The sequence below is a fragment of the Hevea brasiliensis genome, chromosome 3 (genome assembly GCF_030052815.1).
Source record: "Hevea brasiliensis isolate MT/VB/25A 57/8 chromosome 3, ASM3005281v1, whole genome shotgun sequence".
Taxonomy (NCBI): Eukaryota; Viridiplantae; Streptophyta; class Magnoliopsida; order Malpighiales; family Euphorbiaceae; genus Hevea; species Hevea brasiliensis.
In genome coordinates this window covers 101,227,752-101,299,840 of record NC_079495.1, presented here as the reverse complement: position 1 = coordinate 101,299,840, position 72,089 = coordinate 101,227,752, and the positions used below count along the sequence as shown (strand labels likewise).

At 34.2% G+C, this 72,089-nt stretch overlaps 4 protein-coding genes across 4 annotated transcripts; 1 reads left to right on the top strand and 3 right to left on the bottom strand.

Moving 5' to 3' along the window:
• Window positions 1-11,097: 11,097 nt before the first annotated feature.
• On the top strand, window positions 11,098-17,284 carry LOC110651009 (stress response protein NST1). Its single transcript, XM_021806187.2, has 4 exons — window positions 11,098-11,305; window positions 11,518-13,199; window positions 13,646-14,715; window positions 17,027-17,284. Exons 2-4 carry the CDS (start codon window positions 11,694-11,696, stop codon window positions 17,142-17,144), a joined length of 2,694 nt encoding a protein of 897 aa, XP_021661879.2. The 5' UTR covers window positions 11,098-11,305; window positions 11,518-11,693; the 3' UTR covers window positions 17,145-17,284.
• Window positions 17,285-19,263: 1,979 nt separating this feature from the next.
• Window positions 19,264-22,430, bottom strand: LOC110651010 (CBL-interacting protein kinase 2). Its single transcript, XM_058144201.1, has 2 exons — window positions 22,231-22,430; window positions 19,264-21,263 (listed from the first exon to the last, which is right to left on the bottom strand). The coding sequence occupies exon 2, from the start codon at window positions 20,828-20,830 to the stop codon at window positions 19,406-19,408; it is 1,425 nt and encodes a 474-aa protein (XP_058000184.1). The 5' UTR covers window positions 20,831-21,263; window positions 22,231-22,430; the 3' UTR covers window positions 19,264-19,405.
• A 21,410-nt stretch (window positions 22,431-43,840) lies between these two features.
• On the bottom strand, window positions 43,841-52,706 carry LOC110638239 (uncharacterized). Its single transcript, XM_021788732.2, has 6 exons — window positions 52,438-52,706; window positions 51,170-51,295; window positions 50,158-50,354; window positions 45,353-45,550; window positions 44,502-44,561; window positions 43,841-44,149 (listed from the first exon to the last, which is right to left on the bottom strand). Exons 2-6 carry the CDS (start codon window positions 51,288-51,290, stop codon window positions 43,997-43,999), a joined length of 729 nt encoding a protein of 242 aa, XP_021644424.2. The 5' UTR covers window positions 51,291-51,295; window positions 52,438-52,706; the 3' UTR covers window positions 43,841-43,996.
• A 2,058-nt stretch (window positions 52,707-54,764) lies between these two features.
• Window positions 54,765-57,684, bottom strand: LOC110638236 (WEB family protein At2g38370). The gene is made up of 2 exons (XM_021788723.2): window positions 57,229-57,684; window positions 54,765-56,595 (listed from the first exon to the last, which is right to left on the bottom strand). Exons 1-2 carry the CDS (start codon window positions 57,427-57,429, stop codon window positions 55,075-55,077), a joined length of 1,722 nt encoding a protein of 573 aa, XP_021644415.2. The 5' UTR covers window positions 57,430-57,684; the 3' UTR covers window positions 54,765-55,074.
• Between the last annotated feature and the right edge of the window lie 14,405 nt (window positions 57,685-72,089).

The window sequence follows — 72,089 nt, the reverse complement described above, 5'->3', positions numbered from 1 at the left end:
AAGGTGGGAAAATTCTTTATCCTAGTTGATTTTGTTGTGCTGGAAATGGAGGAGGATGTCCAAATCCCTATAATCCTGGGAAGACCTTTTTTAGCAACTACTGGAGCTATCATAGACGTTAAGAATAGACTGCTAACTCTCAATGTAGGAGATGAAAAAGTGGAGTTTAACCTGTTCAGTGCAATGAAACACAAACTTGAACCTGATGAATGCTTCAAGGTTGATATAATTGACAAGAAAGTTGAAGAGGAATTCATTAAAGCACACCCTGAAGATCCTTAGGAGCATCCATCATGCACAGCCACACAGCAAAGAAGGAGAACATGGAAATTGCAGCTTGTGTGCAATCCTTGGCAGCTAATCCACCCCTACTATTGGCTTAAGTTTTCGCTATAGAAGAGTTAAAGGAGGAACAACCCAAATGCAAGCTTCAGGAAAACACCAAATAGGTAGAATTGAAACCTCTTCCCTTTACGCTAAGGTACGCATTCCTGGACTCAAATTCTGAATATCCTGTTATTATCAATGCCAGTCTATCTAAAATAGAAAAGGAAAAATTGCTAAGGGTACTTAGGACCCATAGCAAGAGCATAGGGTATAAAATAGAAGATTGAAAGGAATTAATCCTTCCATTTGCATGCATAGGATACCTATGGAAGTAAACAGTAAACCCACTATTGAATATCAAAGGAGACTTAATCCAAACATGAAAGAAGTAGTAAAAAGGAAAATTCTGAAACTATTAGATGCAGATATCATATACCCGATCTCTAATAGCAAATGGGTTAGTCCAGTGCATGTAGTGCCTAAGAAAGATGGGACAACTGTCATTCAAAATGCAAACGATGAACTAATCCCTACTAGGATAGTTACTGTTTAGCGCATGTGCATAGATTATAGAAAATTAAATAGTGCCACCAGAAATGACCATTTTCCTTTTCCTTTCATAGACCAAATGTTGGAAAGATTAGTAAAACATTCCTACTTTTGCTATCTAGATGGGTATTTATGATTCTTCCAAATTCCTATTCACCCAAAAGACCAAGAAAAAACCACATTCACATGCCCTTATGGAACATTTGCATATAGAAGAATGCCCTTTGGTCTTTGTAATGCCCCCGCTACTTTCTAAAGATGCATGATGGTCATTTTTTCTGATCATATTGAAAATATTATGGAGATTTTTATGGATAATTTTTCTGTCTATAGAACTACTTTTGATGATTGCCTAGCTAACTTATTCAAAGTATTGCAAAGATGTGAAGAATCAAATCTGGTCCTAAATTGAGAAAAATTCCACTTCATGATAAGGAAAGGTATAGTTCTGGGACATTTGATATCAGAAAGAGGAATTGAAGTTGATAAGGCAAAAATTGAAATTATTGAAAAGATGTCACCACCAACATCAGTTAAAGGAGTATGAAGCTTTTTGGGACATGCAGGCTTCTACAGAAGATTCATTAAAGATTTTTTCAAAATAGCTATGCCACTTACCAACTTGTTAAGTCAAGATGTTCCCTTTGATTTTGATGAAAATTGCCTTGTCTCCTTCAATAGGATCAAAGAAACCCTTATTTCAACACCAATAATGCAACCACTGGATTGGGAGCTACCATTCGAAGTGATGTGCGATGCAAGTGATTATGCAGTTGGAGCAGTGCTCGGGCAAAGAAAAGATAAAAATCTCCACACCATTTATTACGCCAGTAAGACACTTAACGACGCACAAATCAATTATGCTATCACAGAAAAGGAATTTCTAGCAGTAGTGTTTACAATTGACAAATTCAGATCCTACTTAATTGGGTCAAAAGTCATTGTATTCACAGATCGTGTTTCCATCCGGTACCTTTTGAACAAGAAGGAGGTAAAATCAAGGTTGATTCGATGGATTTTACTCCTGTAAGAATTTGACCTTGAAATTAAGGATAAAAAGGGATCTGAAAATGTAGTAGCTGACCATCTCTCCAGGCTAAAACTAGAATACATAGGGGACATCGAGGATTTGCCAATTGATGATTCATTTCTTGATGAGCAATTACTAGTATTCTCCCAAGCTCCATGGTATGCTGACTTTATTAATTTCCTTGTATGCAGGGTATTGCCTCTAAACATGACTTATTAGCAAAAGAAGAAATTTCTACATGATGTGCGGTTCTACACATGAGAGGAACTTCTGCTGTACAAGAGATGTAATGATGGGCTAATAAGAAAATGCATATCGAAAGAGGAAATAGATAACATTCTGTAACACTGCTATTCATCATTATATGGAGGACACTTTGACACCACAAAAACAGCAGCCAAGTTTTGCAAGCAGGTTTTTACTGGCCATATCTATTTAAGGACGTAACGTCCTTTGTGTTAACTTGTGATTAATGCCAAAGAACGGGAAACATTTCAAGAAGGAATGAGATGCCTCTGTACAGTATACTTGAGATCGAACTGTTTGATGTGTGGGAAATAGACTTCATGGGCCCATTCCCAACTTCCTTTGGAAATAAGTATATCCTAGTTGGTGTCGACTATGTGTCAAAATGGGTAGAAGCAGTAGCCACACCAACAAATGAGGCAAGAGTGATAACGAAATTCCTTAGAAAGAACATCTTCACAAGATTTGGCTCACCAAGAGCGATAATCAGCGATGGAGAAAGTCACTTCTGTAATTAATAATTTGAAAATTTATTGAAGAAATATGGAGTAACTCACAAAGTGGCAACTCCTTACCATCCTCAAACCAGCGGCCAAGTAAAAATTTCAAATCGGGAGCTAAAACATATCCTTGAGAAAACAGTCAATCGCTCAAGGAAAGACTGGTCCTTAAAACTAGATGATGCATTATGGGCATACCACATTGCATATAAAACTCCCATTGGAACAACACCCTACTGCTTGGTCTATGGGAAGGCCTGCCACCTAACTGTCGAACTTGAACACAAAGCCTATTGGGCCATCCAAATATTAAACTATGACCTAAAAGCTGCTAGCGAAAAAAGACTTCTACAACTTAATGAGCTGGAAGAGATCAGACAATACGCCTATATAAAAGCCAGGATCTTCAAGGATAAAACTAAAAGATGGCACAACAGGCACATCTCAAGGAAGGAAATCAAAGAAAGGGATCTTGTCCTGTTGTTTAACTCCCGATTGAAACTCTTTCCAAGGAAGCTAAAATCAAGATGGTCCAAACCTTTTAAGGTAACCCAAGTCTTCTCGCATGGAGTAGTAGAAGTGTGGAGCGAAACCTCAGGTGCATTTAAAGTCAATGGGCAGAGGCTGAAGCCTTACTTTCAGGAAGAACCCATAGAGAAGGGAGTCAATTGCACCTTTGACAACCCTCCGAACAGACTATGAATAATAAAAGCAAAGTCTAGCCAAAGACTATAAACAAGCACTTTTTAGGAGGCAACCTAAAATTTTCTGAATTTTCCTCCTTTCCCTTTCTTATTTTGATTTTTGTTCTATATTCATTCGTGTTTTATTTTGTAGGACCCCCATGATATCAATTCTGGAATAGCAAGGAATTGAAAGCAAAAGAGGAGATGAATCATCAAGTCAAAACCACACAAGAGGAAATTAAACGAAATCGGGGAAGTAATTATACTATTAATTCTTGCATTCATCTCATTTATGTAAATAGAAATGGTCTGAGCACTTGATCTTAAAAAAAAAAAAAAGTTACACGGGCTGTGTAATAATTTACACGCACCATGTAACATTTTGGAGCCCGGGAATAAGGCTACAGGGAGTTACACAAGTCTTCAAGCTAATTTACACGGTCTGTGTATCTTAGTAAAAGTAAAAATTTTCGGACAAAAAATTACACGGGCCTACATATCAAGACTCATGTAGTGATACACAACCCATATATCACATTGCAGATTCGACTCCTCAGGCGTGAAATGCGCGAAGCGAAGGGTCACAACGACCCTTTAAATTCACCTCTCATCCTTAAAACGTTCCCCATGCCAAAACCCTTCCTCTCCACTTCTCCTAGCCTATAAAAACCTCTCAAATCTTCTCTCCCCACACCAAACCCTAGCTTTCCCTCTCCCAAAGTCACAAATGGCACCTACAAAGAGACCAGCAAGAAGAGTGGGCTCTCCCTCTAGACAAGGAAGCAGCTCCTCACCACAATGCCCAAGAACAAGGGTAGCACCACCTCCACCTCCTCCACCACCTCCACTGCAACCCCAACACACACAGAGATTTATGCACTCGGCTTCACACCCAGAAAATAATCTCCATAAAATACATAGATTTTGGGCTACTGGAACAAATAGAGCTACAAAACAAAATCAACGGACTCCTTTACAGCATTGGGTGGATCAAATTCGCCCAACTCTAATTTCCTATCTACCGGTACACCACATTAGAGTTTCTGGAGAGCTTCAAGGCCATTTTATGGCTCACTGATAGGGAGAACAGGGGCAGAATTGAATTTCGGCTCCTTGGTGTCGACCGGGTAATGAATATGGATGAGTTCAATGCCATCTTTGAATTCGATAGTACCAGACACTGAGAGATCCCACAGAACTAAATGGTCTACAACAGTATTGACTTCTGGAGTTCTATAACCCTAAACACAGAGCCTTACAACTCTAGCAAGTCAAAATCTACAAGTATCACCAGCCCTGTTTTGCGTTACATGCACCAATTAGCTGCACACACTATCATGGGCTGCGGTGACAGCTTGGGTGTAGTGAATGCCAACAAACTCTTATTCTTTTGGTGTATGGTCACCGTGCAACGCTACAGCATTGAATTCTTCTTCTGCAACCACCTTCGTCGCTTATCTCACCAGCTTACAGGGCAAATCATGCTTGGTGGCCTTATCACAGCCATCGCTCTCCACTTCGAATTCGTTCCAGGTCGTCACAGGCTGCGCTCTATTACTAGGACCTCAAAGATTGATCAGACCATCTGCGTATCTATGGGGATAGGTCGACAACACCTGCTACCTGATTGACGCTGAAGGGAATGTTATCCCTAGGAGAGAAGAAGCACGATAAGGCCCTGGTGAACCCTCACATGCCCAGGAGGAAGCCTAAGACCCACTCTATCATGAGTCTCCCACTTGAGTGCCTCCATATACACCACCACCTGCAGACCCGGTCCTTACATACCTTCAGCATATGGAGACCATGCTCAATAACAGAATGCAGGCATTCAAGGACAGCCTCCAAGAAGCCCATAACAAGCTGGACATGATACTGGAGAGGCTCGATGAAGACGGACCATCATCACCATCAGAGACCTTTTAGAGTTAGGACTATGGAATAGCTTCTTTATTGTATAATTTCATATACCTTAGTCCTAAACTGCACTCTTAAGTCTGCTTTACTTGGTTTTTGTTCAAACTTTCAAATTCTTAACACATAATATGCTTTCTCATAATTTATGTGCTTATCATTTAATTTTGCATATTGTGTTGACATTGAAGACAATGTCTGCTTTGAGTTTGAGGGTACAAGGTCATTCCATGCATTGCATATCATTACATTGCTTAAAATTATCTATATTATACTTGTGTATCAAAATTCCAAAAAAATTTTGAAAATTTTGAACCTTGAGTTTTTGAAACTTAGAACTATAACTAAAAATTCTAGTGAGCTAATAATTGGACTCCACGGGATAGAAGAATGAACATATCTAGATAGGCAAAAAGGACTTTAATTTGTTATTTGTAAAGAACTTAATCAACTTAATGGAGCTAAACTAGTTAAACCCCTTCATAGCTATTAATTTGTCACATTAAACTTGCAAAATTGAGAGAAAATTTTTGAAATACAAGCAAACCTAAAAATGCCTCACCAGCTCTAGAACATGTCTCTTAGACCTATCAAGGTGAAATCCTAGTATACGTTTGATGAAGAGACGATTAAGGCATTATTTGATATAACTTCACTAAGCCTTAGCCACCCTTAATTAAAATATATATCCCTCGTAGCCAATTTGAAATCTATATTTATCCTTTAGAATTTATTATTTATTCATATTATTTACCTAGCCCCTAGCCTAAACACCTATCCTACCCTTTTGAGGAAACTAAATGCATAAGTAAAAAGTATATTAAGTGCAATAAAAAAATAATATATAAATATGGAGAGAGGATGTAGAACTCAAGAAAGAGTGCAAGTGTGCAATTGAAGTCAAAGAAAAATTTTCCTTTTCAACGTAGCAAAAGCAATGAGTTTGGGGGAGAGGACAAAAAGGAGATAAAAAAAAAAAGAGAGAGAGAGAAGAAGAAGAAGTCCCAAGATAAGTATCATGGAAGCATGCTTGGCACTATAAGAAACCAAAAGCCCTTCCTCTCTATACAAAATCAGTAGAATAAACTTAGTATACTTGATATTTTATGCATACATACTATCCTCATATTTGCATTCTCTAAAAACCTTTCATTAGCAACCAAGTCATTATCCCTTTAGCCCTATTACAACCCTTTTAAAGACCTTTTGATCTTTTAAAATGTGTATACTACATTAGTGGAGATAGAAAATTAAGATATGCCTATGGAGTTAAAATTGAGTCACTTCATCACAATTATCCATAATAGAGGCAAATTTGGGAGAGTAAGTGTTTCTCAAGTTGATCATAACAAAACAGATTATTTATGACTTATTAATAGCCTTGCATAGAGGAATAACTAGTTGAAACACCATGAAGGAAGAGCAAGTTCTAAGCAGGCAGCTATTAAAACCCTTATGCCTTGAAAGAGGGTAATTGGTATGAAGGATTGAAGGAGTTCAATTATGTGCTTATCGAATTATTGGTTATATTCCTAAGTTATCCCCTAAAACATATTTTAAAACAGTTTTTTATTTTGCTTGAGGACAAGCAAAAGTTTGAGTTTGAGAGTATTTGATACACTTGTATTATATAGATTTTTTAAGCACATTTGTATACTATTTCATAGCATATAGGCAAGCAATCTCATGCATAGTCATTCATTTTATTAACTTTTGTGATTTCCATTGACAAACCCTCAATTCATATTTTCTGCATTATTTCAGGTGTTTGGATGAAGTTCCAAGGTAAAGGAGTACAAAAAAAAGCTTGGAAAAACACAAAGGGAAGATGAGTGTTGCTGATACACTTTACACGGGCCGCGTAAGCAAAGACACAGACTCGTGTAACCTGCTGCCAAGGGAAAGCTGAAAGAGACAAGAAAGAAATGCAGTACACGAGCCGTGTACTCAGACCCATGTAAATCATAGAAATCCGTGTAAGTCTCTGCCTGGCTAGGTTTGAAGAATTCTTTGAAGAATAAAAGTACACGGGCCGTGTACTTGGACCCGTGTAACTAGCTGCGCCCCCGTGTCACCTTATGTGACATCATGAGATGCAAATCTTCAGAACTCCAATTAGTTACATGGCCCTGGGCCATGTAGTGATACATGGGCCATATATCGTGCGGCAGCTAGTTTCCTGATTTAATTATAGCTCCAGTCTTTTGCACTCAAAACATACTTTTAATGCCTTAGGGACTTTGAAAACCTAACCCTAGGCCATTTAATATAAATAGAGGCTGTAGATAACAGAAAAAAGGAAGAGAGAAGGAAAATCCCAGAGCCGTATAATCACTTTCTCATAGCCATCTAGAAAAGCAGGACATCAGTATCAAGGAGGAGCCTTCAGCCAAAGTTTCACAATATCAAAGCTGCAAACCCTCTTCGGTTCTTTCATTCTATTTCTTTTAGACGATTTTTATTGTCTTTTACTTCATTTTTATCATGTTTGCTGAACTTACTATGAGTCAGTAATTTTTATATTCTGAATTTAGGAGAGTAATGCTTGTAATCATTATTATGGACAAACATTAAGTTTTGTTTATTGGATTTGAGATTTGTTCCTTAATTTAATTTCTTGTGATCTTAATGAATGCTATGTGTTAGTACCCACTTAGTATTGATTACAGATATTAATTGAAAGACTGAAAGGTGAAGATTAATATTAAAAAATTAAGATTTTGAACCTAGAAAATCTGACTTAGAGATAGACTGATGACCTTTGTGGAGTTCCGAAATTAGTCAAAGATCTTAAAGGATTTTAATTAATTTAATCACCACAAAAGTAGGGTTTAGGTTAATTAAAATACAACTTAGGTGCCTTGAGAGAGGACTTAGGATATCTTAGGATTAATTTTCATCAAGGCAAACGATTCTCAGTCTAGTAAATAGACAGGATTACATTCATAGCAAGATTAAAGTGTGAAATCTTAATTCCAGAATTATTTCAAAATAGACTATCCATTTTAGGTTTATCATATTTTTTTATTCTAGCATTTAAAATAGACAAGTTTCATTCTCTCATTTTATTCGACATCCTAGACAACTAAAATTAGTGTGTAGTTTAGTATTTACTAATTAAATTCCTCACGGGACGATACTCTATACACTACTTTATTACTTATTCGCGATCCGTGCACTTGCGGGGTTGTAAAACTAGCAAACAGGGCACTGGTCAAATTATCGCGAATGAAGATACCTATGTGAAGCCGATACTACCAGGAGTTAGAATAAAATTTTTATGAAATTAAATAAGCTCATTTAACGCTTGAAAAAATCATTGTGAAGTCCGTGGGACTCAACAGATTTTCGGTGTCAAAAAATTTTGAAATTTATATTGTCATAAAACTCTTGCTGAGTAGAGCGTGCCGGTGGTCTTGAATTTTTGATCCAAAGGTCGAATCGCCGAAAATCTAGCCGAAAAGCTTGGAAAACCTGAAATTTCTCTCCTCCATATCTCACTCATTCGACCACCAAATATTACAAAATAAATATGAAAAGAAAGCTCTTAGAATAAGCTTTCCAACGCCACCTGAATCGCCTTGATCGAACGTTGAATGAAACTGAAATCGCGCCTAAAATTTGGGCCACCGACGTGTGCATTTTAGGGGGAAATTCCTCCATTACAAACTGTCTATATGAAAATTTTAATCAATTATCTAAATCTCCAAGTAATCAAGAAGAATTGTTTCTCAATAGATAAAACACAAAAATGATATCCAAGTAATTGAATGAAAATACTTAAACATTCTAAAAATAAATATAAATTCAAATTTAGTCTTCACATGGTAAACTTTTCATTTTTATCCAATAATATGTTTTTCAATATATTATGTTTTTCATAATACACAAATTAATTAATTAGTTTCATTAAAATAAAATGACTAAATAATAGTATTTATCAAAATGTAAGGATCAACTAATTATTTTCTTTAAAATATAAATATTAGATAATAGTTTGATTAGCATTGACCAATAAAAAATTTAATAAAATGACTAAATAGTTTAATGAAATTAAAATGTAAGAAATAAACAGTATATTTTCCTTTTTATCATATATTTAGTAAATTTTTATAATATTGACAGTCTTAATTTTTTTTAAATTAATCATATTTCATTGTGAAAATTTTTAAATATATAACACTGATTTTTTTAAAATATATAAAAAATGAGTATAATTAATTAATTAATTAATTTTATATACAACATTAATCTAGTGTTGAAGTTAAAAATTTTATTTAATAGATCATTTATTTAATTAGTATATATAGATATGTAATTAATCAATTACAATTAAAATTTGAAATGGTTTTATAAAAAATAAATTTCAAAAATTCAATTTTAATAATCTTGACATTTTTTATTATCTTAAAACAATAATTACAAATTAATAACATTTATCTTCTTATGCATGCTAGCTAATAATAACACAAAATATTTTTATGCATAGCTCATATTTTTTTATTATTTAAAATATGAAAATCAAAATTTTACAAATAAAAATCATTTAGTTATTTTTTTAAATAAATTATATAATTACTTCAACAATTATATATATATTAATTTAAAATATAAAATTGACTTTGATTTTATATTTTTATTAATTTTAATAAAAAAAATTATTTAAAATTAATAAAATAATTTTTATGTAAATATTTCAAAATATTTTTTATAAAGTTGATTACATTAATTAACAACAGTCAATAGTACATAACTATACTGATCCTTTCAAAAAACACTTTTGACGCTATCCTGATTTTATATAACAAATAATCTCAAAAAAAAAAAATAAAAAAAAATAAAAGGTGAAATTTTTGAAAATTTGTTTTGAATGCAACCATCGTGGTATAATTATTATTATTATTATTATTTTGAATTGATATTTTGACTGCTTCCATCTCATTAATTGTTGCAATTAGTGAAAACTAAGTCATAATCATGAAGTCATCCTATAAGACTAAAATAATCCCCATTTATCCATAATTTATTATGTTATAGTATACAGCTTTATGATATTCTAATTTAATGAAAATAAAATATTCTCTTAAGTGATAATCATATAATTATATTTTTAAGTTTATAAATATATATGCAATATTAATTTAAATTTCAATTTTTAAACAATAACTTCATGAATTCATATTATTTTTAAAGACATCATTATTAAATGAATACTATAGATTAATATTTGGATTATTTATTTATAGTATATAACTTTTTATAGAAATATATTAATCCTTGAAATAATATTTTTTTTTGGTAGGAGGATTGAGTATAAAAAAGATTAAAATATAAATGAATCAAATTTATTTTTTAAAAATAAAAATAAATTGCAAACATAAATAAAATTAAGAGCCGACTTATATGCAATATTAATTTAAAATATAATTTTTTTAAACAATAATTTCATCCATTCATATTTTTTAAAGATATTATTATTAAAGGAATATTATAGATTAATGATTTGATTAATTATAATATATAACTTTTATAGAAATATATTAATTCATGAAATAATAAATATTTATAATTTTTTTTATAGGAGGATTGGTTGGGTGGATTTGAATCTGTGTCATGTGAATTATATATATATATTTAATTTATAAATTAATTAATGTATTTAATATTTAATTATAAATATTATATATATCATAATTAATTATAAGTTATAAAATATTTAATAATGTAGGCAAATGTATTAAAGGCTAGTAAGAAAAAGTGGCGTGGAATTAGTAATAACGCAGGCCGGTCCAAGAGCTTCCGGTTTAACGATTGCTTATAAAATTAATTTTATTTACATTCCCTCATTTTCTTCTCCATCTCTCTTATCTTTTTTCACAATCCCTCTCTCACATATTCTCACAGTTTCTTCGCTGGTAAGAACGGACGAACGAGCCACGCCCACAGCCTTCAACCAGAATCCGTCGCAGGACCCGACTCGCAGCCCTAATTACTTTTCGCTCTCATTTTTTTCGATATTTCAATAAATACCAATCGCCATGGACTCGCAATCTGTAAGTCTTCAAATCTCCCTCGCATTTGTCCCGGCTACGGACGGCACCGTTTTGTTCAAACCCTAAATCTTATCCGTTTCTTGAGTTTGGTCGTTTCTGATTAATCTCTATCAATTATTGAAGCGATAATGTTGGTTTAGTTATTTGTCTCTTTCTAATTTTCTTGACGGATTCAATGAATTTATTTTTTACCCTTTTTCAAATGCTGTTAGGGTTCATGAAGCTTTGTGGAATAGCTCTGGATTCATATTCGATCCGACGGCAAGTTAGTAATTAGGGTTTTCAATTGAAGCATTGTTTTGAGGGGTGGAATTTTGAATTCCGATTTCTAGGGTTTTTTTTTTGTTCGGTTTCAACACGGGGAAGATAGGTGTGGGTTAAGAGGATAATGTGTATACTCTGTGTGATCCAGAAGTGGTCTCGCCGGGTTGCTACCATGCTACCTTGGTTAGTTATTCCTCTTATAGGATTGTGGGCTCTCTCACAGCTTCTGCCACCTGCTTTTCGATTTGAGATCACCTCACCCAGGCTCGCTTGTGTTTTTGTGCTTTTGGTCACTCTTTTTTGGTATGAAATTTTGATGCCTCAGCTCTCTGCTTGGCGTGTGCGTAGAAATGCACGATTGAGGGAGAGAAAAAGGTCTGAAGCTATTGAATTGCAGAAGCTTCGAAAGACTGCTACAAGGAGGTGCAGAAACTGCTTGACACCGTATAGGGATCAGAATCCTGGGGGTGGTAGATTTATGTGTTCTTATTGTGGCCATATTTCCAAGAGGCCAGTTTTAGACTTGCCTGTACCTCCTGGATTGGGAATGTCTAATTCTGGGATTATCAAGGATCTGGTTGGCAAGGGTGGAAAGATACTGAATGGCAAGGCATGGTCTGACAATGGATGGATATGCAGTCAGGATTGGTTAGAAAATGGCAATTGGGTTGCTGGGTCTATTGCCGGGAAATCTAATTATTGGCGGAAGAATGGGAGTGGGTATTTCGGAGGTGATGAGAATTGTTTGGCTGAGAAATCTTATTCAGGTGTTGTAGTGTTTGCATGCCAGCTCTTGACTTCTTTTTTCTTGAGCATTAGGTGGATTTGGAGAAAGATTTTTAGAATTAGTTCATCGAAGGAGGATTCTTCTTCTGATGCAGATCATAGGGGCATGTTGACTAAAAGGGGTGAAAATGGGTCAAACTATCATGAGAGTAAAGGAGAAAAAGCACGCAGAAAAGCTGAAGAAAGAAGACAGGCTAGGTTAGAGAAGGAGCTTTTGGAGGAGGAAGAAAGAAAGCAAAGGGAGGAGGTTGCAAGATTGGTAGAGGAACGGAGGAGGCTTAGGGATGAGAAAATGGAGGCTGAAAAAGATCGAACCAAATCTTCACAGCCTACCAGGGATAAAGATAGTAAGAAGGAAGCAGAGAAGAGGCGTCAGGAAAGAAGGAGAGAAAAAGACAAGGGATCGAGTAAGAGTAATTCTGATACTGAAGAGTTGGAAAAGAAAGCAGGTAAGGAAAGTGAACGGAAGCGGGACTACGAGAAGAAGAATGAAATTGACCGTCATGAACACCAAAAATCCGGGACAGACAATGTGAAAGGCCAGAGTACTGAATCAGGACATGGGTTAAAGCATTCATTTGCAAGCAATTATAGCCGAGGAAATGCCGGAACTAGGTATCTGGATCGAATGAGGGGTACATTTTTGTCTTCTTCTAGAGCTTTTACAGGAAGTGGTTTCTTTGGAAAGACTGCTAATACTCCTGCGAATGTTACAAAAGAAAATAAGTTAAACAGTTCTGTAGATCATAGCCATACTTCTGCCCATAGGAGGGATATCCGTCCACCTGAGCGTGTAGCTGGGAATTTAAGTATGAATGGAGATGATAAGAATGTAAACCGTCCTGTAAGTTGTCTTGCTGTTTATCTCATTTTAATTTTTTAGGATGTTTACTGGTGGCCTGAGTAAGGTATGCTGAAATCACCTTATCATTCTCTGTTCAGTTTGTCCTCATGATGTGCTTGTGTCTTGATATGGCCAATTTCTAAAGGAATTTTGAAAGAATGTACTGTTTAGCAATTATGATAAATTGACATTTGAGTTGATTTTGCATAGTTTTGATATATAGCAGATTGTTATTGAAAAATTTCTTCCATTATGGTTAGTTGCCCATGCTTTTTGGGAACTGACTGTGAGTGCGTATATACTTTGATTAGTAAGTCCATAGTCTCATATGGCGTTGTGCTTGAGTTTCATGAGTTTTATTTTTTTTTTTTTTTTACAATACCGGTGTACCTTTGCACTGCATTTGGAAGAAAATCTATATTAAATTGTTGACCGTTTCATGGCAGGTGCTCTCGGATACACCGGCAAGGACAACACCTAAAAAATCATGGCAACAATTATTTACACGCACATCATCGATGACTTCATCCTCTAACTCAAATGTCATTAGTAGGCCTAATTTGAAGCCCCAAGCAGAAATTCAAAGCCCACAGTTACATGGGCAATCATCATCATTACAACCTTTTGATAATCCAATCAATTTTGGGCTGCCATCGCCATTTACTCTCTCAACATATCCAAATGTATCCAGTAGCACTAGTTTAGGCTTCTCATCTCCCATTGAACCCATTTTTCCTCGTGTTGTTGAAGGGCCCCATGACTTTATGCCTAAGGAACCTGAGCTTTTTGAAGATCCATGTTATGTTTCTGATCCAATATCATTACTTGGGCCTGTGTCAGAATCACTTGATAATTTTCAGTTGGATGTGGGGACTGGTTTTGCATCAGACATAGGATTGGAAAGGCCTCATGCATTGAAGAACACATCTGCATCTCCTGAAGCGAACAAGCCATCTCCAATTGAGTCTCCATTGTCACGACTGCGAATTGCTGATGAAAAGCATAATGGTTCTAACTGGTTTTCAAATACTCCTAAGGCTCAAGATTCACACACTCTGCCTGTGGATGATGTGCATGTGAATGAGAAGGGAACATGGCAAATGTGGAACAGTTCTCCTCTTGTTCAGGATGGTTTAGGTTTGGTAGGTGGTCCAGGAAGCTGGCTGTTACCTCCAGATCGATGCAGATCAAACCAGGAAGATGTCTTGCCGTCTTCATCTCAGAAAACTATGGCTTCTCTTTTTTCAAAAGATGACCAAGTCCTTTCTGGTACTCATTCTCCACAGAAGGTTTTTCTTCGCAATGGCCAGAATGGTGGGGCATTTAGTCCAGTCACTTGTTCAAGCGATAATGATCCATGGTTACAGAATGCTTTTTTCCCTCCATTAGAGGGTGATAGTCATTTCTCTCTGAAACCTCTGGAGGAGAATGCTCGGAATGAAATAATTTACTGGAGTCCTACAGACACTGCAACCAACCATTCTTTTAAGCTTTCTCCAGCTAATTGTTGGTCCAAGTGAGTGCATCACCCTATGAATACCTCTTGTCACATTTCTTACCTGTAGTATTGTTTTTGCACATGGGAAAATGAGAAAACTTGCATCTGTTTGCCATTGATGAAAGATTTAGAGATCAATCAAAGATCCATTCAGATAACTTTAATGAGATGGGTCTGATTTTTGTGCTTACTTAATGCATTATGGTAATTCCAAATTCTACAGATGAAAGATAAGAGAAATATTTTAATTATCATTTGCTGGCAATTCTTTAGGCATCCTATTATTTGACTCAAATATATCAATCTTTGTACTTCCCCTCATTTCTTCCCAAGCACTTCATCCAATTCTCTTGCCAACTTTTAGTTAACCATCCTGTCCTATCCATCATGTCAATGAATGCTTATGTGCTCACACTTCAACGGTTCTTTTTATGCCAAAAATCTTTTTATGCTTAGTAATGTTCTAGAATTTTGTAATGCACATATTTTTTTGTCGCCTTTGTTGTTCTGGATTGTAGTAGGAGTGGAACCCTGAACCAGTGTTTCATGTTGAATTTTTCACCCTGTGCATGTGGGTTTGACTTTACTGGGTTGGACAGCTCGTCACTTGACATGCACACGCCCTTTTGTATGTATGTTATCATTAGCTGTTGTGACTAACATTACCTTGTGTGTGTGTGTTTTGTGTTTTGTGTTTTTTGGGGGGTGGGTGTTGTTCATCAAGGGTGCTGCCTTTCACTTAAATAGTTCGTGCTGAAGGTTCCATTTTGGATGCTTGTTTGCAGTTTCCATAGACATGTAGATGCTCTTTCTTTTTCCTTTCATACCTTCATTTTATCTCCTTTTGCAGTGATTCTCAACATTAATACAATCAAAACAATTTTTATGTGCTTGATAAGGATTTGGATTCATTTACTAAGTGATCTAAATCTATTAGGATCTTGTAGTCATATTTATTTAGCGTATGCTAGGAGAGTGTTTATGAACTGTCTACACTTGTGAAGCTATGAATTGCACTTATAATCATGAACCATTTCAATTTTGGCCCTTGGATATTGTGTTGCCCAAGAATTCGAAATGTAGTATGTGAGTATGATGTGAAAACATGATGAGCCTAATGCCAGTAGTCGACTACTGGCTGAAAACATAAGTATTGGCTTGAATTAGTAAAATCCCTTGTATTGGAAAGGATACTGATTTGGTGGTGTGCATGCTCTTACCGTGCACATGATTTTCCACCTCTGGACTAGTATCTTTCAATTGATCCAATGGCTAAAAACTCATCCACACAGTAAGCACGTGTACTGAATTGTTTTTCTAGTCAAGTACACCATTCTTGCATATTAAAAAGCCCAGAAAGGGACAAAGTTCTATTCAGTTGATTGTCAGACCCAGTTCCTTTTAAATTGGAACATTCTGTAATATGAGTACTCCGTCTCCAACAGTTCAGGCTGTCATTATTTGCCAGATAGAAAAAAAAAAAAAAGAAACTGTTTCTTGATAGAATATCAATTGAATCTGTTGAATAATCTTCTAGTGCTTTCTTTATGAAACTGTTTTAGAAATTTTGGGTCCATTTCCTCCCTTGGACATATGTTAATTATTTTTGAAGTTATAGTTGTATATTTAACATTCAAATTCTTGATTTTGACAAGTTTTCATCCTTTGTTATCAAGTTGGATGTTCAAATACAAGTTGTTATTGAGAATGAGTGCATGTTTGGGGTTATGTGAATTTATGCATATGATCTTGTTTTGAAATTATTACCAATATGCTTCTTTGATCACTGTTCTATTTAATCTGGCACCGAGTATGGTAAACACAGATGTAGTGACCATATGTATACCTTTCAACCCACCATTGAAAACATGTGCTCACACCCTCACGGCCACATATAGGGGGTGAAGGAGGTGTTGATGCATTTGACACTGAAGTTAAATGCAACAGAAATAAAAAAGAAAAAAAAAAAGAAAAGCATTTTTTTTTTTTTAACATTCTGAACTTGCTGCCATCAAGATTTTTAGGTTGATGCTTTAGCTGATCTCGGTTGCAGAATGCCAGTGATCTTCTGTTTAATGATTGTATTGACCTTGTCAAATCTGGTAGGGGGTCAAGTTATGCTGATCTTTTCCAACCTCCCTTGTCCTCCCCCCTTTGCCCCCCCCTTCTTTTTTTTTTCGTTGCTTCATTTCTGGCGCTGTATGATTTGTGTCCTTATCTGCTGATGCATCTCTCTTAGGCGATATTGCTGACTTGTATTAATTGATTTCTTGTTTAGGAGTTGGTTATGGTAATATGATTTCTGATTTCCTTCTCTTTTCTTTGGCAGGAAGGATTGGACTGTGCAAAGTTCAGGAGAAGGTGTTGGGAAGCAACCTGTCACTAGGCCCAATATTGGGGGTTTATTCCCAAGCCCAGATGTACAGTCGCTTTGGTCATTTGATTAAAAAAAAAAATGATAACATTATGAGGGACTTAAGTACACCTCCTGTCCAGAAGAGGCAAACTTCCTCTTTTGTAGGAGAGCTTAGAAAACTGGACGGGATTGTATCCTCCTCTTCTTTATAAGGGAGATTGATTTTACTAACGTTAGCATGGATAGGACTACATGTGTCATGCATTCACTTGTGCATCAGGTAACATCTAGGTTTCATAAAATTCCAAACCGTTTAACTTATTGTGCCGCTTGGGGGAGGGGGTGTCCCCGTTTTGAGGAAAAATTGTTCTTCAGAGAATGAGCTATTCCTCCTCTTGAGTAGCTCATTCAGATGTTTAGTGAAATTACTAACAGATGTTAATGATGGTCGGGTAGGTTTTCGCATTTCCATGACTGGGGGACTCCCCCTCCTGCCCAATTAAAATACTATTGAAAGAGTTCTGGATGTTATGGGTACTTTCGCTTGTGCAAAGCTGGAAGTAATTTTCTAAAAAGTTTTGGGTCGATATTTCTCATGAAAAGGATTGAAAATTTAATTTTTCAAAATTTGATTGAGATTTAAAAAATGATTTTAAGTTGTTTTTTCTAATAAAAGTTTTGTTGTTAAGTACTTTTTGAAACAAGAATAATAATTTTCTAATACTAAGATTATATAATAGTTTTTTATAATTAAAATTAACTAATTATTTTAAAAAATATGATTTATAATAATAATAATAAATTATAAGTAAAAAAAAGTGTTTGTTATTATTGTTTTGTGAATGTGTTTTTTATATTTTCTTTCATTATTTAAAAATTATTGCATTTCAAAATAGAAAAAAAATAATAATAAAAAAACAGAATTATTTTTTCACAAGTGAATAATATTTTCGTCCTTGATAGACTAGCGCAGCGGGAAGTTGCGATTTTTAAGGTTTCGTGATAGCCATTTCTTGCTTGCGCTGATTTCGGAGGATGTTAATCAGTTTTTCCATGGGGAAAAATTCTTTCGGGAACCGTGGGGCATTGACTGAACCAAATACAGGATTTGGTTGTACATACAAGTTACTGGCTACTTGCCCGATAGAAGTATTGATGAGCATGGTGAAGTTAGATGATGAGTTGCCTGTGGGCTCAGAAGTTTAATTGCTCCATAATTATCCATTGAAGAGTAAAGACCAATATCGGAGCTTATTAGAAGATATTTTAGCCATAATTTAAAAAAAAAATAATAATAATCATGGCAATGAAAAAGGAAAAGGAAAAGGGGACAAAAAATCATTTGAAATTCACAATGCTATTGCTGCGCTTTTGTTTTGGTAGAAAACCAGTCGTTGGGATTCCCTGTGCTGATTCAGAAAGGGCACGAAAATTGGCTGCTTTTGTTTGCATTAGAAACAACAAGAGTGTTTGTAAATGAAACTTTCTTTAATAGTCTTCACCAAACCCTTGTCACAAATTTTCCTCTGAAAAATTTCGGTTAAGGAATAGAGTACGTGTCCACTTTGATTGATATTGATATTTATAGCAGTGATGGTTGTTGGTTTTCCAAGCTCAAGCATGAAATTAATTACAACAATTTTCGTCAGTATCCATCCTGCTCCCATTTCCACTCGATCTTTTGATGTTTGAAAGATTTTTCTCAGACATGGCAATTGGCAAGTGGTTGGTTACTTGTGGAGGACTTTAACTGCTCCATCTCCTTCTTCCGATTGATGTTTCCTTTTCATTACTTTGTCTCTTTCGAATGATTTAATTGGCTTTCCACGCGATGATGCTTTAATTTCTCTTATTTATTGCTAACTTTCATTGATTAATTACATTCAATATTTGGTCAAGGGATGAATCGGAATTGAATCAGTTGGACATGCTCTAGTCAATTTCAGTTTCTAGCTGAATCCAAAATTGGATATACCTTTGGTTAACAATCTTTTAGCCACCCAAAACCAACGAGAAAAATGCCTTCCAAAGATAACAACAAACAACCAAACTCTCGACAAACCTTTTGATACCGTAAGGAATAGAACAATCCCTGCAGCTAACGTTTGCCAACCTTGCTGCTAATTTGATTATCGCAAATTACAAATGAAAAAGATGAAGCTAAACGGAAAATTTGCACATTTTGGTGATTAGCTGATCAAGCAGTGATATGATTAAATACAGCCAATATATATATACACATCATGAAGCATCCACCCATTTATACTGATAAGTTGTATACTGTCACAAGGATTAAATTCTCCTTGACAAAGAGGCCAAGGATACACAAATTAATTGCGAGAGAATATTTATTTAGGTTGTATTATGAGATGAAGCAGCCTCCAATGCATATGCTTGAGAAGGCTGTAGCTCCTGTTGCTCTCCTTGTTTTAATATTTGCTGTTGCTGATGCTGCTGCTGTTCTCCTTGCCATGTCCAAACAATGTCCTTGAGTGCAGGTCTAATCTCTTGTTTTAGTACTGTCTGATACTCCAGTGTATCTCCACTGGACTTCTTCATTTCCACCAAATGAAAACAAGGAGTGATCTCAAAGATTTCTGCATCAATGCCCAGTGCTCCTTTCCTGCCTTCCTTTGAACCTTCAAATTTCAACAAGCCTGCATCCTTCTTCTTTATTTTCAGCTTCAGACGGTTAGCAATGTCTTCAAGCTTTGAGATGATGATTACGGAAGGCTTGTTGGAAGTAAACCGCACCTCTTTCTTTTTCTCCTTTTCCTCAAACAAGCCAGACAAGTCGAAGCCTGCAGAATAGGAGATGATATCAAATGCATTCAAGTTACAAGGTTTTGCCAATTCTTGCTTGGATTCTGTAACAGCACAGCTACTCTCGTCCACATTAAACACAGCATCGCAATCCAGATAAGCTGGTTCTTTTGTGTCTGTCTCAATGATTAGGGATTGAGGTTCTAACCCCTTACGAAACCAGGAGTTTTCCATTATTTTGGCCATGGATATCCTTGAGCTAGGGTTTGGATCCAGGATCTTTGATAGAAGCTTGCGTACTTCAGGTGCAAACCAATTAGGGAATTTAAATTCTGCCTTTCCAATCTTCCTATACATCTCCATCAGATTTGTATCATGGAATGGCAGATAGCCAGCCAATAGAACATATAAGATCACCCCACATGACCAAATATCAGCTTTGGATCCATCATAACCCTTTCTGTTTATCACTTCTGGAGCAACATAAGCAGGGGTCCCACAGGTAGTATGAAGTAATCCATCCTGTCGCTTACATTCTGCAAGGGCACTTAAACCAAAATCCGAAACCTTTAGATTCCCATTCTCATCCAAGAGTAGGTTTTCTGGTTTCAAATCACGATGAGATACTCCTCTACTGTGGCAATAATCAACTGCACTGATCAACTGTTGAAAATATTTTCTTGCAACATCCTCCTTGAGCTTCCCCTTAGCTACTTTGTTGAAAAGCTCACCGCCTTTAATATATTCCATGACAAAGTAAATCTTGGTTTTGGTAGCCATAACCTCATAAAGTTCTACAATATTTGGATGTCTAACCAGTCTCATAACCGAAATTTCTCGCTTAATCTGCTCCATCATTCCAACCTTCAGTATCTTCTCTTTGTCAATTATCTTGATGGCTACACTATTTCCAGTTCGAAGATTCCTTGCATGGTGCACTCTGGCAAAGGTTCCCTGGCCTAGCAATCTGCCTATCTCATACTTCTGCATCAACACATGCCCTTTGTTTTCCATTTCGAGCTACAATATTTGAACAAAATAAAGCTACTATACTTGCTAAGGCAATATGACTGATATAGTTATTTATGGAATTGCTCTCAATAGCCTAAAAGCTCAACCATCTTCACAAACATCGTACTTTGACAAGATATGAGCTCCTGTATCTCTTGTCACACCAAGCATTTGAGCACAATGAAACGGGCAGTGAGTTAAATGGTCAGCCTCATAAAGGATATACAAAGGTAGCCCACCACATGGAGCTATGATCTTGTCAACTTCAGAGGAAGAAATTCCGCATTTTAACATCTTTCAGCATTCCCTATTTTTTGTGATTGACTAGATAATTCTGATGAAGATGGAAAAGAATGAATTGCGAACCTTTAGGCAGATAGCTAATGAAACAGATCAGATGCAGGCCAAAGTTTCAACGAATGTAAGAGATGTTCACCTGAATGGAAGAGGGATTAAAAAAAAACATTTATTATTAATAGAAGTCCAAGTACATACACTTTCAACAAGAGACAAAAAATGCATAAATCTACAACTCACTTCCATTGTTCACTGAAATTAAAGCAAAGGCTGGAGATAAAATGAAAATCTCGCAGCAGCTAAGACACAAACAGAACTCTTCCACACAGGTAACTAAGAGAAGTTTTGGGCATATAAACCTGGGACAAAGAGCAGAATTTTGAACAGCATAGGAGAAAAAACTCTTATTATAACATTAAAAATTAAAATGACATACACGGGAGCAGTTTAACTTATTATCACTACGAGTTCAGAATTCCATGTAAATTTACAGAATTCTGGACTACCATCAGCAAAAGAAAAGATGAAATCGATATGAAGGTCCTAACAAGGATATTCCGTAAAATTACACAATCTACAAGAATATGGCAATTTCACAAAAATTGGAAATTGATAGTAAATTAAGATACCAAAAAATAATCAGCGAAACTTTTATTTGCTACTAAGAAGGAAAGTTTACAACCTATAATTGCACTATAATTAAAGGGGAAATAATTGCTTAGATTTTCCATTTCTTGAATTCCTGTAATCAATTTCTCAAAATCAAGACATGTATCACAATTACATTTCACAAAAAACATATCTGCATCCAAAAATAATCAAAGATGAACATGAAATTTTTTTTTTTGAAAAAAAAAAAAAGAAAAAACAACGTCCAGAAAGAAAAATCTGAAATGGGATTTACAGAAATTTGTTATATTCAGTTCAAGAAGAAATTACAGAATTATAAACCAATTATAACCTCTAAAGTAAGAGGTTAAAAATTGAAGACAAAGGGTTGCTACAGAAAAAGAAACCATGCAATATAAACAAATAAATTAAAAAAGAAATTCCAATGGAAATCAGCAACACACAAACTGGAAAAAAAGGGGAAATTTTTTATTTACCCATGAACGGTGGTGCAGGAAGTTTCCGAAGAAAGAGAGAACGAGAGGAGGATGTGATATAAAGGCGAAGGTTTCAACTTTCAACCCTGAAGAAGGCTAAAAACCCGGGGGCCTCACATCGCATCGTCCTTCTTATACCTGGAGAGAGAGAGAGAGAGAGAGAGAGAGAGAGGGCCTCCACCCTGGGCTGCAACTCGTCTCCACGAACAACTATGATTAATTTAATTAATATGAAATTTTTATTTGTGAATTTACTAAAATGCCACAACTCGTTTTGCCATGGAGCTCTCAATTGCCGCCCTGTCATTCATTTTTCCACCTAACGATGCGTAGCATTTGCATTAGCTTTGTTGAATATTCCTTTTGGTCAATTTTGAGTATATTTTTTAAATTATTTATGATAATTAATATATGTATAATTTGATTTAAAATATTAGCTAATTACAAATTAAAAAAATAGAGAAAACGAAAACAAAAGCAACGGTTTCTTCGTTGGAAAGTTAACAAAAGCAGTCATATTTTTTCGATAAAAGTTAAAAAATATATATATATTTTTCAAATTTTTATAATTCTCTTTCATATTATAAAAATTATTAATTAAATTTTAAATTTTTTAATTCTTACTAATTTTACTTCACTATTAATATATTAATAAATTGTTATCTGCCACATTAAATACTACATAAAACTACGATAAGATACAATAATAAAAATGGTTTAGATGATAGCATTAACCCATCAAATCCTAATATATATATATATATATATATATATATATATATGGAGAAAATAAAGATAAATTAGGCCTCACTTTCAAATACTGCATTCTTCAATTTTGATTTATTCACATTAGAGGAAGCCCAAATTATTTTCCACAATCATTTAAATAAATAAATAAATTTCCACGACCAATAAGGTCAATTAGGCCTTTCTTTCCAAGGTTGAGAGTAAAAATTTGTGCAGAATTAGTATGACGCTTGTAGATTAATTAAATGATATATTTTTATATTATTTATTAAAAATGCATTTAACATAAATTAAATTTTATATAAAAATAAATTAAAAAATATATAATAAATATATGAATTTAAATATAAATATTTTATCTAATTTAATATTTATTTTCATATAAATTTAAATTTATAATGATCATATTTTGTTTATAATTTAAAAATAATTATAAATAATTAATAAATTTATTAATTATTAAAATAATATTATTAATATGATTTTCATGATAAAAATTTACTTAATTTTTTTTTAGCTATAGCTAGTGTTTTCCTTTTCATAATCATTATCACCGTATTAATGAATAAAAGAATTCAAATTTGAGACCTACTTTTCTTCATTACATATTAATTTTTTAATTAATCAATAATAATATTTAACCTTTCAATCTACGTCGTAGATTGACCAAGGCTTAATCTAATAATCAAGACATCGCTCACTCTGAATAATACTTTAATTCGACTCTCTAATAAAATATACATCTAATAAAAAAATTAAAAAATCTACGTCATAGATTAGATGGCAAAATGTTCTTTTCCTCTTCAATATACCTGGTGCTTAATTTTATTTTATACTCTTTTTAATCTAGGAGGGTTGGCGAGAGGTGGAAGATGAATTTGATTCTATATATATATATATTTAAAAAATAATATTTATTGGAATGTGACTATAAAATGTTTAAATTAATATAAAAATAAATTTAATAATTATTGCTCGTCATTCTTCAAATCAACTAAGCTTATGTTATTTTTTTTAATTATTTTTTTTCTTAATTAACTCTATTTTCATTCAACATGAATACTGAATAATAGACTTGGCTAAGCCGATTCCTAAATCGAAATTGAATCATAACTGATCATGATTGACTTAAATTATGATTCAATTGAATTAAAAGGAATATCAAATTTAATTATTTTAATTTTAAATTAAATTTAAAAATTTTATTTAAATAAATAATTTTTTTAAATTGTTAGCATAATTACAGCAATTAGCATGATTATAGGAGATTTGTGTAGCATAATTACAGCAATTAGCATGATTATAGGAGATTTGTGTAGCATAATTATAGCAATTATTATTCTTGTCCAAATTAGTTCATATTTTCATGTATAAATAGATGTAATATCTCTGTAAATGAGACACAGACAAATACACAATCCTTTTCTTTATTACTTGTATTCTTTCTTCTAACATGGTATCAGAGCCATAAAGCTTTTATTTCTAGTTTTTGGGGTCTCTCTGCTCTCTCTACAACCTGTTTTGGTTCATTCTTTCATACCTATTATTATACCATTTTTTTTTCTCCCCATCTTGTTATCAATGGAGAAATCTGATATTTCAAGACCTATTGCAACAGTTCTGACTGGTTCCAACTATAATCTTTGGGTTCAAGGAATGAAAAGTTTTTTGATAGGTCGTAAGCTTTGGCGTATTGTTACTGGATATATCACTGCGCCGACAAGAGAGAACGATGAAACTGATGCAAAATTTGCTGACCGTCTTGAGGATTGGGATAGTAAAAATCATCAGATCATCACCTGGTTTCGCAATACCTCTGTCTCGTCCATCCACATCCAGTTTGCTAATTATGACTCTGCAAAAGAAATCTGGGATTTTTTGGCTAATCGATATCAGACCACTGGACTTGCCCACTATTATCAGTTGTGGACTACTCTTCATAATCTGAAACAAGAAGCAGGTCAATCTGTGAATGATTTTCTTGCCCAGGTCCAACCTATTTGGAATCAAATATCTCAGGCCAAAATCAGTGAAGATCATCTTCATCTCATTCAAGTTCTAATGGCTCTTCGATCAGAATATGAGGTCGTTCGAGCGTCCCTGCTACATCGAAATCCACTCCCATCATTGGAAACTGCTATTCAAGAGATTATTTTTGAAGAGACTCGTCTCAGTTTGGATAAAACTCCTCAATTTGAAGCTGCTTTTGCAACTACTCGATCCTCACATCAGAAATCTGGCAATCAACTCTGTAAGAATTGTAATCAAATTGGTCATGCTTTTGCATATTGTCCTACTATAAAATGCAAATATTGTCATGGTTACGGTCATATTCTTGAACATTGTCCCACACGTCCTCCAAGACCAAAAGGAGGGCATTCTAAATTCAAGAATGTCTCAAAGCCTGGATCTTCCTCTGTCACTGCTGTTGCTGCTACTGAGGGCTCCACTGCCATCACCATGAGTGATCTTGAGGCACTATTCAAACAGGTTATCTCTTCTAATTCTCCTGCTGTCGTGTCTGCCACTCCGGGTAATTCTTATTGGCTTTTTGACTCTGCATGTTGTAATCATATGACCACTAATCTTAAATTCTTGTCTTCACCAAAACTGTATCTTCCTTACCACCAATCCATACTGCAAATGGTACTAAAATGAACATCACACATACTGGTCATGTGTCTACCTCAAATCTTCATCTCCCTGACACCTATTATATCCCTAATTTGGCACTCAATCTTATTTCTGTTGGTCAGTTATGTGAAAAAGGACTAAATGTTATTTTTTCTCACCATGGTGTCTAGGTACAGGATTCACAAACGGGACAGATTCTTGGGGAGGGTCGCAGAGTGGGTCGATTATTTGAGCTTACATCTTTACATCTTCCTCAGAGATTTGTGTCTCCAGCTACAATCCCTAATTCCTCTATTCACCAATGGCATCTTCGTCTTGGTCATGCTTCTACCAGTAAAATTCAACCTTTAATTTCTCGTGGATTATTAGGATCTACTAAGTTTGAGTCATTTAATTGTTTAAATTGTCAGCTTGCAAAACAACTTGCATTATCTTTTTCTCATAATAATACTACTTCAGACACTCCTTTTGGTTTAATTCATTCTGACATTTGGGGTCCTTCTCCTATTTCTTCAATAAATGGTTTTCGTTATTTTGTAATATTTATTGATGATTATTCTCGGTTTACTTGGATATATTTTTTGAAACATCGATCTGAGTTATCACAAATTTACATCACATTTGCAAAAATGATTAAAACTCAGTTCTCTTGTGACATTAAAATTCTCCGAACAGACAATGCCATGGAATATCGGGATTCTTCTTTACTTCAGTTTCTTAGTCAACAAGGCACCGTTGTTCAACGTTCTTGTCCTCACACCTCTCAACAGAATGGGCGAGCCGAACGCAAGCATCGCCATATTCTTGATTCTGTACGTACTCTTCTTCTTTCTGCCTCATGTCCAGAAAAATTTTGGGGAGAAGCAGCTTTTCATGCTGTTTATATTATTAATCGTCTTCCTACCTTGGTCCTTCATAATTTATCTCCTTTTGAAAAGTTGTTTGGACAACATCCTGACTATTCCATCCTTAAACCTTTTGGATGTGTTTCCTTTGTTCTTTTACAACCTCATGAACATACCAAATTAGAACCCCGTGCTCGTCTATGTTGTTTTCTTGGTTATGGCATTGAACACAAAGGGTATCGTTGTTGGGATCCTGTTTCTAATAAGTTACGCATCTCTCGTCATGTTACCTTTTGGAAAAATACTATGTTCTCTTCTCTTTCCAAATTTCATCACTCTGTCAATACTGACTCTCTATTTTTCACTGACTCCTCCAAAGAGCTATTTCCAAGTCCTGATCCAGGTGATTGTGATGTGCTCAATATTAGCCCAACTACACCTGCCCCTATTGAATCGGCACCAGTTGTTGATCTAGTACCTGCGCCTGCATCTCCTCCTAGCACTACTCTTCGTCGTTCTACCCGTGTAAGAGAAACTCCTCATTATCTTTCTGATTTTCACTGTTACTCTACTATTGCAACCCTTCATGAGCCTCGTTCTTATCGTGAGGCAAGTACTAACCATCTTTGGCAGCAAGATATGACTGACGAACTTCAGGCTTTAGAGAAAACTCATACTTGGGATGTAGTTGATCTTCCACCAAACAAGACCCCTATTGGTTGCAAATGGATTTACAAAATCAAGACCCGTTCTGATGGAACTATTGAACGCTACAAAGCTCGCTTAGTAGCCAAAGGGTACACTCAAGAGTATGGTATTGACTATGAAGAAACTTTTACTCCAGTGGCCCGATTAACATCTATTCGCAGTCTCTTAGCTATTGCTGCAGTTCGTAAATGGAAACTTTTCCAGATGGATGTCAAAAATGCTTTTCTTCATGGTGATTTAACAGAAGAGGTTTATATGCATCCTCCACCTGGTTATCATTCTCCTCATAAGGTTTGCAAACTTCGACGAGCCTTATATGGATTAAAACAAGCTCCTGTGGCCTGGTTTGCCAAATTTAGTTCCACTCTTGCTCAACTTGGTTTCTCTCTAGTCCACATGATTACGCATTATTCACTCGCCGTAGCGGTGGTATTGTTCTTCTGTTGCTTTATGTTGATGATATGATAATAACAGGAGATGATTCATCTGGTATTTTAGAGTTACAACATTATCTCAATCAACATTTTGAAATGAAAGACCTGGGTTCTCTCAGCTATTTTTTGGGTCTTGAAGTTTCTCAAAATTCTGATGGCTATTATCTATCTCAAGCCAAGTATGCATCCGACTTACTTTCTCGAGCAGGCATCACTGATAGCAAAACAGTATCAACCCCATTGGAGCTCAATTGCAAACTTACACCTCTTGATGGCACTCCTCTTGATGATCCTACTTTATATCGACAGCTTGTCGGGAGTCTTGTTTATCTCACAGTTACTCGACCTGATATTTCATATACTGTTCATCTAGTCAGCCAGTTTATGTCTGCTCCTCGCTCAACTCATTTCTCTGCAGTACTTCGAATCCTTCGTTATATCAAAGGCACTCTTTTTCATGGTTTGCACTTTTCCGCTACCTCCTCCCTAGTATTATCTGGCTACTCTGATGCTGATTGGGCTGGTGATTTGACAGATCGTCGCTCTACAACTGGTTATTGTTTCTTCTTGGGTAATTCTCTTATCTCTTAGCGTAGCAAAAAGCAAACTGTTGTTGCACGTTCTAGCACAGAATCTGAATATCGTGCTCTTGCTGATGCTACATCTGAATTACTTTGGTTACGGTGGTTATTAACTGATTTGGGTGTCACTCATTCTTCTACCATAATGCTTCATTGCGATAATAGAAGTGCCATACATATTTCTCATAATGATGTATTTCATGAGTGTACCAAACACATCGAAATTGATTGTCATTTTGTACGTCATCATATTGCTCATGGCACCATATGTTTGATTCCTGTCTCCTCTGTCAGCCAAACCGCTAATATATTCACCAAAACGCATCCTCCCGCTCGCTTTCAGGATCTCTTAAGCAAACTCAAGTTGGCACCTGTGCTACCACCTTGAGTTTGAGGGGGGTGTTAGCATAATTACAGCAATTAGCATGATTATAGGAGATTTGTGTAGCATAATTACAGCAATTAGCATGATTATAGGAGATTTGTGTAGCATAATTATAGCAATTATTATTCTTGTCCAAATTAGTTCATATTTTCATGTATAAATAGATGTAATATCTCTGTAAATGAGACACAGATAAATACACAATCATTTTCTTCATTACTTGTATTCTTTCTTCTAACATAAATTAATTAAATTAATTAAATTAAAATTAAATTAAATTAAATTGAAATCAAAATTAAAATTAAATACGTGAAAAGACCATAAAGACCAATCCAAGTTCATATACCTAATAAGCTGGAATTGTTGATTTGAGAGTAACTTCATAGGGGTGACAAAAATTTTCCAACCTGATTTAATTATTTTTATCTAAATTTAATTAATTTTTTCCATTTTTTGATATTATGCAAAATAAAGACCAGAAAAATTTTTCCTATCTGAATTTTCGCAACATGTTTCATATAATAATATATTATTTTTTATTAAAAAATAATTTATTTTATATATTTGAATATTATAATTGTAATAAAATTATAAATATATTATTAAATATATAAAAACTTATTATATATTAATAAATTAAAATAAAAAAATAAAAAAAAATAAAGTGAAAAGTCTTGGCTGGAAAATTCGCCCGCCTCACTCTGGACAGGGATGGGTGGCGATCCCTACTCCGCCCCGCACTGTCGCTGTTAATTAACTCCTAATAAAGATTGATGTAAGCTGGCGCTACCAAATAGAGAGTTGCTTGGCGTACGTGAAAGGCCTATCACTACACGCTACTTCTTGATTCGTCTTCCTCAAATTTGGAGCCTTGTTAGGCAAATAAAAAATTTTAAAAATAAAAAAATTTTAATTTAATAATATTAAAATACCTTTAAAATGATAAATTTTAAAATTTAAATTCTAATAAAAATTTAGAAAATATGAAAGCAAAATCTGAGAAAGTAAAATATGAGAAAAGAAATGAACTCTCTCTTATTTTGTTAGGAATGGGGTGAAAAATGAAAATGGATACAAGGATCTAATTTGCTTAATCATTTTGTTAAAAGTTTGTGTTGTTTTTATCATTAACACACATAGAGAAATGAGTGTTCTAATATTAATTATAACTTTTCATAATGATAACCATGTTGAGTTATTATAAAATAAAAAATAATTAATGATCGTTAATGGTATTAATTTTTATTTTATATTTATAAGATGATAAAATATAGTAAAATTTTTACCAAAAATTATTCACATAGAAAAGGACGTATTAATTCGGGTAAGAAATCAAGTAAAATACAATTAGATATGAATTTGTCAAGTGTGATCAAATGATACATTCTGCCGAAATAGAATAATCTGGTATGCATTTCCATACCCATGAAGCTATGTGCACTCTTTCTTTCATTTCACATCGAGAAGCAATAAAGAAAACAAAAGTTACCTTATTAATGAGATTAGAAGCACATGAAAATTAGCTAATTGATTGTAGGGAGAAATTTTATATTGCATGTAAAGTAAAAAATACCGCCTAAATTTCCAGATTAGGGTTTGCTGTATTTACAAGCAAATTTGCAACAGTTTTCAGCTGGCCATAGCCATCATGGTATACATTCATGAAGAAGAAGTTGGATAGTATTCCACTATCTTTCGGGTGCAACTAGTTGCATAAATTAGTAGCTTCTCGTAGGAAATTGATAGTTATCTCCTGCTCGTATATGATTGTGATAAGAAATTCTTGTCCAATGCTCTGCTCAACAATAATTTTTAAGGTAACGTTTAATGTTTTGATCATAATTAAAATATTACCTCTCTTATTTATATTATTCAATAATATAGTATTTATAATAGTTAATAGTATTTAAAGGTTGAAAGAGTGTTTCATGAAAAGATATTTCTTTTAACTTTTATATGTTGAAGAGTGTTTTCATTATGATCAATAAAATGATATTATTATTTTAATATTTAACAGCTAATCTAATAATTATTTTTACCGAATACTTCTACTTTAAATCACCATATAAACAGTTAATCACTATTAATTATATTTAATAACTAACGGCTAATAAAATAGCTGACAGTTACTAAAACAACTAACTGCTGTTATAATAACTAATATTACTGAATATAATTTAAATTTAGTCTACTATAAATTAAAAATATAAATATGTGAAACTCATATATTTAATAAATAAATTATATCTTATAATTTATATATTAAATTTATAATAATGCGGATCTATAGGAAGAAAATCCTTGTTTAACATGTACATGTGAATTTCAATATAGTTTTAGTCGACGATGTTGAAAGCCTCGCTACTGGTAAGTGTGCACGTGTTGAGATGGTTAGTTCATCTTCTTCCCATAGAAAAGGGATTCTTCTCCCGAAAATTCCGCGAAGGTGTTTTGCTTGTCTGTAATAACCTCATGTCAATTTAACCTGATAGCTTTTGCTGGGTGATTTTTTTTTTTTTTTTCACCTTCTTGATTAAGGTTACTCACAGTGTTGGTGGTTTATTTTAATTGGATCAGAGAATTAGACTTATATAAAATACACGTCATAATATATATGGTTAATCCATATATTTTTATAAAATATAATTTTCATATAATTTAAATTTATAATAATATCAATTTAATATAATATAATTTGACTTTTTTAGTGGTTAAATATATATTATTTATTAAAAAAATGTCTAATACGAGTGTTCACTTTTTATTTAAAAAAAAAAAAAAAATTTACTATCCTTCGTCCTTTTCCCTTTTCCCTTTTCCCATTTTTTAAGAGAATGCTAATGAAATTGAAGTAACTGTAGTCATTTTTCTTATGATTAACGTGGAAGCATCCTCAAAGCCCTTTCTTAAGGCTTGAGAGAGGGAGATTTCAACATTATTTAAACTTTAATGCCCACTTCTAAAATTATCTTATATGCTCGTGTGTTGCATGAATATTTTTTATTTAATTAATTAATATTTGTAATGAATAAATTTTTATTAATCAAATTTAAGAAATGGAAAAACTTTGAAACATAATTATTTCTTTTAATTTGTTTATTTAATTAATATTTTTAACAAAATTATTCCCAAAAAATTTATCTAATTTCCTTTTTTTATCAGTAATTTTATTTTTTTTTAAATAATTAATGAGTAAAATTACCATTTTATGTATATCTTAAGAATAACTCCAAATAGTTTTGAAAAATTTAAGGAGATATTAATAATAAAATAAAATAATTATTTAAATTATAAAAATTGATATAATAATAATAATAATAATAATAATAATAATAATAATAATAATAATAAAGATATTTAAAATAAAATAAATACTTGTTAAAAAAATACTTAGCATATAAATAAGTTAATTTATAAAGGATAAACAGTATGTGGTAACACTAATGATAAAACACTAATGATAAGTATTACATGACAATTCTAAGTATATATGTATAGGGGAGAGTTTTCAGTTTAAACTGAAAAATCGAACCGAATCGATTCAATTCGGTTCAATCGGTTCGGTTTTAAAATTTAATCGGTTCAGTTCGGTTTATAATTTTGATAATTTCGATTAATCGGTTTGGTTCGGTTATTTTCATAAAAAATAAAAAAACCAAACCGAAATTATTAATATATATAGGAAATCAAAGAAAATCGAATCAAATCGAATCGAACCGATTCGAACCGAACCAAAATCAAAGAAAATCGAACCGAACCTTAAGAGTTTTGAGTTTTTATTTCTTTTTTTTTTTGGTTTTTATGTTTTATTATTTAGATTTAATGTTAAAAATATGAAATTTTATAAATTTCGGTTTGATCGGTTTAAAACCAAATCGAACCGATATTTATCGATTCGATTCGGTTTGATTTTCTCTTATTAATCGGTTTGGTTCGGTTTTTAAAATTTTTTATTTTTGATTTTTAATTTTATCAGTTCGGTTCGTGTCACGACCCAACCTATGGGCCGGACCGGCACTAAGACCTAGGCCAGCCTAAAGCCCCCGAGGCCCGTAGTAAGCATTAACTATTCATTTACCCAACTCTAAGGCCCATTTGGGCCCAATTTCAAGAAACCAACCGGACAGAGTCCGGCCATAAAATGGACCTACCAACGGGGAGTTTTTGACTCACCCGACCTGTAAACACAATAAACAATCCATTGGGGAGCTCAGCTCACCCTCCACATACTCATATCATCATAATGATAAATGGGAGGTCAGCTCCCTCATCCAGTCCATCAAACATGCATATAATAATTTTACAGGTCCACAATAATAATTTAGTTTACAGACCCAAATCAAATAAACATTTCTAACACATGCGGAAATTCTAGGAGTTTATAGAATTACACAAACATAAATAAATGACCTGCGAGGGAGAAAAGCAGGTTAACTTCAAAAATTATCCTTCTGTGGCCTGGAAAAATATTGAACAGGAGTGAGCGTTCGACTCAGAGAATAAAATATCAATTTTAACCATAATCTCTATAACTATCTAGAACTAATGCAACCTGTGGAGTGAAATGCAACAGCAACAATATTTTCACATCATAACAGCAAAAAGATAATTTGGAGCACTCACGCACTCTGTAACATCAATCATAATATATGGGAGCTGATCCCCTATACAGCTCTCTTAAATCCAACCTGGTGCCAGCGAAGAACTCAGCTCGGACTTCCACTTAATAACCAAATCGGGGTCCCAGCGAAGAACTCAAGCCGTGTCTACCCCGAAGGACCGGGTCCCAGCGAAGATCTCAAGCCGTGTCTACCCGTCCTATCCATAGTCCACACCACATCACACGCACGCCAACGCACGCACACTGCTCCAAATTACCACAACAACATCCATGGCACTTTCACAGTTATGAATGCAACATAAATCGTGCCTAGAATTTATCTACATAGATATATGCATATAAATGATGCATGGGCACGCTTGAACATATAATAATATCGAAATTACAATTAAAATTAATATTTTACTCACAGACTTGACGGTGATCACTGAGGCAGCTGGGCGGAGGAAGAAGGCTGTCCCGGCTCACCTGACAATTTTATTACAATCATTTAATAAATTTGACTCAATACAAACAAAGAAAAGACCAAATACGTCCTAAGTCGTGCCGAAAATCGGGCAGAGTCTCCCCTATACCTAGGACCTACTCAACCTGCAAAAGGGCTCAAAACACACTTCTATATTCACAATCCATATGTCCACAACTCAATCCCATCACACAGCCCCTCCTGGGCCCATCAAATCAATCATCCATTACAATATGTAAAATTTCAATTTAGTCCTTATAATTGACCATTTTTGCAAAAACTGCCCAAATCAGCTCTAAAAATTCTAAAACTTTGCCCCGCGGTCCTTAGCAATATTACTAAGCGATTGCAAAAAGAATCATAATTTTTTAAGCTACCACGAATATTTTATGGATTTTTAATCATATTTAAGCACTAGAAAATTACGTAAAAACAAGGTTCGGGTTTACCTTTGCCGATTCCGACTTCAGGGACGCGCTCGGGACGTCTGACAATGGGGGGGTAGCCAAAACCTTGAGGATTGAGGATACATACACGAAGCCCACAACACGGGGGTTAGTACATAAATTTTTCAGAATTTTCTAAGCTCATTTAATGATCGAAAAAACACTGCGAAGTTTCGTGGGACCCACCGAAAAACGGTGTCAGAAAATTTTGAAATTTATATCCCCGCGAAGCTCTCGACGAGTGGAGCGCTCTGGTACTCTCGGTTTTCTCGTGGGGTTCACGGTTTGCGAGAAATCTAGCCCAAAAGTCGAAATGGGCTAAAAACTTCCCGGGCAAAAATCGGACAAACCGCTCGATGGATTTCGGTGTTCTTGGTGTCTATGGAAAGCTCTCGACGATTAGATAATTTTAGACACAAGACACGGTCCGATTGGTGGCCGGATCGGCCGGATTTCTGCCGGGAAGACCAACAGCCGCGCGCGCGCGTCGCTCAACTTCGGGCGACGTTTTCCGACGTTCCAGGCGGCGGCCGGCCGTGGGGGAGGGCCAAGGTGGGGCGCCGGCGAGGTGGGGAGGCAGGGGAGGCGGCGGCGCGGCAAGGGGAGGAGGGAGGAGAGAGAAAAGAGAGAGAGAAGGGAGAGAGGTCGACGCGCGCGGGAGGAAGAAGGAAGAAAAAAGAAAAGGCCGGTCCGATTCGACCGGTCCGATCCGGTCCGGTTCGATTCAGCTGGTCCGATTCAATATACAAAATTTTAAATTTTTACTTTGCCTCGGGACCGAAAACGAGGTCCAAAAATTTCGAAAAAATTCCAGAAAACTCAGAAAAATACGTAGACTCCAAATATATTTTTAGTTTTGTCACGTGGTCTTTAAATTAATTTTTAAAAATCATCAAAGTTTATATTTTCGAAAATGGAACCCGATTTTTAAAAATCCGAAAAATCTCAAATAATTTCTTAAAATTTAAATAAAATTAAAATACCAAAAATACTCATAAATAATAAAATTTAAAATCTTGGGGTGTTACATTCTTCCCCCCTTACAGAAAATTCGTCCTCGAATTTTTATACAAGGCAGAATAAAGCACATGATTATACATTGAACAAATAAGGGTACTTGCTACGCATGTCCCGTTCTGACTCCCAGGTGCACTCTTCCACTGACTGGCTCCTTCACAAAACCTTAACCATAGGGATCTGTTTGGATCTTAGCTGTCTCACTTGGTAGTCCACTATGGCTACAGGTTGCTCCTCAAATGTCAAGTTCTCTTTTAGCTCTATTACATCCGACTGTAGTACATGAGAAGGATCTGGAATGTATTTCCTGAGCATAGAGATGTGAAATACGGGATGAAAGTGAGAAACGTTGGGTGGTAGCTCCAACCGGTAGGCAACTGCTCCAACTCTATCCATAACCTCAAAAGGTCTGATATACCGAGGTGCCAACTTGCCCTTCTTTCCAAATCTCATGACTCCCTTCATTAGAGAAACCTTCAGGAATACATAGTCGCCTACTGCAAACTCCACATCCCTCCGTCTGGGGTCTGCATAACTCTTCTGCCTACTGAAAGCTGTTTTCAGTCGTTCCCTGATTAAAGGAACTACCTCTGAAGTGTACTGCACTAGGTCTACATCATGCACCTTCGCTTCCCCATTTCTGTCCAACATAGAGGAGACCTACACTTTCTTCCATGTAGTGCCTCATAGGGTGCCATCCCTATGCTGGAATGGTAACTGTTGTTGTAGGCAAACTCCACCAAAGCTAGCTGATCATCCCATTGACCTCCAAAATCCAAAACACTCATGCGAAGCATGTCTTCCAGTGTTTGGATTGTCCTTTCAATTTGTCCGATGCATGCGAGGTGGAAAGCCGTACTGAAGTTCAACTGTGTGCCAAGTGCCTCCTGCAACTTTCTCCAAAACCGAGAAGTGAACTGGGGCCCTCTGTCAGATATTATGGAAGCCGAAACTCCATGCAATCTGACTATTTCTCGAATGTAGAGCCGGGCATACTGTGCCACAGAATATGTAGTCTTCACAGGCAAGAAGTGAGCTGATTTGGTTAAGCGGTCTACAATTACCCATATGGAATCATATCCTCGCGTGGTACGAGGCAACCCAGTCACAAAATCCATAGTGATCATTTCCCACTTCCATTCTGGGATAGGGAGCTCTTGCAGCTTCCCTGACGATCTCTGGTGTTCAAACTGCACCTTCTGACAAGTCAAGCACTTGGACACAAAGTCTGCTATGTCTCTCTTCATACCATTCCACCAGTAGCTATCTTTCACATCATGGTACATCTTGGTGGAACCTGGGTGGACACTGTACAGTGTATAGTGTGCCTCTCGCATGATTTCATTCCTGAGGTTGTCCACATCGGGCACACATATCCTAGAACCTTGCACTAGGGCGCCATCATTGGCAAATCCAAACTCACCACCTTCACCTTGCTATACTCTTTCTATGACCTTCATCAATTGTTGGTCTCTGTGCTGGGAAACTCTAACTCTGTCCCTCAAGTCTGGCCTCTCTGAAAAATGAGCCAATAATACCCCCTCATCTGAAAGATCTAGGATTAAACCTTGATCCATCAACTCATGTACCTCCTGAATCAATGGTCTCTTCTCTGCTGAAATGTGCGCCAAACTGCCAGAAGACTTCCTGCTCAAAGCATCTGCCACTACATTGGCCTTCCCAGGGTGGTACTAGATAGTGCAATCATAGTCTTTCAGAAGCTCCATCCATCTCCTCTGTCTCAAGTTCAAGTCCCTCTGTTGGAAGATGTACTTCAAACTCTTATGGTCGGTGTGTGTCTCGCACACTTCACCATACAGGTAGTGTCTCCAGATTTTCAGTGCAAAGACTACAGCCGCCATTTCCAAATCATGGGTGGGGTAGTTCTGCTCATGCCTCTTCAGCTGCCTTGAAGCATAAGCCACTACTTTTCCATTCTGCATCAAAACACACCCTAGGCCAACTCTGGAAGCGTCACAGTACACGGTGTATCCTTCACCACTCATAGGTAGTGTCAACACAGGGGCAGTGGTTAGACACTCCTTAAGCTTTTGGAAACTCTCCTCACAGTCATCTGTCCAAATGAATGGAACATTCTTCCTAGTTAACTTAGTTAAGGGAGCCGCTATCCTGGAAAAATCTTGCACAAAACGCCTATAGTAGCCAGCTAGACCCAGAAAACTTCGCACCTCAGTGATTGTTGTAGGCCTAAGCCAATCAGTCACAGCTTCGATTTTCTTGGGATCTACTTGAATGCCATCACTAGAAACCACGTGTCCCAAGAATGAGATGCTTTCTAGCCAAAATTCACATTTCGAAAATTTGGCATATAGCTGGTGCTCCCTCAAAGTCTGCAACACCATCCTCAAGTGCCACACGTGTTCTTCCTCGGTCCGAGAGTATACCAGAATGTCATCTATGAATACGATGACAAAACGGTCCAAAAATGGCTTGAACACCCTGTTCATCAAGTCCATGAAGGCTGCTGGTGCATTAGTGAGTCCAAAAGACATCACCAAGAACTCATAATGACCATATCTTGTCCTGAAAGCCGTTTTGGACACGTCCTCATTCCTGATTCTCAACTGATGGTAGCACGATCATTGGTCTATCTTGGAAAGAATCTAGCCCCTTGGGTGATCAAACAGGTCATCGATCCGAGGAAGTGGATACTTGTTCTTCACAGTCACCTTGTTCAGCTGTCTGTAGTCAATACATAACCTCAATGACCCATCCTTCTTTCTCACGAATAGAACAGGAGCACCCCAGGGTGAAGTGCTCGGACGTATGAAACCTTTGTCCAACAGCTCCTGTAGTTGCTCCTTTAACTCTTTCAACTCTACTGGGGCCATCCTGTAAGGTGGCATTGATATGGGGTTTGTACCCGGAATACCATCAATGCAAAACTCTATATCCCTTCCTGGTGGCAACCCTGGAAGCTCTTCAGGGAAGACATCCATGAATTCTCTAACAACAGGAACATTTTCCATGCTGACACCTTCTACAGATGTATCTCTCACCAATGCCAAATACCCTTGGCATCCATGCCTTAACATTTTTCTAGCACTAATTGATGACACCAAGTTATATGGAGCCACGCTTCTGTCACCATCAAAGCTAAACTCTTCTACACCAGGTTTGTGGAAATACACCTTTTTGTTCCTGCAGTCTAAAGTGGCATAATGGGTTGCTAACCAATCCATCCCCAAAATTACATCAAAATCCATTACTGGTAGAGGAACCAAGTCTGCTGGGAGGATCTTTCCATCCACTACCACTGGGCTACCCGGAAAAATCATATCTACATCTATGTTGTCACTAAGTGGGGTAGCTACCGACAAAGGGCATTCTAAAGTTGTAGGGTTTCTACCCAACCTCATGGCAAACACAGGGGAGACAAATGAGTGCGTAGCACCCGGATCTATCAAAACACGAGCCTCATAAGAACAGACCAGAAGAATACCTATCACAACTGCATTTGAAGCCTGAGCATCCTGGTGGGTCAGGGTGAAAACCCGAGCTTGACCCCTACCCTGAGTGGCACTACCCTGATACTGACTTCTACCTCCTGATCTACTTCCAAATCCACGACCCCCTTGTCCTCGGCCCTGTTGGCCACTGAACTGACTGCCTGTCATGTTGGAAGCACCCGGATACAACTGGCGAGGAACATTTGCAATAGAACCCTGTGACCCCATCTGTGGCTCACTGAAAACGGGGCATTCCCTAGCAAAGTGACCTGGTTGGCCACACCTAAAACATACTCCTGAACCCATCAGACAAGGTCCTGAATGTCCTCTTCCACACTGTGCACAAGGTGCCAAGTAGGATCCTGATCCAAACCCAGGCTATTTGTACCCGAACTATGACCCTGCTTTGGATCCGTACCTGAGTGAACCCTCGGGATTTGTGTCTGAAACCACTTCTCTTATTCCTGCTTCTTCCTCTGTAATTAGTCTGGCCACCATTGTCTGGAGTACCCATTTGGGGAACACCTGAAGAACCCTCTGCTTTGTTTTTCTTTGCTCTTCCGCTGTCATCCACCGCATAGCTAATCTCTATCTGTCTGGCTCGATCAACTACCACATCAAAAGACTGATCAAACATCATGGCCAGGTTTGCATACCTCCTGTCAAGCCCCTTTAGGAATCTCTTCACCTTCATAGTTTCTGTAGCTACTGCTGTAGGGGCATATCTGCTCAATTCGAAGTGCAGCATATTCATCTACAGACCTGCCATTCTGTCTTAAGGCCTCAAAGGCCCACTGCTTTTGATCCCTAAAGCTTTCTGGCACAAACCGATTGATGAACAGTTCCACAAACTGAGTCCACGACAAACCCTCCATCCGAGGTAATATGTAGTCATTCATCCACTGTCTAGGCATAGGCCCCATGACATGCTGCATACACTCTATAAGTCTTCTATCAGTCAACTGCAACTCTGTTCCTGCCTGTCTGCAGGAATCCAAAAACCGATATGCATCGTCTGACACATCATAAGTGCCAGGCACCAACTTCTTAAAATTGATTATCTGTTTGTAAGGTTCCCCTCTTAGTGCGGTGGACTACTGTTGCTGTGGACGGGTGGACCATATACTGCGCCATCATGTCGATGGTTCTCTGCAACCCAGCTAGAGTAGCTGCCATGGGGTCCATGGGACCCTGTGTCATGAAAAGCCCATTCTGAGCGTGGCGTTGCTTTCTACTTGAGCAGCTCTAGGACTCCTACCCTGCCTCTTCTGGGCAGGCGACTCATCCTGTGCGGACACCTTTTCAGGCACATCTGATTACAGTGCGATGGCGGCTCTCACCTTCTATGCATTTTCCTGAAATTCAGCAGCATTAGCCCACAAAATTCAAAACTGCACATTACACAGCTCTATAGACTCATATTTACACACAATATATGAAGCAGAAACTAGAAGCAAAGATGACAATGCAAGACGAATGTGGACCCTATTTTTCCGCATGTGACTCCTATTAGACTCTTCCCAATACTTTAGACAAACATTCCCTAAGAATCTGGAGCCTAAGCTCTGATACCACATTTGTCACGACCCAACCTATGGGCCGGACCGGCACTAGGACCTGGGCCAGCCTAAAGCCCCCGAGGCCCGTAGTAAGCCTTAACTATTCATTTACCCAACTCTAAGGCCCATTTGGGCCCAATTTCAAGAAACCAACCGGACAAAGTCCGACCATAAAATGGACCTACCAACGGGGAGTTTTTGATTCACCCGACCTGTAAACACAATAAACAATTCATTGGGGAGCTCAGCTCACCCTCCACATACTCATATCATCATAATGATAAATGGGAGTCGACTCCTCATCGATCCATCAAACATGCATATAATAATTTTACAAGTCCACAATAATAATTTAGTTTACTGACCCAAATCAAATAAACATTTCTAACACATGCAGAAATTCTAGGAGTTTATAGAATTACACAAACATAAATAAATGACCTGCGAGGGAGAAAAGCAGGTTAACCTCAAAAATTATCCTCCTGTGGCCTGGAAAAATATTAAACAGGAGTGAGCGTTCGACTCAGAGAATAAAATATCAATTTTAACCATAATCTCTATAACTATCTAGAACTAATGCAAACTGTGGAGTGAAATACAACAGCAACAATATTTTCACATCATAACAGCAAAAAGATAATTTGGAGCACTCACGCACTCTGTAACATCAATCATAATATATGGGAGCTGATCCCCTATACAGCTCTCTTAAATCCAACCTGGTGCCAGCGAAGAACTCAGCTCGGACTTCCACTTAATAACCAAATTGGGGTCCCAGCGAAGAACTCAAGCCGTGTCTACCAGAAGGACCAGGGTCCCAATGAAGATCTCAAGCGTGTCTACCCTTCCTATCCATAGTCCACACCACATCACACGCGCCAGCATACGCACTGCTGCTCCAAATTACCACAACAACATCCATGGCACTTTCACAGTTATGAATGCAACATAAATCGTGCCTAGAATTTATCTACATAGATATATGCATATAAGTGATGCATGGGCACGCTTGAACATATAATAATATCGAAATTACAATTAAAATTAATATTTTACTCACAGACTTGACGGTGATCATTGAGGCGGCTGGGCGGAGGAAAAAGGCTGTCCCGGCTCACCTGACAATTTTATTACAATCATTTAATAAATTTGACTCAATACAAACAAAGAAAAGACCAAATACGTCCTAAGTCGTGTCGAAAATCCGGCAGAGTCTCCCCTATACCTAGGACCTACTCAACCTGCAAAAGGGCTCAAAACACACTTCTATATTCACAATCCATATGTCCACAACTCAATCCCATCACACAGCCCCTCCTGGGCCCATCAAATCAATCATCCATCACAATATGTAAAATTTCAATTTAGTCTTTATAATTGACCATTTTTGCAAAAACTGCCCAAATCAGCTCTAAAAATTCTAAAACTTTGCCCCGCGGTCCTTAGCAATATTACTAAGCGATTGCAAAAAGAATCATAATTTTTTAAGCTACCACGAATATTTTATGGATTTTTAATCATATTTAAGCACTAGAAAATTACGTAAAAACAAGGTTTGGGTTTACCTTTGCCGATTCCGGACTTTGGGGACGCGCTCGGGACGTCTGACAATGGGGGGGTAGCCAAAACCTCGGTCCAATTCGGAGACTTTTCCGGTAACGGGTCTGTCTGACCGGAAATTCACAAACCCGATCAACTGTCGAATTTCCGCGAATTGAGGATACCTACACGAAGCCCACAACACGGGGGTTAGTACATAAATTTTTCAGAATTTTCTAAGCTCATTTAATGATCGGAAAAACACTGCGAAGTTCCGTGGGATCCACCAAAAAACGGTGTTGGAAAATTTTGAAATTTATATCCCGCGAAGCTCTCGACGAGTGGAGCGCTCTGGTACTCTCGGTTTTCTCGTGAGGTTCACGGTTTGCGAGAAATCTAGCCCAAAAGTCGAAATGGGCTAAAAACTTCCCGGGCAAAAATCGGACAAACCGCTCTATGGATTTCGGTGTTCTTGGTGTCTATGGAAAGCTTTCGACGAGTAGATGATTTTAGACACAAGATCCGGTCCGATTGGTGGCCGGATCGGCCGGATTTCGGCCGGGAAGACCAACAGCCGCGCGCGTGCGTCGCTCAACTTCGGGCGACATTTTCCGGCGTTCCAAGAGGCGACCGGCCGTGGGGGAGGGCCAAGGTGGGGCGCCGGCGAGGTAGGGAGGCAGGGGAGGCGGCGGCGCGGCAAGGGGAGGAGGGAGGAGAGAGAAAAGAGAGAGAGAAGGGAGAGAGGTCGACGCGCGCAGGAGGAAGAAGGAAGAAAAAAGAAAAGGCCAGTCCGATTCGACCGGTCCGATTCGACCGGTCCGATTCAGGATACAAAATTTTGAATTTTTACTCTGCCTCGGGACCGAAAACGAGATCCAAAAATTCTGAAAAAATTCCAGAAAACTCAGAAAAATACGTAGACTCCAAATATATTTTTAGTTTTGCCACGTGGTCTTTAAATTAATTTTTAAAAATCATCAAAGTTTATATTTTCGAAAAATCGAACCCGATTTTTAAAAATCCGAAAAATCTCAAATAATTTCTTAAAATTTAAATAAAATTAAAATACTAAAAATACTCATAAATAATAAAATTTAAAATCTTGGGGTGTTACAGTTCGGTTCGAAACCGAACCGACCGTTCGCACACCCCTATATATGTAGATATATATGGATGGATAGATGGATTGGTATTAGGTTAAAACTCTCACTTTTAAAATAATCTCACCTTATTATTAGCTAAGGCCTACTGAATGCATCCTTAAGCTTACTCTACCTAATTGGCCTCATTTGTGAAATTATAGAAAATTTAAAATAATAATTAAAAAAAATGAGTATAGGGACTTTTAAAATTATAATTAGCGTATAATATTTTATTTTATGTATGGTTACAAATGGTTACAATATAAAAATAAAAGTAATGTAATATAGTAATTTTTATTTTAATATTTAATTTATTTATGATGATAATAATAAAAGTCATAATTAATAATCGAGTGATAACAATGATGAAATAGTGGTAATAATAATAATGATCATAACATGAATAAGTGATGCTAGTGATAATAGTGACCATTAAATAGTGGCAAAGCAAGTTACTAGGTGATTATAGTAGTCTAGTGTTCGCATTGATAATGACCAAAAGATGGTGATAACAGTAAAATAAATAATTATAATTATATGTATGAAGTATATAATATAATTATTATTATATTATAATTTTTTTATAATTTAAAAATTATAAAACATGTAATATAATTTTTAATTATTTAATTTTTTTATTTGGTATCAAATATTAATCATTGAAATCAATAAATAAATAAATAAATAAATATATATATATATATAAATAAATAAATATATATATATATATATATATATATATATATATATATATAACAGTCCTCATTTTATCAATTCAATCACTAATTTCGAGCTTGATTTCAGTTTCAATAATCTGATTCAAATTGATACCATCAACTGACCAAAAAGATGTAATATTTTCTAGATTTATCAATTTTTCGCCAATTACAAATATATTTAATATAGAAGTTGTTTTTGCCATGTTCCGCCCATTCTAACATGCTAACATTTCCTCCAGTTCAGGTGCAGAGCTGATAATTAAGCTTCGACATCTTTGATCAGCACACAAGGTCTAATAATCTCAAGAAGTATTTATTGAAATTATAGTTACAACATAATTACAGCAACACCACAATTATGCTATAGAAATCCTATCATACTCATACAAACACCTGAAATGAAATAATTACACAAGAAGAGCATCAATAATGTTCATTTTTCATTCCACTTGATTACGAATCAGCCTTTAAAACTGTTGCTGCTTCCCCATTACCAGCTACGGCCGAATCACAGGCATGTAACAAAGTACATATGTCTGTGGTTTCCAGAAACTGTTCTGCCTCGGTGATGATAATAGGGGCGTACTCGAAAACCAATTTCTTGCACTGCAAATCAATGATATCAACTCAACTAAATTTAGTATCAACAAGGAACTAGAGGATAAATTTTGTTAGGATACTCAATTGTAAATTGTGAAACTTAAAAATTGAGAGTTCGCATAATAGTATTCTTACAGGCAGTAATCCCAATATGCCCATCCCACACTAAGGCATAAGGGAAGGATGATATTATCAGTATCAGTATATGAGGGACACTAATATAATAAGATACCGTCTATGGACTGAGTCTGATCAGCAGAGATGGCAAGGTTATTGCAACTCTGTGCAGTGGATTTTATGAATAGAATGATCTCAATCTTAATATATTTCATCTTAGAAGCTAGTATCATTTTCTTACCTTTGCAGCATAGTTCTCCATAGAATCACATGCCTTTAGAAGCATCTCAATTATCTCAAGCTGACACAAAGAAAAAGAGGACATGATTATTCAATTGGCACTTAATAATAATAATAATAATAATAATAATAATAATAATAAGGCTTTTTTCTGCTAGAAGAGTCAAAAGCACTCTGAATCAATGGTGTTTTCAGGACAACTGCAGCATATTATGCATGCTAAAAGGGAAAATAACAAATAATAGGACATAATCAACTTATGGTTGACATAATCATACAGTAACCAGGTACAGAGCAATATTGAAAAAACATAAACTCAACTCAACTCAACTAAGCCTTTATCCCAAAAATTTGGGGTCGGCTATATGGATTCGCTTTTTCCACTCTTAACGATTTTGGGTTAAAGGAGGAGGGTTGCGGTAGGTGACAACCAGCGTAAAAATTTCGTCACACCCTATGATATGGATTCAAATGAATATTGAAAAAACATAATCTTGTGAAAATAAAAAAACCAAGTGACTCCATTTCGCTTGAGATATGTGAAATTTTTATCCACTCTGACTTTGAAGAATATATAAAATCTAAGAATGTTCCTCATAAGCCATGACAAAAATTGAATGCGACATGGTATGTCCAAGTATAGAGAAACCGAACAAATCAAGATTCTCTGCTGCACATACTTTCAGCTATGATAATAGAAAATTGTTTATGACTATGTTTCCTCATTAGGAATTCCAGCTCTGCTACTTTTTGTTTAATTCTTATGCAAATATGCATTCAAATTCTCATTAGTACAACTCACAGGAATGGGCGTTCTGGCCTCTAATTTTCATATGTGGTGCAAGTACAAACCTGCGTGTCGGGATTTTTCAACTTCAGTAATACTTCAGAAACAGCACGATGGCAAATTCCACATTCATCTTGTTGAAGTTTTGAGGAAATGAACACAATTTCCTGACAAAGATTGATTTTTCTACAAAATGCTTCAGGTTGTACCGAGGAAACTTCCAGAAAGAATAGAGGAGCATAATAGTCCACCAAAGTTATGCACTGTGTAAAGCAAAGTATAAAGTCACTAAAGAATTTAAACACCAAGAAAAATGCAAAAAAGAAATATATTTATAGCCCATAAATAGACACATGTTGGAGTGTTAGACAAATTCAGAGTTTCATCTTTTACATGTAGCATGTGAGATTTAATCCATTTATATATCCTTGCAAGCAAAACAGCCTAAAATTTAAATTTACAGTATTTGTATTTATACTATACAGAATTGTAATGACTGTAAGCAATTAGTTGGCCAATTGAACTTATGAATGCAGGTTAACAATCTAAGACAAACAAGCCTATTATTCCTGACAACCAATGATGAGTCTGAATTTACATCAAAATCTTTTGGAAAAGTTAATATAATTGACCAACTTTAACAAGATTGCAAGTGCTTTTTCTATTTAAGCTTTTCAATATCAAAATTAGAGAACTACAGGAAAGAATTGCTTATTATTTCAATATCTATGTGTGACCCATTACATATTAGGAATTTTGCTAATTATATGTTACATAAAGTTATGCAAGGATAGATTGGGATTTTAAATTACTTTGGATTTGCATGAAGGAAATTAAAATCATTAGATTTGATTTTTTATATTATGTAGTTCTTTTCATTATATTCATGGATGTTAGTTAGATTCATGAACGTCAATAAAAACTTTGTTTTAGTATGAAGTTGAAATGCTTATAGAGAGGTATCATTTCAAATCCACCTAAAGTAAATTCTCAATCACATTCACAAATCTGATACTTATCCATGAATCTAATTAATTAAATAATTGGGTCAACTTTCATTCAAACAATTTCAATTAAAATCATGTATAAATCCCTCCATTTGTAAACTTCCATCCAAACATAAGATTAAAGGATTTGGACAATATATCTTAGTATAAAACACTTAAATGTGCTTAAACATATAAGTTTGTTAGGTTGGTAGGATCTTCAATAAGAATAAAAACTTGTTTGGATTTGAAATAACTACCAAAAATATGTAATTTCAAACACACACCACAATTTGGTCGAAAAGTATTCATTCCTCCTCTTTTGCCAGTCCAAATATTTATTTATACAATTTAAACTAACACTCACATCCAACTCCTTGGATCAGAAATCAATCCCCCACCTATAGTTGAAAGGGATACGTGTAATATAACTTCTTAATTCCATGATTCAACAGTTTTATCTGAGGATGACGATACGAAAAAAGAAAATGCAAATACAAGTTTCTAAGAATCTAAAAATATAGAGAATATCCTTCTTTGTTCCAAAAAAGATTTTACATATAAAGGCACCATAGTTGCATAGGAGTCGATCAACATGGAGAGATAAATAATTCTGCCAATTCCAGCAGATAGATTAATTCTATGGCCATCAGGAAAGAAAATAAGCAACATTTTCATAGATTAATTCTATGGCCATCATAAAAGACAATAAGCAACCGAAATGAAGAGGGAAAAAGTATTCTGGATTTTGTTATGGCATACGACCTAATACTAGCAAATACCTACTTTATAAAAAAAAAAGTCACATTTAGTGACTTTCAAAAGTGGGCAACATAAAAGCCAAATTGACTTCCACTTAAACAGGAAGACAAATAGAGCTCTATATAAGGATTGTAAGGTCATTCCGGGAGAGACTTTAACAAGTTAACATCGATTAGTGGTCTTGGATGTCAAGTTTAGGAACAATTCAAGTAAGATTAGAAGAAATAGTGTGGCTCAAAAAAAGTGGTGGAAGTTCAAAGGAGTAAAGCAGGTGAAGTTCAAAAATGAGCTTCTCGAGTCCGAAGCATAGAAGCTGGATATGGAGGTCAATGATATGTGGATACAGATGGTATCAAAGATTAGAGAAGTAGCTAGAAAAGTACTTGGAGAGTCTAGAAGACATGGACCACCTTTAAAAGAGAGATGGTAATGGAATGAGGAAGTACAAAAGGCAATAAAGAGAAAGAGAGAATGGTATAAGAAATTAACTAAGTGTGATAATAATGAGGCTTATGAATGGTACAAGATAGCAAAGAAAGAAGCAAAAAAGGCAGTTAGTCAAGCAAGAATGCAGACCTTTGAAAAGTTATATGAGAAACTTGGAACAAAAGAAGGGGAGAAAGATATTTATAGATTAGCAAGGAGGTGAGAAAAGAAATGTCAAGATCTTAATCAAGTTAGGTGCATTAAGGATAAAGAAGGAAAAGTGTTGATGAAAGATGAGGACATTAAAGAAAGATGGAGAAATTATTTTGATGATCTCTTTAATAATAGTCAAAATGGTAATAGCGTGAATATAGACTACAGAGCAATAGAAAAAAATGTGAATTATACTAGAAGGATTAGATCTTTAGAGTAAATGAAGCACTTAAGAGAATGAAAGTGGGTAAAGCTTATGGAACCGATGAATACTAATTGAAGTGTGGAAGTGTGGAAGTGTTTGGGAGATGTGGGAGTTGTATGGTTAACTAAATTGTTTAATAAGATTCTAAATTTAAAGAAAATGCCTGATGAATGGAGGAGTATTTTAGTACCTATTTTTAAAATAAGGGAGATACAGAGTTGCTCAAACTATAGGAGAATTAAACTCATGAGCCATACTATGAAGTTGTGGAAGAGAGTTGTGGAACATTGACTACGTCATGATACTTTTATCTCTCCCAATTAATTTGGCTTCATGCCTGATCGTTCAACTATGGAAGTGATCTTTCTCATCAGAAGCTTGATGGAGAAATATAGAGATGCGAGGAAAGATTTACACATGGTTTTTATCGATTTGGAGAAGGCTTATGATAGTATTGCAAGAGATATCTTATGGAGAGTGTTAGAACAAAAGGGGTATCTATAAGGTACATACAAATGTTGAAAGACATGTATGAAGGAGCAACTACTGTTGTGCGCACAGTAGGAGGGGACACAAGAGATTTTACTATCTCAGTTGGATTACACCAAGGTTCAGCTGTAAGCCCTTACCTTTTTACATTAATTTTAGATGAATTAACGAAGCATATACAAGAGAGTATCCCTTGGTGCATGATGCACCAAACACATAGTTCTGATAGATGAGACGCAAGAATCAGTTAATAGAAAGCTAGAGATTTAGAGAAGTACTCTAGAATCAAAGGGCTTTAAGTTAAGTAGAACGAAGACGGAATACATGCATTGTAAGTTCAGTGAAGGCCGAACTGGTGATAGAGAAGGAGTTAGTTTAGATGGAGTTAGTTTGGATGGAGTGATACTGTCCCAAAGTAATCATTTTAAATATCTCGGCCCAGTCCTTTAAGTAGATTGGGGATGTGAGGAGGATGTTAGTCATAGAATTAAAGCCGGATGGTTGAATTGAAGACGTGTCACCGGAGTTTTATGTGATTGCAAGATTCCCAATAAATTGAAAGGAAAATTTTACCGTATAGCCATACGATCGGCCATGTTATATTGTAGTAAGTGTTGGGCACTGAAGGAGTCGGATGTGTCTAAGATAAGAGTTGCGGAGATGAGAATGTTAAGGTGGATGAGTGACCATACTAGACTAGATAAATCTGTAATTAGAGTATTAGAGAAAAGGTAGAAGTGGTACCAATTGATAATAAGTTGAGAGAAGGGAGATTGAGGTGGTTTGGTCATGTGAAGCGTAAACATACGGAGGCTCCAGTTAGACAAGTAGAGCACCTTAGAGTAGAGGATAGAAGGAAAATAAGGGGTAGACCTAAACTGACTTGGAGGACAGTAGTACAACATGACCTAGAAACATTACACATTTCCGAGTATTTAATCCAAAATCGTTTAGAGTGGAGAAAGAGAATCTATATAGCAGACCCCAAATTTTTTGGATAAAGGTTGAGTTGAGTTGAGTTAAGTAGAGTTGTATACTCTGTCAGAATAAGTGCTACATGTAGATAAATGCAGCTCCACTTTGGTTGCTCCATCAATTTAAATGGGAATGAGCCACTACAGAGCCCTTAAAACTTGCAAGTTTTGTTATTGAGCCCCCTGAATGAAGTTGTGTTTTAACGCGCCATTGAACTTTTTGATTGGTGGTAAATGAGTACTAATTTTACAACAGAAAATATAACCTATCTAAATACAGGCAAGATCATGGTCATAATAGCATAAATTGTCATAATAAGACCAGGTAGATAATAAAATCTTTATATATCAAGGTTACAACATATTATATTCATATTTTGTTTAACTAAATGCATTTATTTTTATATATACAGCATTGGGAATACATATCGGAATATTCAAACACTTGAAAATTATCTAAATAACCAATATTGTTTTAGTTCCTATTATTAGAATTAATAGCATCAATTGGATAGTTCACGGGCACAATAAAGCACATTTTCAGTTGGGGAGCTCAATAGAAAAAACTCAAACCGTTTAAAGGTTTCTTAATGCCTTTTTCCATTTAAATAACTACTAAGAATTTTATATTCAAAGAGACAAGTATAGGCCAACAAGTGAGACATTATCAGTCCATAAAACAAGACAATATAAGTATGGCATGAAAACCAATCACGGAACAATAGGCAGAAAATGGTGGCATGAATAATTCTGTTTCAACTGTATCTACATAATTTCAAGAAACATAATCCACCATACAAAAACTAAGGGAGTACCTGTTGCTTGAAAGGAGGCACTCGAGAGCAGGCTACATGAAGGGTGTCAATAATTTCAGTCTGGGTCTTGTTTTCATTTAGGTAATCAAGTGCTTGGGAAGCAAATTCCTCACACAATGTGCAAACTTGATCATTCCTGATAACTCCATCTGAAGCTTGATCTTCCCTTTCTTGCTCCTGGTCTTTCCCTTGTGTAGCTGCACCCGGAGAACATCATCATTTGGTAATATTTTCAGCACTAAAGTTTTCACATAAACAATCCTTGAAACATCAAAGGACTTCTCCAATTACTAAAGAAGTGCTGATTAGTGCCACACATTTAAAACATCTTAAATGGCAAAGTCATTTCAAATATCCTTCTCAACAAGGAACAAACAAAGCCAGAATTTTGGTAAGTATCAAAATCTCATGGCCATGATTAGTTGTGGTAAACAATTTTACGTTTTCTATTCTAGTTTTCTACTATATTACCGTTCAGGACTTGTCCAGTCTATTCAAGATCATCATGCCATCAGGCAAGTATGAACATGACAACAGTTGGCATTAAGCGTCCAAGAGGTCCCCCCCTCAATTGGCACCTCACATAATGCATAACTACTTATTTCAAACACAAAACCAGGACAAAATATGAGCTGAGTTCCCACAAAGGTCCAACAAGAGTGTTAGCAGGTCTTTGCAAAGTAAACCAAGCTTGATCTTGAAGTTTTCAAAAGTAAAGCTACTGATGAACTTGAGCATTAAAATCACCAAAACATAAGTCTAAATGAAAATAAGCTAGAATTTAACATTCTAACCATAGGAAATTCAAATTTCGTCTAACAATGTGCTATGGTCAAGTAGGACTAGGAGTAGTGTAAACCAGCATAAATTTGATATGTCAAATTAGTCGGGCTCAACAGACTAGTAAAAAAATGTGCTAAGCCCTTGTCTAAACCATATGAAAAAGCTGGAATAAAGGGCCTAAAAGTGCACACTCTTCTGTTGAATAATATCATTGAAGTTTTAAAGTTACCTGGTGTATCAGAGATCACCAGGCTTGTATAAGAAAGCTCAGCATCTGCCATTTGTCTAGCAGCACAAGCCCAGCCAGCACTCAACACAAGAAGAAATAAGAGCCCAACTCTCACATCCATGATAACTTTAGTTGCATGCAAGTAACAACAACACCAAATTAGAAAACATATAAGAGAAGCTTCTCTCTGCACATTGAGAAGTCCAATATAATTGATAATGCGTTGATAACTACAGACAATAATTACTACAGATATATGGAAAAATAGGATCTGATGTATTTAATATGGGTTAAACTCAAGATAGGATTATTTTTTAGAATTGTTTTTTATGAAACAATTATAGCTACATTAAATCTGCCACCAGCTACTTCCATGGTTAACATTCCACTCTCAAATTATAGCCGCATTTCTCACTCTACCTAATGATTAGTTAAGAACATAGATGAATTAGTGATTAAGAACATAGATGATATATATTTCATCCATAGTATATGTTTCTTAAGGTTCCAAATAACATGAGACCAAAACATGCCTGCCACAATTATGAAACCAGCTAAATTCCTGCTCCTCCTAACTAGCTCAATCATATCTCTATTCTCTTCTTCCTCTTTACACTTTTCAGCTAACATGTTTTATGCCACAACTACGCCAATTAATTAGCTTATCAGTTATTACAAAATAGCAAAGAAGCAAGCTGCAATCAGACTTTAAATTTCTCAAGGGAGCCCACTTCCCAAGAGTGCAAAAAAGAAAAAAAAATCAAGCCAGGGGCATAAATAATCAACCCAGATTCAAATCAATAGATACTAAAGGCACAAGATAAGATTCCTTTGCATCTTCCAATTACTAATCAACACAAAAATACAATCAATACCAAATGAAATCTCCGTCCACGAATTTCACACAAAGTCTCCGTGCAGTAAAAAGAGCAAATAACTGAGTTCCATCGTTCAAACTAACAACCTCATATAATCTACCCACGATGCTGAATTAAATTCAAACTAAAAAAAAAATCTGTAAGATCATAATAAGCTTCTAACGTATTACGCTGTATTTACAAAAAAGCACAACGAGAGGGAGAAAAAACAAAAAGCTCCACAGAAAGGATAAAGAATAAATGGAGGGGAAAGCCTAATGATCTGTTTAGCAGCTGATATCATATGTAGCATTAATTAGATAGGAAGGAAGTTGAGAAATCGAAGGTTTTAGTTTTTCTTCTTTTGATCCTAATAGCTGTTTCTCTGCGATCAAACAAATGAAGGATTACCTCCGCCAAAATTTTCCGGCGCTTAGATTTTGTAGACGAAGGAGGCGGAGCTAGACAGCAGAGAAGGAATGGAGACTGGTGTCCGCGGGGCTTTTTGAGTGTTGGGTGAGAGGCGTTGAATGGCGGTTGGGTCTCCACGCCGGTGGTGCTTTTAATTTAATAAATATAAAAGGACGCCCGATTGAAGCTGCGCTTTTCGAATGACTAATTTTTTACTTACGTGGCATGGTTTTAGTGGATCGAGAGTTTGACCATGTCCAAACCCTCCTTGAGTATGGAGAATGGAGTCCATTTGAAGATTTATAAAGAGACAACTTGGCGGATAATCCCGAGTAAAATAAGCGTGAGGAAGAATATTGTAATTTTTGTATTATTTAATATCTTAATCAACATTAATACATCATCATGGGGCAAATAATAAAAAAAATTTGACAAAATATTCAATTTCTATTTGATTTATTTTATTTTTTTATTTAAATTAATCTAAAAATTTTAGTTTTAATTTAATTTTAATTTAAAAATTAAAATTTATTGAATAAATTTTTTTTAAGTAAAAAATTAAGAAATTTTATTTCTTATTTTTAAGTTAAATTGAATTTAAATTAAAATTTTTATATTAATTTAGACAAAAATTTATAAATAAATTAAATTAGACTTAAAATTAAACATTAAGCCAACTAAAAATAGTTTATTTATTTGTGACATTTTTACATATACTTTTTCTATATAATTTATAAATATTATATTATTTAAAATATAAAAAAAAACTTTTTTAAAATTATATTAAATACTAAATAAAATTATGATATTTTAATTTTTTTTATTAATTGAATTTATTCATCTTTCTCATTCTTAAAGAAACTGCAATCAATTATGTAACGTTACTCAATTAAATTATAATTTGCTATATGTTTTATATACTTTTAATATAATTAATTTTGATTGGATTGTTAAATCGACACTTCATTATTTTGAAAGCAACTAAATGTCATCGATTGAAAATTCATTGATTATGTTATAATTATATTTTAAAAAGGTGATTTCTTAATTAATAACTATTATATATATTATATAAAATTATTAATAACAATTGTAATATTTTAAGATATTAAATTTCAAAAGAATAAGATCAACGTGAATTGCGCAAAAAAAAAAATTCTACATTCCAATATTCTTTCCATTTTAGGAAATTTATAATTTTATTTCTAAGTTTTACCTTATATTATATTTTAATTCTTAAATTTAAAAAAAAATAATTATTTAATCTTTAAATTTTATAATATATTACACTTTAATCTTTAATTTTTTTAAAAAATTAATTATTTAATACTAAAACAAATTAATCCTTTTGTTGATCGATAAAATTATTATAAATATTAAAATTATGAGATTAAATTATTTTATATATTAAAATTAAATAAATTAAATAATTTATTTTTCAAAATTCTAGTATTAGTGTAATATAATGCTTTTTTCATGTTTCTGATACATATCTTGTTCCTGTAAACGTATGAGAGGAAACGGTTAGCACTTAGCAGCAGACTGAATAAGTTCTCTTTACAACTGTTATTAGACTTACTAATTCACCCTTTGTTTGGATCTTAGATTAGGTTGAGTGATGTTTAATTACGTAGAATGATGAAGAAGAGAGAAGAAAAGGAAATATATATATATATATATATATATATATTTTTTTTTTATAGTGTTTGGATAGATTGTTAAAGGAGGATAAATATAATTTCTCTTTTGTAAAGAAAAATGGAAATAATTATTATATTTTTATTATTTTGTATAAGAGTATTTAAGTAATTTTACTACAAATTTACTCTTTTTCTCACCCATTTTGAGTTCTTTTGGAACAAATCATTTACAACTTACAAGAAAGAATTTAAAAGAATTTTCACACAATTGTGATGAATTCTTTCTTTTAAAATGAATTATTTTTTTATGTTAAAAGAATTGAAAGTGTTTGGTTTGAGGGATAACAATTCACGGAAATGATAGAATCAAGGATGCAGATTAACAATCGTAATGGTGTTTGAATTAGGCAATTATACTTCATGTTTAATGGATAACAGGTTCTGCCATCAAGGATGGCCATATCCAGAGCAGACATTGAATTTCTTGTTCATCCTATAGAATGATAGTTTTGCTTTCACAAACACCATCCATCCATTATAATTTAAATACAAAAAGGATATGATTCATATGAAAATGTAAGGATCCCAAGTTTTGCATGCCCTCATAGAAGTGACAATTTGATGTTATTTAAGGATAAATAACTAATCAAGCACATCAGATTGGAATTCACTGGTGAGATAAGGAGATTCCAATCACAAGGCAAATTAGTTTCCATAACAAATTACATCCCTGCACATAGTCCAGTCACATCCCTGCACATAGTCCAGTCACATCAAAGAGTGGCAGAGTCATTAACCTTAAAAGGGGCTGATGAGAGATGCAGAATATCCTAAACATCTTTACAATAACCAAATACAAGATACATATCTAGCAAACAGAAACAGCTAATAGGAGACTAGGAAGACTAGAAAATAGGAATATAGGAGAGTCCACCATGGTAAGGACATATAATTAGAAATTAAGGCTGATTGAAAACAATGGGCACAGCCAGCCACGTTACCTCAAGTTTGGAGTTGGCCTCTTCTTTTTCTTACTCTGCTTTGTCAAGAGTAGTGAGAACCGGGCAAATCCAAACTTCTTCCTCTTTCCAGAAAACTGCTTGGGACAGTTTTCCTTCTCAGCCTTACAAGTGGAGGGTACATCACTATTTGGTTTACCGAGCATTTGACCCAGAGACACCTTTCTCTTCATGGTGCCTGTTTCTGCCAATATTCCGGTCTCAAACTCTTCAGGCAACAGTAGCTTCCTGCTAAGTATTTGGCCTATTGATAGGGTTGGCTTCAAAACAGGTGTTGATGCATCACTTAGTAGGTTTAGTCCATTTACATCAAGCAAACGGGAATCCCTCCGATGGTGAGACGGGTATGAATTCTTAAACTTGGTAGAGTTCTGCACTGAACGTCTTTTCTGCCCGTGGTCAGATCTCCACTTGCGAAGTGCTTCTTCAACTGCAAGCTTTCCCCTATTTGCAGCCTCTACTCTGTTGAGAGCTTCTTCCAAGGCCCTCTTACTGGTTTTGACTTCTTCTGTAGCTTCCTCTACTTTCTTTAAGATTTCCATTCTTGAAACATTTGCTTCATCAACTTGATGCATTGCGTCAATTACCTTACTCTTGGATAGTTCCTTGGCCTTTTGAGCTTGGCAGGTTAAGGTTGAATACTCTTCGAACGTAAGAGTTACTCCTTCAGCTTGTGAGGAATCTCCTGATGAGTTCTTACAGGACGAGATAGCCTTGATCTCTGCAAGAGCAGCAGCTTCTGCTGCTCTTGCTGCTTGCTTCATTTTTCTGACGGCAACCAACCTGATCTCAGCCGTTTTTATCCTACTTTTTGTTTCTTCAATCTCAGATATTGCTTTCAGAACTTCAGAACGTGCAGCTTCTCCCATTTTTATGAACTGATCAGCCTCAGAATTCAGTCGATGGAGCTCCCTTGATATATCCAAAGAGTTCTCAGAGCTGCCTTTAATTTCAGCATCTTTCACCACTTTAAGTTTTAGATTTGTTTGGTTTAACTCTTCCTCAAGAGATGAAATCTTTGAGGAATTCAGGGCTAGCCGCTCACGGGTTTTTTCAAGTGAAATTCTTTCCTTTTCTAATTTCTTATTTAGAAATTCAACAGAACCTCGAATATCAGCAAGATCATTAGTAGTCCTAGAAAGGTTCAACTTAGCCTGTTTTAGTTCCATTAAAATTAAACCAGGAGCTGAAGAGGGGCAGGGGCTCAAACCTTCCATCAAATTCTGATTATGATCTCCAAGATTCTCATGGTTAAGGTCATCTTTCTTTTCTTCCTTTAAAGCAGGAGTCATTTTTCTATCTTCTGCACTTGATTCCAGGGTCACATTGGCTTCAGATGCCTGTTTCTGTAACTTCAGTTTTAATTCTTCAACAATCAATTTTGTTGTTTCCAACTCTTTTAGAACATCCAGTGTTTTCCTTTCTTTCACGATCAGATCTTTTTCCAGCAGTGCTGCTTGTTCCTCTAGTTTTGAGATGTCAGCCTCTTCCTCCTCATGCTAAACAGTAAACAGGAAAAGAAAATAAAGAGAAAGAAAATCTCCTCAGAACAAAAATAAGTACAATGAAAGTTAGCAGACTTAATATGTGTTAATGTGTTTTGAGCAGTGGCACATGATAAAAATGGCTTCAAGAACATGATAAAAGTTAGCAGACTTAAGTATCACGAGCTTAATCACTAGAAGTTAGCAGACTTTGGATTCATTTTTATCACAATAGGTTCTTGATCACTAGAAGTGACCTAATTCATCAGATAGCCAAAATTTGCATATAGGACAAAGTAATTGACTCAGCTTCTTAAAACTTGTAAATACACTTACCAGTGCCTGCCATGAAAACCACCCTTTAGAACCAAATCTAAATTGCAGATAAAGATTCATCCCCATAACCAAGAAAAATAACAGGCATATTAAAAACCTTATAGTTTCTTGTAAAATTATACAAAGACACAAAGTAAACCTTACAGTTTCATCAAAGTTTTCATATTGACAGCGGAAACAATATAAATTTTATAATTTTAATATATAGTTTTCATGAGCCCAACTCAGAACAAATATGTCCACACTCAAAACTATATGTTTGAAATAAAATGCAGCAGAGCAAAATATTCAACTGAGAAAAAGAGAAGCAACCTCAGTTTCGGAGAGCTTATGCTGAGAGGGTTTCCAGTAACCGACTCCACCGAATCGGCTCACTGCCTCCTTGACAGACTCAAAAGGAGCAGAAGTATCAATCTCCGCTCTCAAACCGCCCTCATTCCTCCCGGAACCCGACCCATGCTCCCCGGAGGATTGGCCCATTGTGGAGCCTGATTGGCTCATCTCCGACTCCATTTTAGGGTTTCCAGCAGCCGAATTTGAAAATTTGGGCTGAGATGAAAAGTGGGTAGAAATTGTTAAGGAAATGATGAGGGAATGTGTTGTGTGGTAATTGGATGATGCTTGATGCTGTGTGAAAAAAGAGAATGGACGCGGCTGAAATAGTGGCAGTGCTCAGTAAAGTGATGCACGGTTTTAGTTTTAGGCGTCTCAATAGCCCGGACGAATGGAGAGGGAAAATGAAAAAGCGAAGGGCAAGTGTCCGTTTGCGTCCGTTGGATACCTTATTTACTGAAAAGCCATCCGAACGGAAACAATTATTTTGCGCTATCGCGTGTAATGTTTTGAAATGGTGGGCCCCCCTGCTTTGTCAACGGACCAGTGAGTTTTTTTTTTTAAATACAAAATATTTATATATATATATATATATATATATATATATTTATTTTTTTTAATGTGCATAATTTATATTCATTATTCATACACATAATTTATTTTTTTTTATTTTGTTACTGTCTTTAATTAAAAATAATTTTATTTGATCACACGTTTAATTAATAATAATTTAATGATCTCATATATATATATATATATATATATATATTAATAATAAATTTTGACTAAATAAATAATCAGTTGCTCTCAAATTAATGAATTTAATAATCATAAGTTTTTTTTTCAATTATCATGAGTTATTCTTGGTATGTAATAATAATAATAATAATAATAATAATAATAATAATAATAATAATAATAATAATAATAATAATAATATTTTAAAATAATAAAAATAAAATAATATTAAAAAATTAGGATTTATTAAATATATAAAAGAGAGAGAGAAAATTTTTAAATATTGATTTTCTTTCAAAATAAATATGAGTCCTGATTTTACTCTGATTAACATTTTTAAATTAAAAATTAGGAACATGCTACCATGTGATAATTATATTTAGCTATTATATATTACAGTTATTTAAAAAATATTAAAAAAAACTTAATGTTGATTTTTTTCTTTTAAAAAAATTAAAAATTATTGAATATGTATTACCTTTAATAATTAGACATGTTTAAAAAAAATTAATTATTAATTTCTCACAAAAATTCAAATATATTTAATTCTAAATTGAAATAAAATTAAACTTTCAGTTATAATAATAATTGGATAATCATAATAATATTTCTTAAATTTAAAAATTAAATATCTTAAATTGTCAAATCATCAGTAATTAAATATTATATTTAATTATAGTAAATATATTTAAAAATATTTCACTTTCTTTTAAAGTAATTGCCATTAATGTTTTTAAGTTAAAAATTAGGAAACTTATGATAACAATTATATTTAGTAATAAATAATTTTTCATTATTTAAATTTAAAAGATCAAAATAATTAAAAATTATATTTAAAAAATTAAATTATATTATAATTATATATTATAACTGTTTAAGAAATATATAAAAAATTATCATCAATAAATTCAATTAAAAATTACTACTTAGTATAAATATGACAGATTTAAAATCTTATATCCTCTTTGATTTGTTTTACAAAATTTGTATAACCTCTTTATCAGGAAGCGAAAATGGAGTATATATATTAAATTAACACATATTTTTATTAAGTATAATTAATAAATTAATCCAATTAACTCTTAATTTTTTCAAATTAAATTGAGCTTTTTAGATTTTTATAATAATTAAATAATAATAATAATAATAATAGCTAATTATTATAATATTAAAGTGTAATAATTCAATAATTTGTAACTTATGTATACTAATTAGAGAATTAATAACTCAATTGTAATTTTAAAAAAATTGTATAATTATTTAATTAAAAATATATAGTTTAATGAAATTACTTGGCATATATATATAATTTAAATTTTTTTTAATAATAATAAAATAATATAACGTAATTAATATTAAATAAAGTAATAATATTAATTATTTATTAATTAAACTATAAAAAATATCAAAAAAATAATAAAAATTAAATATTAATATAAATTTCTTGTTTCCATAACTAAGAAAATAAAATTTTATTTCATTTCCTTTTTTTCATAATTCATTATATATAGTATTTAATATATAATTAAAAATATATCTTTATTAAATGCAAATTAAAATAAGATAATGAAAATAAAATAACATTAAAATAAATTAAAAATTATTAAATATATGTAAAGGAGAGAGAGGACAAGTATTTAACTACATATGACTACTTTTATAGTATAATTTTAAATTATTTGATTAATTTTAAGATGTATAATTCTTAAATTTTTATAATTAAATGAAATAATTAAAATTTTAATAATAATTAAATAAAAAATTATAAAATTATTGAAACATGTCTAATATTTTTAATTAGTTAGTCATAAAAATTGTGATAATAATGATAATATTAAAAATATTTAATATTAATAGTTTAGAATGCAATGTGACAATAGCAAAGAGGAATCTTCTTGTTTTATAATACCACCAACATAACGCTTATGTTTATTTTTTAATTTAATTTTTAATTATATTTTAAATAAAATAAAATTATTACTATTAAATTAATTTTTAACTAAAATTTTTCTTTTATTTAATTTAATTTGAAAAAATTTTATCTATGATAATAATAAATTTTTAATTAATTTATGGTATAATTAATTAAAATATATATTTAATTATTTTTATACATATATTAATAGTAGTTTCTATGATTATTTCAATTAAAATGTAATAAAATTACTTTATTTAAAAAATAATTTAAGATTCATGAAATTTTTATATTTTATTTCATAATTTATGTATCTAGATTACAGAAAATACATTAAATTAATGAAAAAAATAATATTATTTAAAAATATATAAATATAATTTTTTATGATTAAGATAATAAAAAAAATATTAAATTACCAATAATAAATTGAATTATTTAATTTTAACAATGATGAAAATATATAACATTATTATTAATTAAAAATAATATTTATTATATTATTTTTTTAAAAATATTATATATTTAAATTTTTACAAAATGTAATTTTTTTATTAATTTGATATATTTTTTTATAAAATAATTCTTTCACAAAAAATGGTTATTATTTTATATAAATTTATCATATAAGATAAATATATTTTATAAAAATTAAAATTTTAAAATATCATTATTTTTTATTAATATAATAAATATTAAAAATATATATTATTTTTCAAAAGATAGATTTTATAATTTTAATATTGTAACTTTATTTTTTTTATTCTTCTTTACTTATTGTTAAATTTTCGATGTAATCATATTTGCATTTTATTTTTTAAATTTTATTTTTATATAAAAAATAATTGAGAGATGATTTATACATAAAAATTTAGATATTTAATTAAAATTTAAAAATATTTCTATTGAAAATTAATGATAATAAAATATGAATAATTAAAATATAAGGTATAATTGTATTTGATATATAATTATAATAAAATAAAACATTAAAAAATTTAAGAAATATTAAATAAAAAAATTAGTAATTAAATAAATAAATTTTAAAAATGATAACTAATAACTTTTAAAATAAGTAATAGAAAAAGAATAAATAAATAAAAAAATTTGAGAGCACTTAGATAAAATGAAAATATTTAGTGAAAAGAGAGTGGTTGATATGTATCAAATATTTCATATGACATACTATATATGAACAAACAAATGAAAGTTATTTAAATAAAAATTTAATTTTATAATTATTGAATTGAAAAATAATATTAAAAGTATTTAAATTCAATTTTTATAACAGTAAAATATTTCTAATTTATTTAGCTATTTAAATTCAATTGTCATAAATTAATCATAATAATAATAACAATAATAATAAACATTAATTAATCATAAAAAATAAAATAAAAATAATATTAAATTATTAACATAAAAACTAATTCATACTAATTATAAATAAGTGAAATCACTATATTTTATTTTTATAACTTTTTATGTAGACTACACTTTTTATTTCTCAAATTTTTTTAACAAAGATTTTATAATAAAAATAATAAAAAAATATAACAATATAATAAAATATTTATTAAAGATACGAAATAATTTAAGGTTGATTAAATTATATGATAATTTATTATGAGATCATAAATTAATAGCCAATTTTCTTTAAGTTAATGGCTATCGCAAATCTTTTATTATTATTATTATTATTATTATTATTATTATTATTATTATTATTATTATTATTATTATTATTATTGTTGTTGTTGTTGTTGTTGTGAAGGGTGACATGTGGTAAATAATATTTTTACATAAATGAATTTATAAAAATAATAATATAAATAGTTTTTAAATATTATATTTAATCACACAATGTTTTTATTTTAAAAAGCAAATTTTAAAGAAAATAATAATTTAAATCATAAATGTTAAGATATAATTGAAAATAATACTGATAATTAAAAGAGAAATAAAAAAGAATTAAATAATTATTATTATAACAAAAATATAAAAGAAAGTTATTAATGGAATATGACGCGATGCTAGCTTTTCAAAAAAAATGTCATGTGACATTTCTTTGAAAATACTGTTTTACTTTATATATGTGTGTATATAAATTTAGAATGCTATATGACAATAGTAAAAGAAAATCTCTCTACTTTATATATATATAGATTATTATTTAATATATTTTTAAATAAAAAAAATCATTAGATCTAACTATAATATTAACCTAGTAGCCCTCAAATCTAACGAATATATATTTCAATTATATTTAAACAAAAAACCTCTTATTGGAATAAAGACTTCATAAAATATTCATTTAATGACAAAAAATCAAAGATTCATAAAAAAAAAAAAATATCTAAGGTTAATTTGCCAACCATAGCAAGGGATATGAAAGTAAGAGTAGTAAACTTAGCTACCTGACATCAATATCTAAGTAGTTTACTTTCCTATATCTATAAATTATGCAATGTCAAACGCTTCAAAATCATTCACAGATTGGGAAAAATAAAAATATTATGTCGTTATAATGTTTGTATCATGTTGTTATAATGTATGTAATTTGAAGCAAATACACATAGAATAGCTTCCAAATACGTTAAGAATTATGTAAATAGAAATATATTAACGACATATACATGGATTATCGATTTTTTTTTAAATATAACAAATGTATGCTGAAATTATCTAAGTCAACATCTAATTGGAAAATCAGTAATTGGAGGTTAGAGGGATTTTCCTAATATAAAATTTGAAAGTTGATAAGATTTTATGTTACATTTTTAAGTTGAGAGATTGTGATGTTACGATTATATAAGTTCAGAGAGACAGTTGTTAAAATTTACTTAGCTGTAGACTATGTGTGGAGGGCTCCACTACGCACCAAACCCCATAAGAGTTACGACTTTTATTTTTTGTGTCGATGAGTAGAAAGATGCACACATCCAGTTCAAGAATAGGATATATTTTTTCGTAAAATTATAACAATTTTATCAAGGCGTAGAATTTTATATAAATCATACACTTTTTTCATATCTAATGTGAGATCTCGAAAAACCCATTTAATAAAAATTTATTTATATTTTACTTTTAAATTATTATTTATTTTATAGGATCAATTGTATTAAAAAAATATAATTTTAAATTATCATGTCAATAATTTAATAACTTTAGAGTAATTTTGATTGTCTACACTAATATTAATATCGTCAAGATAACATTTTAATAAAAATTAAATGATGATCTCTTAAATGTCAATTCAAGAAACCACAAAATATGTTTTCTTTGAATTTTTCCAAGGCAATGCACAACCAAACCAAACCAAAGCCAACAACTAAGAAATGATTAGCATAAATTTTACTTGCCCGGTCCATGAAGGCATGATTTCATATACTTTGGTAAGAAATTTACCCGGCTGCATCTGTTTTGTGTCCGTGAAAATACTATTAAAAAATAATTTATTTTTTATTATTTTATTATAATTTTAAAAAATAAAGAAATTTTATTTGATTGTTTCATAGTACACAAAAAATGTGATTTTTTAAAATATAATACTATATATAAAAATTTAAAAGTATTGTTTTGTTATTATTAAGATTTTATTTATTTTACATAAAATAATTTATATATAAAAAATATTTTTTATAAAAATATTTAAAATTTTTAATAAAAATATAAAAAAAATATTTTATTAAAAAATATTTTATGAAAAAAAAAAGCTAAATGTATATGATAAATTGTGGCGTTATCCTTAACGACCGACGTTAGTGGTTGTGAGTGGTGATTGGTGGTTGACATAGGTGGGGTGGGCACTAAGCAGCATCATCGAAGTTAGGCGTTGCAGGACACGAGCGGGCAAAGTCGAATGCCGTGTGGGGTTCTTTTATTTTCTTTTCTTTTCTTTTCTTCCCCAGTCTGTTACTTTCGGCAGCCACTGTGTGTCATAGCTATGCTCCTATTCTGAGGTACGTTGACGTTAATGAGGTGACCGTTGAACATAAAGTTAATTGGATCTCTTGGTAGTTGGAACATAAAATAAGGATTATAATTGGGCTTACCAGCTTCAGTTGAGACTTGCTCTAAAAACCAGGGCTTAGTTATTCAATTTCAGAAGGGCCTGGACTGCCAGAGATGAGCCTTTATTAGTAACTTCTCCAGGCCTATGCCCATATTATAGATTTCATTTGTTTTACAAAAATTAATTTATTTATCAAAAAATATTATATAAAAATTATTTATTTCTGTTATTTAATTATCAAATTTAAATTAAATAAAAAAAATAAGTACACTATTTTTTCAGAGTGAAAATATTGATATTAAGGCTTTGTTTTATTTGTGGAAAATATTTTTTAAAAAAATATTTTTTTGTAATTCAAACACTGAAAAAATAGATTAGTGAAATTTTTTTATTAAAAAAATTCAATTATTTTTTTTAAAAATGACTTTCCCTGTACAAGAGAGTCATTTTATGAACTTTTATAATTTTACTAAAATATAAAAAATATTTATACATATATGAAATAAATATATATTATTAGTTTAATATTGTAATCAAATAATAAAAAATATTTTTATAAAAAATATATTTAAAAAAATAATTTTTATAAAAAATATTTTTATTTATAATAATTATTTCCTGTGAAATAAATAAAATTTAAATTTAAAAGAAAAATCATATCTGACTCCATATTTTTTCAAACTCAATTTATAAATTACAAATTTTTAATACAAGTTCAATTCCTTTTTTTCTTTTTAAATAAAAATCCTCTATTTCAAAGCAAATTAAAATAAACACACTATTAACAACATAAATGAAATTGAAAATTCACAAGTGGATGACTGCCATAGGCTCGTTTTCATGAGAAAGAGGTTGTCAACCCTTTGAATCCATCATGCTTGACATATGCGCAACGAGCCATTGAGTATGACAAAGTCTTCACTACAATGGAAATGAGTCACAACTAAAATTTTATTTTCATATATTATATAAAAAATTGTGCACACCTATCTTAAAAAAAAAATAAATGTATATAATTTACAAATGAATTTGAGACACGTGTATATTTAAAAATAATTACTTTATATAATATAACAAATTAATAGAGAAAAAAAGCTTAATAATTCAAAATTTATAAATAATTTCTTTAATGTTTAAATATTAGAGGTTTACTTTCCCCTTTGACAAAGATTTTTTTTATATAAATCTAATTTATTATAAATTTAAAATATAAAATATACGGTGAGATTCATCTATTAAAAATATGAGTTTTACATATTTATATCGATTAGGTCTAAACAACAATTTTCTTTTTCATAAAATTAAAAACTTAATTGAGCAAAATATGAATTAAACATGCATGGATTAAATAAAACATTAAAAATCTCAATGAAAATAATTAATTATAATTAATTTGAAAGTTGAAACCAATATGAAATGAAAAAATGTTAATATTTTATGCTATTTAAATAAAATTTAGAACAATGTCAATATTTTCACTAGAGATTCAATAATTACTAAAAGTTTACTTTTATAACCATCTATGTATATATATATATATAATATGCTATTTTCAAATATATAATTAATTAATTAATTAATTAATTAATGAGACCTACCACCAAGTTGGCGTCTATCAATGGTTTAAGTGCACTCTTTTCAAAAGATGAATTCGAGGGTATAAGAATTTCTTGGTGTTGTGCTTGTGTCGTATTAATTATTTGGCTAATTATTAGATATATTGAGAATATTAAAAATTAGTGCTCACTTTTTCATAAAAAAATGGACATTTGCTCACTCTTTCATAAAAAAATAGACATTCTTTATAATATAGAAAATGAATCATACATAATTATAAGAGATAGCGTATGTGTATTGAGTACACCTAATAATTTTTCTATTGCCCATGAAACATTCATTTTTCATGTATATCACAATTAATAATATATTTTTAAGCTCTTTAATTAAATAAATTTGATTGCTAAATTTAATATTATTAAATCTAATTTTATCAAAATAGCAAAATTAATTAAAATGAATATATAATAATTATAATAATGCGGTTAATTTATTTGATAAAAAGGAGTGTTTTTATTAATTAGAATTCATTTAAAGTATTACTATCTCTATCCATTTTTATTTACTAAATTATCTTTTCTTACTGAATTAAGAGAGACGAGAGATGTTAAGATAGATTTTGTAACACCCCAAAATTTTAAATTTTATGAGCATTTTTGGTATTTTAATTTTATTTAAATTTTAGGAATTTTTTTGAGATTTTTCGGATTGTAAAAATCGGGTTCGATTTTCCGAAAAAAATAAACTTTAATGATTTTTAAAAATTAATTTAAAGACCACGTGGCAAAACTAAAAATATATTTGGAGTCTATGTATTTTTCTGAGTTTTCTGGAATTTTTTCGGAATTTTTGAACCTCGTTTTCGGTCCCGAGGCAGAGTAAAAATTTAAAATTTTGTATTCTGAATCGAACCGGCCGAATCGAACCGGACCGGATCGGACCGATCGAATCGGACCGGCCTTTTTCCTTCTTCCCTTTTTCTTCCCCGCGCGCGTCGTTCCTCTCCCTTTTCTCTCTCGTTTCTCTCTCCTCCCCACCCCGGTAGCCGGCCGACCACCTTGACCCCGGTAGGCCGGCGCGCCTTGACCCTCCCGGTAGTGACCGCCCAAGCAATGGGCGCAGCGCGCCCCCTGCGCGGCGTTCGACTTCCCGGCCAATCCGGATCGTCCGGCCAATTGGACCGGGTATTGTATCTAAAATCATCTACTCGGCGAGAGCTTTCCATAGACACCAAGAACGCCGAAATCCATAGAGCGGTTTGTCCGATTTTTGCTCGGGAAGATTTTAGCCCATTTCGACTTTTGGGCTAGATTTCTCGAAAACCGTGAATCCCACGAGAAAACTGAGGCCACCAGCACGCTCCATTCGTCGAGAGCTTCGCAACGACATAAATTTCGAATTTTTCCGATACCGTTTTTCGGTGAGTCCCACGGAACTTCGCAGTATTTTTCCGAGCATTTAATGAGCTTAGAAAATTCTGAAAAATTTATGTACTAACCCCCGTGTTATGGGCTTCGTGTAGGTATCCTCGATTCGCGGAAATTCGACAGTTGACCGGATCTACAAATTTCGGGCCAGACAGACCCGTTACCGGAAAAGTCTCCGAATTGGACCGAGGTTTTGGCTAGCCCCCCATTGTCAGACATCCCGAGCGCGTTCCCGAAGTCGGAATCGACAAAGGTAAACCCGAACCTTGCTTTTTCGTAATTTTCTAGTGCTTAAATAGGATTAAAAATCCATAAAATATTCGTGGTAGCTTAGAAAATTACGATTCTTTTTGCAATAGCTTAGTAATATTGCTAAGGACCGCAGGGCAAAGTTTTATAATTTTTAGAGCTTGTTTGGGCAGTTTTTGCAAAAATGATCAATAATAAGGACTAAATTGAAATTTTGCGTATTGTGATGGATGACTGATTTGATGGGCCCAGGAGGGGCTGTGTGATGTGATTGAGTTGTGGGCATATGGATTGTGAATATAGAAGTGTGTTTTGAACCCTTTTGCAGGTTGGGTAGGTCCTAGATATAGGGGAGACTCTGCCGGATTTTCGGCACGACTTAGGACGTATTGGTCTTTTTCTTTGTTTGTATTGAGTCAAATTTATTAAATGATTGTAATAAAAATTGTCAGGTGAGCCGAGACAGCCTTCTTCCTCCGCCCAGCCGCCTCAGTGACCATCGTCAAGTCTGTGAGTAAAATATTAATTTTAATTGTAATTTCGATATTATTATATGTTCAGCATGCCCATGCATCACTTATATGCATATATTTATGTAGTTAAACTCTAGGCACGATTTATGTTGCATTCATAACTGTTGATGTGCCATGGATGTTGTTGTGGTAATTTGGAGCAGTGTGCGTGCGTTGGCGTGCGTGTGATGTGGTGTGGACTATGGATAGGGCCAGGCGATCCACGGCTTGAGTAATTATTGGGACCCGATCCTTCGAGGGTAGTCACGGCTTGAGTAATTTCTTTGGGACCCTCGATTTGGTTATTAAGTGGAAGTCCGAGCTTGAGTAATTGGCACCGAGTTGGATTTAAGAGAGTTGTATAGGGATCGGCTCCCATATGTTATGATTGATACTACAGGTGTGTGAGTGCTCCAAATTACCTTTTGATGTTATGATGTGAAAATGTTGTTGATGTTGCATTTCACTATCTGAGTGCATTAGTTCTAGATAGTTATAGAGATTATGGTTAAAATTGATATTTTACTCTACAGTGACGCTCACTCCTGTTCAATATTTTTTTCAGGCTACAGGAGGATTTTATTTTGGTTAACCTGCTTTTCTCCCTCGCAGGTCAATTATTACTGTTTGTATAAACTCGTTAAATCTTAGAATTTCCGCATGTATTAGAAATGTTATTTGATTTGGGTCTGTAAACTAAATTATTATTTTGGGACCTGTAAACTTAATATGCTATGCATGTTTGATGGATTGGATGAGGGAGCTGAGCTCCCATTTATTATTATGTTGATGAGTATGTGGAGGGTGAGCTGAGCTCCCCAATTGACTATATATTGTGTTTACAGGTCGGGTGAGTCAAAAACTCCCCATTGGTAAGTCCATTTTATGGCCGGACTCTGTCCATTTGTTTTCTTGATATCGGGCCCAAATGGGCCTTAGAGTTGGGTTAATGAACAGTTAGGCTTACTACGGGCCTCGGGGGCTTTAGGCTGGCCCAGGTCCTAGTGCCGGTCCGGCCCATAGGTTGGGTCGTGACAAATGTGGTATCAGAGCTTAGGCTCCAGATTCTTAGGGAATGTTGTCTAAAGTGTTGGGAAAAGTCTAATAGGAGTCACATGCGGAAAAATAGGGTCCATATTCGTCTTGCATTGTCGTCTTTGCTTCTAGTTTCTGCTTCATATATTGTGTGTAAATATGAGTCTATAGAGCTGTGCAATGTGCAGTTTTGAATTTTGTGGGCTAATGCTGCTGAATTTCAGGAAAATGCATAGAAGCAGGAGAGCTGCCACTGCACTAGAACCAGATGTGCCTGACGAGGTGTCGGCACAGGATGAGGCACCTGCCCCGAGGAGGCGGGGTAGGAGGCCTAGAGCTGCTCAAGTATAAGAGCAGCTACCCACGGTCGAAACGATCTTTCATGGCGAGGTCCCATGGACCCCATGGCGCCTACTCTGGTGATGCAGAGAACCATCGACATGATGGCGCGATATATGGTCCACCCTCCAGGCAAGTGATCCACCGCACCAAGAGGGGAACCGTACAAACAGATCATAAATTTTAAGAAGATGGTGCATGGTACTTATGATGTGTCAGACGATGCATATCGGTTTCGATTCTGCGACGGCGAGAGCAGTCTGATTGGTGATAGAAGATTGATAGAGAGTATGCAGCATGTCATGGGGCCTATGCCTAGACAATGGATGAATGACTACGTGTTACCCCGGATGGAGGGTTTTACATGGGCTCAGTTTGTAGAACTTTTCATCAATCGGTTTGTGCGTAAAGCTTGAGAGATCGAAGCAGTGGGCCTTTGAGGCCTTAAGGCGAGAATGGCAGTGCAGTAGATGAATATGCTCTGCAATTTCTGGAATTGAGCAGATATGCCCCTACAGCAGTAGCTACAGAAACTATGAAGGTGAAGAGGTTCCTAAAGGGGCTTGACAGGAGGTATGCGAACCTGGCCATGATGTCGGATCAGTCTTTTGATGTGGTGGTTGATCGAGCCAGACAGATTGAGATTAGCTATGCTGCGGATGACAGTGGGAGAGCAAAGAAAAACAGAGCAGAGGGTTCCTCAGGTGTCTCTTCCATGGGTACTCCGAACAGTGGTGGCCAGGGTAATTACAGAGGAAAGGGTAGGAGCAAGAGAAGTGGTTTTAGACACAGACCACGAGGATTGGACTGTGCGGATCGGCGGTGGTCACGATTCGAATCTGGCGATTAGGTGCAGTTCAGATCCTCTTTGGCATCGTGTGCACGGTGTGGAAGAGGACATTGGGACCTTTTTGATGGGTTCGAGTATGCTTGGTGTGGCCAACAGGTCACTTTGCTGAGAATGCCCCATGTTGGCCGAGCCACGATGGGGTCACGTGGTTACATTGCGAATGTTCCTCGACAATTGTATCCGGGTGCTTCTAACATGGCAGGCAGTCAGTTCAGTGGCCAACAGGGCCGAGGACAAGGGGGACGTGGATTTGGAGGCAGATCAGGAGGTAGAAGTCAGTACCAGGGTTCTGCCACTCAGGGTAGGGGTCAAGCTCGAGTTTTCACCCTGACCCACCAGGATGCTCAAGCTTCAAATGCAGTTGTGGTAGGTATTCTTACAGTGCATTCTTATGAGGCTCGTGTTTTGATAGATCCGGGTGCTACGCACTCATTTGTCTCCCCTGTGTTTGCCATGAGGTTGGGTAGAAACCCTACAACTTTAGAGTGCCCTTTGTCAGTAGCTACCCCACTTAGTGACAACATAGATATAGATATGGTTTTTCCGGGTAGCCCGGTGGTAGTTGATGGAAAGATCCTCCCAGCAGACTTGGTTCCTTTACCAGTAATGGATTTTGATGTAATCCTGGATATGGATTGGCTGTCAACTCACTATGCCACTTTAGACTGTAGGAACAAAAAGGTGTATTTCCACATACCTGGTGTGGAAGAGTTTAGCTTTGATGGTGACAGGAGCGTGGCTCCATATAATTTGGTGTCAGTAATTAGTGCTAGAAAAATGTTGAGGCGTGGATGCCAAGGGTATTTGGCATTGGTGAGAGATACATCTGTAGAAGGTGTCAGCATGGAAAATGTTCCTGTTGTCAGAGAATTCATGGATGTCTTCCCAGAGGAGCTTCGGGGTTGCCACGGGGAAGGAAATAGAGTTTTGTATTGATGTTGTGCGGGTACAAACCCCATATCCATGCCACCTTACAGGATGGCACAGTGAAGTGAAAGAGTGAAGGAGCAACTACAGGAGCTTTTGGACAAGGGTTTCATACGTCCGAGCACTTCACCACAGGGTGCTCTGTTTTATTTGTGAGAAAGAAGGATGGGTCATTGAGGTTGTGCATTGACTACGATACGGTGAACAAGGTGACATGAAGAACAAGTATCCACTTTCTCGGATCGATGATCTGTTTGATCACTCAAGGAGCTAGATTCTTTTCCAAGATAGACTGCGATCGGGCTACCATCGATTGAGAATCGGGAATGAGGACGTGTCCAAAACGACTTTCGTGACAAGATATGGTCATTATGAGTTCTTGGTGATGTCTTTTGGACTCACTAATGCACCAAAGACCTTCATGGACTTGATGAACAGGTGTTCAAGCCATTTTTGGACCGTTTGTCATCGTATTCATAGATGACATTCAGTATACTCTCGGACCGAGGAAGAACACGTGTGGCACTTGAGGATGGTGTTGCGGGCGTTGAGGAGCACGGCTATATGCCAAATTTTCAAAATGTGAATTTTGGCTAGAAAGCATCTCATTCTTGGGACACGTGGTTTCTAGTGACGGCATTCAAGTGGATCCCAAGAAAATTGAAGTCAGAATCGATTGGCTTAGGCCTACATGATCCAGAGGTGCGAAGTTTTCTGGGTTTAGCTGGCTACTATAGGCGTTTTGTACAAGATTTCTCCAGGATAACGGCTCCCCTAACTAAGTTGACCAGGAAGAATGTTCCATTCATTTGGACAGATGACTGTGAGATGAGTTTCGAGCTTAAGGAGTGTCTAACTCGCCTTTGTGTTGACACTACTGTGAGTGGTGAAGGATACACCGTGTCTTGTGACGCCTCGAGTTGGCCTAGGGTGTGTCTTGATGCGAATGGAAAGGTAGTGGCTTATGCTTCAAGGCAGCTGAAGAGTCATGAGCAGAACTACCCCACCCATGATTTGGAAATGGCGGCTGTAGTCTTTGCACTAAAAATCTGGAGACACTACCTGTATGGTGAAGGGTGCGAGATATACACCGACCATAAGAGTTTGAAGTACATCTTCCAGCAGAGGGACTTGAACTTGAGACAGAGGAGATGGATGGAGCTCAAAGACTATGATTGCACCATCGGTACCACCGGGAAGGCCAATGTTGTGGCGGATGCTTTGAGCAGAAATCTTACAGCTTTGGCACACATTTCTGAGAGAAGAGACCGTTGAT

Coding starts and splice junctions, on each gene's coding strand:
- LOC110638236 (XM_021788723.2), bottom strand. CDS start 57,429: ATGGAGTCGGAGATGAGCCAATCAGGCTCCACAATGGGCCAATCCTCC. Junction 56,596..57,228: donor ATAAGCTCTCCGAAACTGAG/GTTGCTTCTCTT, acceptor TTTACTGTTTAG/CATGAGGAGGAAGAGGCTGA.
- LOC110651010 (XM_058144201.1), bottom strand. CDS start 20,830: ATGGAAAACAAAGGGCATGTGTTGATGCAGAAGTATGAGATAGGCAGA.
- LOC110638239 (XM_021788732.2), bottom strand. CDS start 51,290: ATGGATGTGAGAGTTGGGCTCTTATTTCTTCTTGTGTTGAGTGCTGGC. Junction 50,355..51,169: donor GGTGATCTCTGATACACCAG/GTAACTTTAAAA, acceptor CTCCGGGTGCAG/CTACACAAGGGAAAGACCAG. Junction 45,551..50,157: donor TGCCTCCTTTCAAGCAACAG/GTACTCCCTTAG, acceptor TGCTTTACACAG/TGCATAACTTTGGTGGACTA.
- LOC110651009 (XM_021806187.2), top strand. CDS start 11,694: ATGTGTATACTCTGTGTGATCCAGAAGTGGTCTCGCCGGGTTGCTACC. Junction 13,200..13,645: donor ATAAGAATGTAAACCGTCCT/GTAAGTTGTCTT, acceptor GTTTCATGGCAG/GTGCTCTCGGATACACCGGC. Junction 14,716..17,026: donor CCAGCTAATTGTTGGTCCAA/GTGAGTGCATCA, acceptor TTTCTTTGGCAG/GAAGGATTGGACTGTGCAAA.